Below are 72,089 nucleotides of genomic sequence, written 5' to 3'. Positions count from 1 at the left end.
AATTTGTATTTGTTGTGAATAAAGATGATTTCCATGCCTCGATAAATAATGATGTGATAAAGTGCAGATCCTTTGCCTTCATAATTTGTGTTCATGCCCAAATGAATGTATGTTCAGCCCTCTGTGTGTGTTGTGTGTGTTACAGCTGTTTGGCACTGCCTTCCCCATTCCCTTGCTGAACATCAAGCATTAATGTAGCATGTTACAGTGACTCTATCAGACGCAGCTCCAAAATGCTTTGCTGTTCATCTCCTACCCTTCAGAGATTAGTATTATTATTCACACTGGAATAAATAGTAAGAGGAGGTACCATCTAACAGAAACTCTAAAACACTGAACATTTTGGATTCTATGCTTTTGGTTTTTATTCTGAAGATTATTTTGACGTGACATATTCCCAATACAATACAGTTGAGTTTGTTGAAGATAAGGCACTAAGAATGAGTTTAATGACTTTCTAAAACTATCAAAGCAGTCAGTGGTGTCAGAATTGTGAGGCAATAGACAGGGTTGCATGGCCTGTTACCGGTACATTTAGGACTAGGATTACAGTTATCTTAAAACATCTTTAGATATTCTTGCATGAATTAAAAAAACAACCTGAAAGAAGATTTAACACTGAAAATATAAAAAGCCATCACCCAAAGTGCATTGAACACCAGCTGAGTGAGTCAGCAGAGGGCAGATTTACTCTGACAGGATTGGTCCACACTGAGGGACCTGGAGAAGTGAAGAGCCAGACTCCTGTTTGTGTCGCAGATATGTTGCTCCAGTAGATATTGGCTTGCTGGCTGCTATACTTGTTTATCTCTGTCACTCGCTGTATATCCAGATTTTTGTGTGCAATATTTTTGTAGAAAATGAAGCTAATGATTCCAACGTGTGTGACTTCCTTCTCCTTTCTTTGATTTCTGTGTCTATCTGTCTGGTGTAGCTCCCTGAGGGTTTTTGTGGACCAGTGAAAATGTGAGAAGCACTGCTTTGCTGCTGCTGCTGTTACTATGTGCTCCTTCACAGATCTCATGATCACATGCTTCTGCGCCCACCCCATGCCTAACCTTTGAAACTACTCTTGAAATATGGCTGCCCATCATGGCTTTCAGTAGATGGAGATGGTGTTTGTTTCTCTCTGTGTGTGTGAGGGATGTTGTAAACTGTTTTTGCAAAGGCTCATGTGATGAAGCTTTATTGTACATAACCTAAATAAACAAGCTAAAATGATTTCCCATCATCCAGCTTTGTGTTTGAATCGGCTCACAGAAGGATACTAAAGGCACGGTCTGCCATCCACCCACAGCAACCCTTCAGACTTCTGTTACATCTGTGTTAATGACAGGTTTACACCTTTTTATATATACAGTCTATGGTTTACACACAGGAACTCTCAGACCAGAGTCTAACTTAAAGGTTACACAAAAAATCAACACTATTGTTTTCTATTGAAATTAGCTGATCTGCTCAGTACAGCATGACCTTTATGTGCACTTACTTTATGCTATGTGTATTAACATATCTTGCTTATTATTGGGACCTGTCATATCTATTTTTAAATCCTCCAGAGCAGAGAGAGGAGCTGTGGATTATTGTTATTGATTAATGCATCAGTGTTTCTTAGGGTCAAAAACACTAAACTCACAACTTAAAATGAAAGCGTTTAGTTTATTTAATAAAAGAACACATGTTCAATGTGAAAAGTGACAGTAGATTAGTTGCAATTTGGTGCTATATATATACAGGACTGTCTCAGAAAATTAGAATATTGTGATAAAGTTCTTTATTTTCTGTAATGCAATTAAAAAAACAAAAATGTCATACATTCTGGATTCATTACAAATCAACTGAAATATTGCAAGCCTTTTATTATTTTAATATTGCTGATTATGGCATACAGCTTAAGAAAACTCAAATAAAAATTAGAATAGTTCCTCAGACCAAGTAAAAAAAAAAGATTTATAACAGCAAAACACAATCAAACATTTGAAAATGTCCATTAATGCACTCAGTACTTGGTTGGGAATCCTTTTGCATGGATTACTGCATCAATGCGGCGTGGCATGGAGGCAATCAGCCTGTGGCATTGCTGAGGTGTTATGGATGCCCAGGATGCTTCAATAGCGGCCTTTAGCTCATTAGCATTGTTGGGTCTGGTGTCTTTCAGCTTCTTCTTCACAATACCCCACATATTCTCTATGGGGTTCAGGTCAGGGGAATTTGCAGGCCAATCGAGGACAGTAATGCCATGGTCAGTACACCAGTTACTGGTGGTTTTGGCACTGTGGGCAGGTGCCAGATCATGCTGGAAAATGAATTCCTCATCTCCATAGAGCTTTTCAGCAGACGGAAGCATGTAGTGCTCTAAAATCTCTTGGTACACAGCTGCATTTACTCTGGGCTTGATGAAACACAGTGGACCAACACCAGCAGCTGACATGGCTCCCCAAACCATCGCTGACTGTGGGAACTTCACACTGGATTTCAAGCAACTTGGATTTTGCTCCTCTCCAGCCTTTCTCCAGACTCTGGCGCCTTGACTTCCAAATGAAATACAAAACTTGCTTTCGTCTGAAAAGAGGACTTTGGACCACTGTGCAACTGTCCAGTGCTTCTTTTCCTTAGCCCAAGTCAGACGCCTCTTCCGTTGTCTTGAGTTCAGAAGTGGCTTGACCATGGGAATACGGCTATTGTAGCCCATTTCCCGGACACGTCTGTGAACAGTGACTTTTGATACCTGGACTCCAGCTTCAGTCCACTGTCTTTGAAGCTCCCCCAAATTCTGGAAGCGACTCTTCTTCACAATGCTGTTAAGGCTGCGGTCATCTCTCTTGGTTGTGCAGCGTTTCCTGCCACATTTCCCCCTTCCAACAGACTTTTTGTGGATGTGCTTTGAAACTGCACTCTGTGAACAGCTTGCTCTTTGAGAAATTTCTTTTTGTGTCTTACCCTCCTGATGGAGGGTGTCAATGACGGTCCTCTGGACAGCAGTCAGATCAGCAGTCTTCCCCATACTTGTGATTTAGTTTACTGAACCAAGCTGAGTGTTTTTCAAGGCTCAGGAAACCCTTGCAGGTGTTTCGAGTTAATTAGACGATTCAAGTGATTCGTTGAACACCCTACTAGTATACTTTTTCATGATATTCTAATATTTAGAGATAGGATATTTGAGTTTTCTTAAGCTGTATGCCATAATCAGCAATATTAAAATAATAAAAGGCTTGCAATATTTCAGTTGATTTGTAATGAATCCAGAATGTATGACATTTTTGTTTTTTTAATTGCATTACAGAAAATAAAGAACTTTATCACAATATTCTAATTTTCTGAGACAGTCCTGTATATACACTGAACAAAAATATAAACGCAACACTTTTGTTTTTGCTCCCATTTTTCATGAGATGAACTCAAAGATCTAAAACATTTTCTATATACACAAAATAACTATTTCTCTCAAATATTGTTCACAAATCTGAAAAAATCTGTGATAGTGAGCACTTCTCCTTTGCCGAGATAATCCATCCCACTTCACAGGTGTGGCATATCAAGATGCTGATTAGACAGCATGATTATTGCACAGGTGTGCCTTAGGCTGGCCACAATAAAAGGCCACTCTGAAACGTGCAGTTTTGCTTTATTGAGGGGGTCTGGAGGGGTCCGAAAACCAGTCAGTATCTGGTGTGAGGGTTAGGGTTAGGGTAATGTTGTGAATCGAGTGGCCTGTGTTCGTCGTCTATAACATACGCCTGCCCATACCATAACCCCACCACCACCATGGGCCACTCGATTCACAACATTACCCTAACCCTAACCCTAACCCTAATCCTAACCCTCACACCAGATACTGACCCCCCAGACCCCCCCAATAAAGCAAAACTGCACGTTTCAGAGTGGCCTTTTATTGTGGCCATTCTAAGGCACACCTGTGCAATAATCATGCTGTTTAATCAGCATCTTGATATGCCACACCTGTGAGGTGGGATGGATTATCTCGGCAAAGGAGAAGTGCTCACTATCACAGATTTTTTCAGATTTGTGAACAATATTTGAGAGAAATGGTTATTTTGTGTATATAGAAAATCTTTTAGATCTTTGAGTTCATCTCATGAAAAATGGGAGCAAAAATAAAAGTGTTGGGTTTATATTTTTGTTCAGTGTATATTATTATTATTATTTTTTATTTTTTTTTTAAACACCTTGCATTTCAGGGGGCGTGGGGCTCCGTTGGCGGGGCGCAGCTCCCCTCCAAGAAAATGGTAGGGGAAACACTGGGTTTATGATATCACTGCCCCGTTTAAGACACGAGTGGATCTGACTTTAATTACATTTGACTCAAGTGTTTCGACAACTTAATGTGTTGCTTAAAATAATACTTCTGCATACAGTATGTGACCAGTGGCGACTGTTCATTAGGGGCAGCTTAATGATACAAATAATTATTACAAAAATATATATATCAAGTATATTTTAAGATCATGTTTAATCATCTGATTCGTCTGTACATTGCGGTTTTAGTCTGTGTTCTTCTAATTAGTGTCTACAGTGTGTGTCCATTGAGCTGTTTAGAGCCATGTGGGACAAAACCCGATCATGCCCCTCCCTCTCACTGCCTAAATGAATGGTGACTGTAAAAACTACACTGTGCATGCTCCGAGTATTGTCCTATTTAATGTGTGTGGCAAAAAAGATAACGACCATACATCATCTCACATAATTCAGAGCTGATTGGCTGTAAGTAGCCTACGTGTGCCGCAAAAAGTGTGGTGTGTGAAGAGGAGACAAGAGAGAGTTGCAGTTATGCGTCCTAAAACCCGGAAGTAACCTGCGCATGGGTTCCCTCCAAGCCCCCAGGAAGTGCGCCGGAGTCTGATGAGAATATTCGTTGTGGCCAAACGGTGGTACTACACTTCCGTTTGGTTGCTGGTCGGAAACACTTTTTCCCATTAACTTACATTGGGAAAGAGTGGTCTGTAACTCGTTGGATAATTTTTTTTAAACTAAATAAACTACCCAGTATGAACGCTTCTATAGCCTTCTATTCGTTCCTCAAGTTGTAAAAATGTGCTAATTATTCTGAGAGTTATATCCCTCTGCATTATGAACGCGCATCTAACCCACGGGACCGCGCCGCCCGGTACGTTCATGTTACGTGTTCAGCTGGTTCAGCACTACATGCGTTTATCTTTACCCATGGATGCACAATAACAAAGGACCCATATCGTCTCACTGCCATCACACGGAGCTGTAATAATGGATATATTGCACATTTTTGCTGTAATTCATCATTTGTAAAATATTATACTACATGGGCTGTATGATTAAATCTTGTACCGTAAATGTTGTATAAAATAAAGTTAATATAACCGACGTTAGATTAACGTCCCTGTAGCTTCTTATTGCACTAAGAAGCTTATTGCACTGTATATATATATATATATATATATATATATATATATATATATATATATATATATATATATATATATGCAGTGCAATAATTCTTTCATGCTAAATGAAGCTCTGTTGCTTGGATATCACTTGATCCTGTTACAGCGTAATATAACGATTGATGTGCACATGAGCATAATTACTAGCTAGCCGCTAGCTGCTAACTGCTGCCTCGTTAATATCAAATCCATCATAAAAACAAGCCATTACCATGCTGTCATGAATGTGCGGTGCTGTTACGTGTACGCAAATTGACGTGCTTGATGTGAACGAGCATTTTGGTTAAAGTTGCGCATGCGCTATGAGCGCACATACGGGTACTTCTCAGGCATGCCGGGTAATCTGTGACGTTTCGCTCTCTCAAAAGTTGGGCCATTTTATCATCATGCGCCAATGAGCAACTCTCATAGGAATGAGTGAGGCCCCGCCTCCCACGCTGTATCCAGTTCTTATTATACATCCATGGTTCCCGCCACAAAAAAGCAATGAGATTTCTCCATAGGATTTGAGATAGTGATGGGATTTATGGCTCTTTGAAGGGAGCCGGATCTGATGGCTCCGTTCCTTTCAAAGAGCCGTTCAAAAGAGCCGTTCAAAAGAGCCGTTTTTTTTGGCGGGGTTACTTGGTTTGTCTGTGAAATAATCACCAGGATAATGATTGACTGTATTGCCAGACCTAATGTCAATAATCTGCTTTGTGAACACGACACAAGGTGGCGCCATATCCATGTCATTCATGTCCGTGAATGTACTACTTTGAATTTACCCTCCGTATGTGTTAAGTAAATAAAGTTGCCTTGCCTTGAATGAAATTCACGCAACTCTTAATATAGATAGGCCTACTGTGTTTTTAAGTGGCGATGGAGATCATTTGTTGGCCCTGCTTTAAAGGATATTTTGCCTTTACAAATGGTGCGCTTTTTTGGTTGAAGTGCATCAAAATGCTGCTGCGTTTTCGCGTTTGGCTCATTTTCCATCCGAAAAACATGTCGTCTACCTGTCCTGTAGCCATAGACGTCGGAACTAGGGGTGCGGGGGGTGCGGCAGCACCCCCTCCCGTCAGCCTCAGGAATCACAGGATTAGCCTACGTTAAAAAAATAAAAATAAAGATTCTGAATTTAAACTCAATTTGTCTGACTTACATGTATTTCTTAATACAGATCTTTTGATGTGATATGCACCCTGCCTGGCTCAATACAGTAGCCTGGCTGGCATGGCATAGCTGTTGCTATGCAGACTGCATCTGACAGCTCACTGTGACGTTGGCCTATGTGTTAAAAAAAAAAAAAAAAAAGTAGCGGGAATTTTTTTTATGTTTGCTGTGTTCGCGGCTCTCATTTGTTTTTAGCATATGCATAGGCTACATGATTTGAGTTCAACTACGCCAGCTAGAACTAGCCTATGTCTCAAAAACGAATTTCAGATTTTTTTACAAATCCGCCCGACCCAGCTAAACGTCCGAGAGAGACACCTAGAGGCTGTGTGCCAGCAACCGGACAGCAGCAGCAGGCAGCCGAAGGGCCCGGCGGCCCTCGGCCTCGTCCTCCCTCCCCAGCGCCACCACCAGCACCCGGTGCTAGCCAAGAAGAGGCAATATCATGCAAACCACCACAGGATTACAATTTTCCTGCCAAGAAGTTGGGTGAGAACTTCACTCGTTCCTGCAAGGCCGCCTGGTTCAGAGAGTGGCCGTGGCTGGAATACATCGCGGTCAGTGATGGCATTGTGTGTGGTGTGTGCAGGTCAGCTGTCAAGCGCAAGTTGGTCGGGTCAGAACAAGCTGACAGTCCGTTTTTGAAAGATACGGGCTTTTCAAACTGGAGAAAAGCAAAGGAGAAAATCAGAGACCACGAGAAAACACGCATTCATTTAGATGCGACTCAAAGATTGGCTGCATTGAAAACTACGCCAATTAATGCGCTTTTGTCTGAGGCTGCTGCTAAAGAACAAATAACAGCCCGGAAAATGCTGGAGCTCGTTTTCAGCAGCGTGAGATTCCTGGGGCGCCAGGGACTCCCTCTGAGAGGAGCTGCAAATCGGGATGGGGTGTTGTGGCAGCTAGTGGTCGAGAGGGTACGCGCTGATCCTGACCTGCAAAACTGGATGAAGAGGAGGGACAATTGGATGTCGGGCAGCATCCAGAATGAAGTTCTGGAGCTGTTTGCCCATGACATCCAGAGGAAAATCGGAGCCAAAGCATCCGAAAGTCCTTTTTTCGGCTTAACTGCTGATGGGACCACCGACGTCAGTGGAAAAGAACAGTTCTCATGCAGTATACAATTTGCAGATGACAATCTTGAAGTCCAGAATTTCTTTCTGGGCTTTTACAACGCTCCAGACACAACCGCCGAGATGCTTTTTCTGTGCATTAAAGATGTCCTTGTTCGGCTAAATCTGCCGCTGGAGAAGCTGAAAGGCTACTGTTTTGATGGAGCCAGCAACATGTCAGGGAGGTTCAAGGGAGTGCAGGCAAGATTAAAGGAAACATGTCCTGACTCCTTGTTTGTCCACTGCGCAAACCACTCTCTGGATTTAGTGTTGCAAGAAGTGGCAAAAGAAGTGCGCCTTGTTGCCGATACACTGAACTTTGTTCGGGAAGTCACAGTTGTGATTAATGATTCAGCAAAGAGAAAAACGTTATACCAGTCTCTTTTTGGATGTGGAGAAGTGATCAACCTGCTTGCCCTGTGCCCAACTCGGTGGTGCGTCAGAGTTGTGGCACTGTCACGGTTGCTGGCATGCTATGGAGAGATGCTACAGACATTTAGGACCTTGGAGAGTGACAGGATTGTCAAGGGGGAGACGCGTGCCAAAGTGGCAGGATTGCTCAAAAAGGGCACCACTACGCGCACAGTCTTTGGTTTGTTTGCCTGCGTTACCATGTTTACGCCATGTGAATCCGTGGCTCGGTCACTGCAAGGCACCAAAGTCACAGCCCTTGGATCAATGGAAGCTGCCAAACTTCTTTGCCAGCGACTGAACACACTCAGACAAGATGACACCTTCGCTGACCTTGTGGCCAAGACCAAACAATACACAGAGCGCTACAACTTGAAGCCTCCTCATCCAGTGCGCACCAGCAAGACCCCAGCGCGTTTTCGCCATACAGCGGAGGAGGAGGAACGGGAGTTGGAGAACGAGGGTAAATAAATAGGCCTAAATAAATAAATAAATAATGCCAACAGTATTTTAAAATTAATCATAAAGCTCATCGGTCTGTAATGTTGAAAGAATGCAACAAATACGCACACAGAGCGTGCTCTCCAGCATTTGTGGACAGATTTGATCTATCCATAGAAAACGATATCATAGTTCATAATAATGTACTACATCCATGTACGCTTATTTGCGAAATTAGCCTGCAATTAATAATTCATTACAACGGTATCAACTGACTAAATAACGTATAGGCCTACTTTCATAACAAACCATATTCATAATTTGAATTTAAATTGAAAATTTAAGGTTGACCCACCCAGCTTAAATAGGCAGCCCATATGGAAACTATTTGTTGGTTGTTGTTTAACTGTTATATTTAACTATTAAAGAATATCCAAGCCTGTGGAAGAGGGAATTGTTTGAGGCCCTGGACTTGGTGCGCACAGAGGTGGAGCGGCGCTTTGACCAGGAAGGACTCCGCGTAGCTGCAGGGCGAGAGCAGGCAGTTCTACAGGCGGCCCAAGGGAAACGAGTGGATGTGGGTTCCCTGGAACTGACTTCCTTTTCAAGAGAGCAGCTAAGCCTTGAGCTGGACATCCTGAGCGACGTGTGTAGGGGGCGAGACGTGAAAACCATTCAGGATGTATTGGCCATTCTGCACACCTTGCAGCCCCAATCCCGCTCCATGCTGTCGGAAGCGGAGAGGCTCATAAAGCTCTGTCTGGCTCTGCCCATTTCTGTCGCGGCATCCGAGCGCTCGTTCTCGGCGTTGCGCAGGTTGAAAACGTGGCTGCGCAATACTATTAAGCAGGAGAGACTCACTCATTTGGCCATTATGAATGCGCATAGCGACCTTCTCGATGAATGCGATGTCTCGACCCTGCTTAAAGAATTTATCAGCAGAACAACGGAGAGAAGGTCTACTTTTGGAACAGTTTAAAAGCCCTTACGAGCGCAAAGTAAACCGTTATTTTTCTGAATGTTCCATTAGGCCTATGTTCGTAAAGGCTGTATTATTCTGTTGATTTTCTGAATGCTGTAGGCCTATGTTATCGCCTATTAGGCTACAGTATGTTCCTTAATAAAGGCTTGATTAATTCATTAATTCATTTTGTTTCATACATTTTCGTAACAATTAAGATGCTGCGTGTGTTTATGTAGCCTATATCTGTTATGTATAGGCCTAGGCTATTAGGCCTACGTGTCGAGTTCGTTAATCATTGATAGTGTGAGTTTCCCCCCCGACCCTCCCAGCAAAAATCCCGCACCCCCCCCCAGAAAATAGTTCCGACGTCCCTGCCTGTAGCCTACCACTTGTTATGACTTCTCTCTCTCGCGTATTCCGTTAAGACCCACCCCATCTCACTCCTCCTGCTGAAACCTACTAATCAGAGTAGGGGCGGGTCTTCACAGAATACGTTTGGGGAACAAAATCAAGCTTTTTAACAGGCGAGTGGATTTTGGCAGGCAGTGAGTGCGGACTAACAATTGAACGATCACCAAGTACGACTCGGTTCCCCTCGTTCATACCAAAGAGCCGTTCAAAAGAATCGGCTCGTTCGCGACCGACACATCACTAATTTGAGAAAATAGCTCGAAATAGGATCTGTGGGAAACGTGCCTGTTAGATAAATGCACGTTTTGTTCAGCCGGATAATATCCACATGTCTACCCTACTTTTATAATTTTCGAATCATAAATCTATCGATTAGATTTATGATAGACTGTTGAAACTACAAGAAGATAAGGAGGACTTTTACAAAAAAGTAATAGAGATTTTTGCCCAGAAGGATAGGCAAATGGACTTCATCTTCAAGTCAAGGTAAGACCGCAATTTTATTGAAAATGGGATCTTACTAAGAGAGAACAATTCAATATTTAAATGAGAACATTTCATTTTTTGGGTATCCTTTTGTTGAACTGTCTGTTTAAAATTAATCGAAGCATCAGACAAAAAAAGCTTTTGAAAATATGAACACATTTGAAGGGGAAAAAAATATTATTAAAATGTGCCCACTTTGAAATAAATAAAACATATAGCTGCACCCTAAAAAGAGTTAAAGGTGGGGCAGGTAAGAATGGACGAACCAGCTCGAGTGCGCTAGAATTTGAAAATACACAACCGGAAAAAATAGGCCTCTTCCTTCAGACTTCCCTCCTCCTCCAACACACACGAACGGGCACATGACCAATGAGGGCACGAGATAAGTTTGTGCACAGATGGAAGGCTGACAGGCAGGTAGGCCATCCAGTTACTTTAGCCGGGCCGGCTAAAATGATTGGTCGTGCTTTTTACAGCGCTACGGCTTCCAGAGATTAATTTTTGTATGTATTTATTGTCAAAGCATTTAATATATCCATTGCTATCGGGACGTTAAGAGCATTCCATGGAATATAACAAAAAGTGTTTTCTGAAATAAATTACATACCCCATTGAATTATGACTGAAGATTGTCAGCTGTCTTCCTCTCCCGTGTTGTTCCTCGATACGTAAAGGCTGCAGCACCTTTGACAACTTCTCTCTACATATCAAACATACCGGTAAACCAGCATAGTTTGCTGTGAAAGCATATAACTCTGTCCACACAGAATTAAATCCTGTGTTCCTCCGGTACTTTTCTTTGATTTATCCATAGTTCGCTCATCGAGCCGGGGGTCCCCGCGCGAGCGCCTCCAAGAAAAGGTGCTCGCGCGGGACTGTAGCAGGATGTGACGCATATTTTTAGTTGACCTAATTAAAACCGTTTTGTTTTTTATTTATGTGTCACAGTATCACCTCAAAATACGAAACATTTTCAACTGTGCAACAAAATATAAATAGTCCTACAAATACTTTTATTTTATTTCCTTCTTATTTTTGTCTAAGCTCAAGGGAGCCAGAGCAGAGGGCTTAAAGGGCCGCATGCGGCCCGTGGGCCGCGGGTTGCCGACCCCTGGGCTAAGCTAACGCAGTAGGCCTATATGCTCCGACCGTCCACACTCACAACAACGGCCTACAGACATAAATAAACCAGCGACTGTATTCGCCATGACACAGACAGTCTGTGGTTTGTACTTGTTTAACTTTTGTCTAGTTTCTGAACAGATATGAGGAGCTGTGAGCTCCTAGGGCTAACAGCTAATGGCTGATGTTGGTTTTGTGTTTCGCATTGAAGATGACGTCACGGCTCCGCCTACACTGCGTTACTATAGTTACTGCCCCAGTTCCTAAACTTTAATGGAAACGCAGCATAAAGTGAGCCTGGCCTACCAAGGCCTAACTATGCCGTACTACGCTGGCTGTGCGAGGCCCTGCAGTGGAAATGTGCCATAAGTATTGCACGGTCAGGTACGGCTCAAGAAGCTGACACAGATAAGGAAATAATATGATACATTATGATGTGATATGAATGATAATGGGACATATCGAAGTCTGCACTCACAGCGGACTGTACGTAATGTTACTTTGATCCGGTTACTTATGTTGTGGCAGATATTTAAGTAAGCTTTCTTAACGCTAATGTTATAATATACCTCATTCACACCAACGCAACTCCGGTTCAAGCTCCGTGCTAGAGCTTTTCAGGTTCAGAACCGGTTCTTCGGTTTAGCTCCGGCTCTTTTCACACCGCCCAGAGTCCGACTGGTGCTGCGTCATTGCGTCATCGTTTGCGTCATGACGTAACCGTTTGCGTGCCTGCTTCATAAAGCCAAATCGAGCGGAAACCCCTCACAGCTGACACCGACAACAACAACAATGGCCGATTGTGCTCCAGCTTCATCTGTACCTCTTCGGAAGACCAGATTCCCAGTAGGTAGCTGGTCTCTTCAGTGGACCACTGCTGCTTGTTAAGTTTCTACATCGTTGTGTACAAACTGAATAAAACGTGGGCTTTTTGTTGTTGTTCAGGAGTTGATCCCGCCCCTGCCCCTGCCCCCGCCTCGAGGTAAGCGTGACGTATGCGGTGCTTTTGCTCTGGCCGGACAATTTTTTGGGGCCCGAAATGAACCGGATTCCGGAGCTAAGAGGCTACTCCGCTGCGGTGTGAACAGGAAAACCCGGTGCCTTTCAAGCTCCAGCTCCGAACCGGCCCTGAAACACCGTTGGTTTGAATGAGGTAATAGTCAGATTGCTCTGAAGATTGGAGGTGATATTCTATTAATTTTTACGTTCACACAGTCAGTTGATTTTTGCCGGCCGTCTTTCCTGCAACGGCAGTTTTTCTGTATTTCCTTTATCCTGTAATATGACTTGATAGCTTTAAACTCCGCACACTGAGCTCTGATTGGCCAGCAGGCGGTGCTTTCACTGAGTTGATCTCTTATAGAGAGGCGAAGTCCCTCTCTTTCCGGTGGACCTCCATGGGACCTGATTTCGGAAAAAAATTTGAATCATAAATCTAATCGATAGATTTATGATTGAAAATTATAAAAGTAGGGTAGACATGTGGATATTATCCGGCTGGAAAAAAACGTGATCTGTCTCTTCAATTTGTGTCAACCACAGACCTTATTTCGAGCTATTTTCCAAAATTACACATGTCACCAAGATGGCCGTCACTAGTAGGCCTACTGTCTTGCCAAACAAGGGATTGACTACCCCCACTATCACCACAATGAAACACGTCCAGAAGAATGTCATGCAAAGCTGCCTGCCTGCCTTCGATTCTTCCTGAACTGCCTGATCTTTGTAATGTTCAATGTTAACCATTTTTGCAGATAGCATGAAGTATAAAAGATCACCGATGCTAATGTAACGTTAGCATGTCTCCCTCGGGGGCATCCGGGCTTAAACGGTGTATTATAGAATGATCACACTGGTGTGACAGTACTCTTCAAAGGGTTCACGAAATATAACTACTCTACTACTCTTACTGTTTAACATTTTGGGTTACTTAATGTTACTTCATTTTAAGGCTAATACAAATGACAATGCGAAGGCTGTAATGCTAACTAACTTGCTTGCTACTAGCTAGGTAGCTAACTTGATCCAGCCACTCCTGGTCCTTTCATCAGACGGGAAGTGAAAGAACGAGCAAGACCCATTGCTGGTATGATTACAACCTGGTACTAAGCACACAGGCATCTTGTTCAAGTTATCTTATCTTAGCTATCTCTTATATTTAGTGTAGGAAAACAATTGTGACATCAGTTATGACATCACTTACGCGACTCTGGGATTTGTAGTCTTTCTAGTTGCGTATTTTTCATAGTCTTATATTTCAACAGTTTTACGACAAACTGTGACTTTCTTTACATGTAAATGATTGTTTAAGATTGACAAACATCATATGTGTAATTCATGGCACAATTAAAACGGGATCGAAAGATAAGTTTTCTCTTGCCATTGACTTCAATACATAATTTTTCCGAAATAAGGTCCCATGAGGTCCACCGGAAAGGGAGGGACTTCGCCGCTCTATCCTGGAACCCATGGGCGCGGGAAGGGGGGTGCTGAGGGCGCTGCAGCACCCCTGTCTGAATTATTATTTGACGGTTATTGCTGCTCCCGCTGTGCATAATCTGTGTAATATGTAGCCAATAAATTCCACATTGTTGGTAAAATAATATTTTGGCCTGCCCCGAATGTTTTTTCTGTAGCCCCGGACAATTCTACCTCAATAATATAATACATTAACCGTGCTTTACGTGAACCTCATCAAGACACTAGAAAGGACGGCAGGACTGTAATTTCCCGTGTTCAGTGAATGCAACAGAGGCAAGACACCAGACCAATCAGAGAGTTGCATGGAAATAAAAGTGTGCTTGTGTCATTCAAGCTCGCGGCTCTGTGTGTGCGGAAATAGGCATTTAGTGTGTGTGAGAGAGGGGGGAGAGAGAGAGGGACCGGTGCCAGCAGCAGGGACCGTGTTGTTAGCATCTGGTTAGCTAGCTGCACTAACGGACATACGGAGCTGTTTGTTCCACAACAAGCTGGAGGAGAGCTCTCCTCTCAGACTGAGAGGCTCAGGTGAGCTAAAGGACTCTGAGTGTTTAGATAGTTAACTTTAGTCGAAGTTATCTCAGTCGGTCTCAAACGGTTTGGTCAAAAATTATTCAAAAGATTATTTCCGCGGCACACCTTCATATGATCATTATAGTTATAAAAAAAATAAGAGAATAAAGGAAAAACAGTTATGAAATACTATATGGCAGTAAAACAAGAATACAGTTTGTAAAATATCCATAAAGAAAAAGAACATCTGCTTACAGTTGTGTTTCATCTTGGTGTTGAGAGATGTATCCATAGATCTCTTAATGTTGCTCTCAAAGTGCACCAGATTGATGCTTTTAACTTCAATATTTAAAAAAAATCTTCCCGGGGGAGCATCCCCCCGGACCCCCCTAGAGGAGGTGAGGTCCGCTCCCCACTCGTAAAAAGTAGCACTTTACCCCTGCCTATATGCCGTGAGCTGATTATCGAGCCTTCATTGTAACAGTCGCGGGTTTGCTGTGTGTTTGCGTGTGGGGAGTTTTTGTGTGCGTGCTGTGCCCGTAATAGTGTTCACTGGAGTCCAGCACCTCAGCACCCCCACTCAAAATACCTTCCCGCGCCTCTGCTGGAACCTAATCTGCTCTGGAGCAGGTTAGCCGTTCAGCATAAGTTACCATGGAGATCTAGCCCGGTAAGAAGTGAACCAGCGTCGTAGGACCGGAAACCCAGAGTTTTCCCTGAAGTTAGCTCGCTAAGCGAAAATCCGGCTTCGTAGTACAGGCCTCAGCTCTTTTACAGAGCTGTGCTCCCTCAAAGTGCCGTCTGCTAAGGAACACGTGCTGTGGGTGAAAGCTGCAGGAAAATCTTATCTTAGAGTTTAACCTGAGTTATTTTTCTCAAAACATGTAATTGTTTCTTTAGATTAACATGGTACAAATGTAATGAACAGAGATGTAGTTCTTGTGACGGCCCCAGAGCCTGGGGCCTGTGAGTGTTGCAGGTCCTGCGATGGGGGTGGAGCTGAAGAGGCCAATCAGCATGACCGGGGATACCTGGCCGGAGCCGAGGTGCTACTTAAGCCCAGCTGCCCGGAGTCACATGGCCTTCGTGACTCTCTCCAAGCCTGCTGCAGGAAGACTCTCACCGGGATCCTTTCCCCTCGCCCATCCTCTCATATTCCCAGTGTTGTTTTTGGAATTGCCACAATAAAAGTGCTGTGGTTTTTGGAACCCTCAAACGTCTCTCTCTTTTCCTGTCGTGGCCTACGGGCCGGTCATAACATTCTTCATAAACAAAATTCCATGAAACACCCAAAACCAACAATAGGATAGCCGGTGTTCTGACTGAAACCAGCACTGTGTAAGAAACATGAAGCAGACATACTGTATCACCACACCAGCTGTATCCTAATGCGCGGTGAGAATAAGTCAAGTGTGACATTTGGCTGACAGCGGCAAACCAGCTACAACGGCCCCAAACACTTTCATCAGGAGAACAAGCTGCACTCAAAAACTATGCAGACATGATAACGCAAATCTGCCAAAACACATGAAACATTCACAGCATTTAGAAAACATTTAACACCTTGAGGAAACGTGCAGTGTTCACTAGATCGCTGTACTCTGTGTAGTGACAATAAAGGAATCTAATCTGAATCTAATCTAGAAGCGCCTCATAAACCAAACGCTGCTAATACAAAAGGCTGCAAGAAGCTCAAAACACAACGTAAACCAGGGTACACTAAAGAGTGATGCACACACAGCTGGGACCGGAGCGCTCGGTGACGTGTGGGGATTGTAAAGTTGGCCTAAATCCGTGTTTTTGAAAATATACATTTCATCGGCTTATTTTAACAATCATCAAGTCATCTAATGATTACTTTTGATATTGCTGTAGATCTGCTTTAAGGTAACTAGCTAACGTTGCTCACCTAGTCATTTCAAATATACTGAAAAGACGCTTGTCACACAATTATAAAGCAGATTATCTTTGGAGCTATATCATGGTCATACATTTTTATCATTAAAAAATATACAATTTATTTTATCCTGAACTTTGAAAAATTCAATGATGTATTCAAACTAAAAATAAGTATTTGAAATAATTGTTCAGGTTAAATATTATTTGGATTCAGTTCAGCAATTATTTTTGAATAAAATATTTATTTTCATATTTCACTTTTAGACATATTTTGATATTTGAATATTTAGAAATTGCAGATTTTACGTTTTCACATTCAAAATAATAATTGTTTCAGTTTCAAATCTTGTTTTTTCAGGTTTCACTTTTTTTTCCGCCTTCAGCTCGTTTTTGCTTGGGTGGTGGGGCTTACCAAAGAGTAGTTTGGCATCCTGAGTGACAGGCCTCCCTCTGGCAAAACGTATGACCCTGATATAGCTCCATAATTATCTGTGCCAACAGTGACAGTTGGCCGACTGTATAACCCGAGCGCTCTGGTCCAGCTGAGTCGTCACTTTTTAGTGTTCCCTGGTCTCCGTTGTGTCTTGAGCTTCTTGCACTGCTTTGAGTTTTCAGTGTTTTGTTTATGCAGTGCTTTTAGTAAACGCTGCGCATGTTTCATCAAGTTTATGAAGATGTTTCTTCATATGTTTTGCTACATTTGTGTTTTTGTATTTGCATTGTATTTGATAGTGCAGCGTGTAAGTGTTTTGCACCTCTAGCCACCGTACATTCGGACAGAGAAATATACTGTAGCCTATGTGAAATACAGATTTGCTTACCAAGATATTGGTATTTTTGAGTATTTCAATGACATTTCATTTTACAGTAACAGTGGTTCTGAACTGGATGTAACTTTGTCTAAAATATCCAAACTTTTTTTAAACATGTATTTGCGAGAAAGACTGGTGAAGAACTTAAATGATCCATTGATTTTATACACAACCTAACCAAAAGTGTGGTAAAATAATAAATAGCTCCACCTTTACATTTATGCATGTTCTGACATACAAGGGATTGAGCGGGATTCGAAACCGGCTCGCAGGGTGTATTTCGGCTACTAAAGGGTTATCAAACATAGACTAACACGCTATGTCCTTGGCTCAGTGGATAGTGTGCTAGCCTTCGTATCAGGGGATAGCAAGTTCGAGTCCCACTGCAGTCAGCATGTCGTTGTGTCCCTGGGCAAGACACTTCACCCCAAATTGCTCCTGTGGGGATTGTCCACAGTACTGAATGTATGTAAGTTGCTTTGGATAAAAGCGTAACATAACAAGTGACATGTAATGTAATGCAATGCATCAGAAGAACATAGTATTTCTCTTCAGGTGTCCCTTTCCAGAGAAAACCGTGTGATTATTTGGTCAGCACCCTGTCGGAGCCACAGTTGTTTTGCTTCTTACTGCAGAGGGAAAGGAGGTATTGCTTGAGCATCTGCAAAGTAATTGAAGCCCAGGCTGGAGATGGACAGGCTGATTACAGCGTGTCTGCTCCCACATCTCCCATCAACTCATCCTGCTGTCTCCCACCAGCGATCAACATCTCTATTTCTGTTAAACTGAAAAGCTTGCACGTTCTTAGCTCTTTGATATTTTTTCCTTTTCTATACATATTATTCCTCTGTTCTACTGACATGTCAATAATGGGTATTCAATTAGATTAACACCACCAGCAGGAGACATTAACCAAAAAATTAACCAAAGCGAAACCGTGTAGTCCTCAAAGCACCACAGAGCATGGAATACAGTTACAGTTCAATTTTTCTTGTCTTTTTTCTATATTTTTTATTTACCTACTGTATCATTTGAGCTAAGACACTATCTATACTTTGCGATCAGGTCAATTCCACTCTTCTGCAAAACTGTCAGAGGCAGTACTTTATTGCCTCTTTGTTTTAAGTGCAGCAATATTTGATTTGTTTTCAGGAGCAAAAGAGCTTCTTCAGAGTAGACCACAGTTAATATGAATACAGGGCATACATACAGACATACACGTAGCATCACATGCTGACATGCATGTCTGTTAATGTTTGCAAAAGATGTTAGATGCACAAAACTACAACACAAATCTGAATGTCTCGTAAAATGTTGTACAAAATAAATAAAGACTATTTTAAGAAGAGCATTTGGTGTGTAGATGTATTCACATGTTCAGTGATTCAGGATGGGCACGGCTCAAATTTCACGGAGCACTGACTTAAAGTTCATTTTATTAGAACTTTGACCTCCGTTGCCGTTAACCTTTAGTGCAACCGCCAAGATAACAGCTGTATGTGACATTGCCGGAAGCGGAACAGGCAAGTAGGGGATGTAACCATAGAAACCAAATCGCCTCGCAACATTCACGTGACAGGAAGTGTTCTCTTTGTTCATGTAACGCGCAGGGTTTTGCAGCAGGAAATGAAAGCAGAAATATTACATGTTTTTTTGCAAGATGACCAGCATGCTACATGTCCCTCCGTCCCTCCATGTCCACTGAAGACCTGCAGTCCGCTCACTTTCAAATTTATGACAAACTGCTCCAGTTTTAACGCTTTACTAGAATCCAATACAGTCCACTACAGTTTTCACAGCCAATCAGCAAGTTTCTGAAGAAATCCCAAAACACGACATATGACACAACATTGTGAACATTACAGTACATTAGAAACACATTACAGGAGTTTTCTTCAACATATGAGAATCATTCAGTTTTTTTATATATTTTTAAAATATTCTGAGTAGCAGATCTGCACCAGAGGCAGAAATAGCATTCCATCCAACAGAAGTCATTAGGGCAAATAATCTCATTGGTTGAGTCCAATGTCCGGGGGCGGAGCCAAATGAAAACATGGAATACAAATGTGGCCAAAATATATTAACTATATTAAGCACCGTTGCAGTTAGCATATAATACATCTGTGCTATTTGGACACCCTCTTAGCTGATAGGCAAATATATAAAATCAACTTTAAAAATATATAAAAAGGAAGAAGAAATGTATGTCACCATTAACTGTATTATTGGTATTGACAAGTAATTGTGCAAAAATGTAGTTAAACTGCAAATAAAGCACAGAGTGTGTCTGGCTGCTGTTACCCACTGGGATATCTCATTTCTTTCATCTGTATTTCAGAGAAATGTAAACGTGTTATTCTGGCTTTCTCTGAAAAATGTGGTACACACAAAAAGATCTATCGTTTTCAGAACGTTTTACAGATGCAGCAGCGCGCCTACGTCATTGAAACCACTGGTCAGTAGTAGGTTTAATTCTGATGTACTAGTTTGGGCTAGTGGGAAAGCGTTAACTAAAGTATTAAGTAAACCTATTTATTTTGTAAATGTACCTTCCATATCTATAGGGAGTAAAACAGTGTTAACAAGGTTATATACCAAAGCTGGATTTTCTGTTATTTGCCCTGAAGGTCCAGTTTCAAGAAAGTTTACTCAGGTTTTGTAGCTATATTATATCAACTATATTTAATTATTTAACAAATTGCCTTACTGCTTATGTTGTTCAGTCTAATATGGTAGGGTTGTTGGCTCTTTCCATTGAGGATAAACCATTGAGATTATTCAAAGACAAGACACAGTTTTCATAATAAACATTAAAATACATCGTAGCAAGTGTCACTGTAATAGAGACTTCAAATCAGGAAAACCTAAAAGTTCCCACTCATTGACCAGCTGAAAGCAGATGAAGCCTTTCATTGTCCAATTATTCGGGAGAGTTTCATACAATAACTTCAACAACATTTTAAGGCATGATGAACACATATTATTTAAAATACTTCAGTGATGTTTTACATACTGTCTTGTTATATCCTTTCCTGTGTCTAATAAACAGTCGTCTTAACAGAGAAAATGATCCAAAGAATCAGTGTTGTTATTGTGGTATTCCCAAATCCATGTAGAAAAGAAAAAATATATATTGTATAAAATAATGATCTGACTGAAGGACATGATCAACACCTTTGGCCTTGAAAAGTTTAATATTTGAGTCCGAGAGGCAACCAGTGGCATCAGCTTTGAGCTTTATCAGACCTATCTATAAGGCGGATATTGGTGTTTTAGTAAACAACAGGTCTCAGGTCAGTGTCATCTGATATGACAGACAAAGCATATGAAACATGATAAAATCATTGTTATACAAATGGTCATGATTGTTTACAAAAGCCTAATATGAATGATTCCAGTGCGATATTTTGAAATTAAGGTAGATAATTTGAGGGTTTAGTGTTTTAGAATACAACCCTGATGAGAAACTACTGTAAAAAGCTGGTTCCAGAACATCAAATTTTCCTCCTCACCAACCAGCCTGCCCCCAGCAGATCCTCAGAGGAGGTCACTACCACTGCATCAACCCAAGCCTCACACATCTGAAGATACCACCCCATGCGGCACCATGCTGGTCATTTCTTCCTAGCATTAACCATAAAAATCTCCATCATGAGACTGATTGGAGAACTGAGGAACCTGAGCATGACTGGATATTGGACTTCCTCACAAACAGACACTTCAGAATGGTGGTCTCCTCCTATCTACTGTAGTGTTAAACAAAAGAGCTCCCCAGGGCTGTGTGCTCAGCCCCCTTTATTAAAATAAGGTGGAGACACACTGCTGTTTACCTCATTCACGCTGAGGGGGAGCCAGTAACAGGGTAAAGTTCCTGGGAATTAGCATCACAGAGATGAGAAATATATATCATATTTTTGAATGAGGCTGCATGTGCCATAGGAAGGAGAGTCCTATCTGAATAGCTTGTTGGATAATGTGTTCTGAACGAGGCAGCCCAGAGGAACTGCCTGTCTCCGCTCACAGTTTGTTATTATGTAGCCACTCTGGATCTACAAAGATATACAGAGTTGGAGGCGGGGCACCCTACATAACTATGAAAGTTGCTCAATTGCGCATGAAGCCAAAATGGTCTTCCTCTGGAGAACAACGACATCAGATCAGCCGGGGATCTGGGCTCATAGAGCAAGTGCACTCGCATTTTCCTTAAGCCCCGCCTCCAATCCACTTCGTCACGTCCGGTCACGGCTAAGTTACATGAACAGACAATAACTCTAGATCTGGATTTTAATGCATTTACAACTTTAAGGACCTGATGACTTTAATATGGGCTAGATGACTTAGTCCTGGGAAGTAGATTTATTTTTACACTGATTTACAGACGTCTCTTTCCAAATTTAAGTCAAGGGGATTCTTTTTGGGCCAAATGATGTCACAGTCTGACACGGCAGTTGTAGTACCAACCTCCACCAAAAATGTGCTTGCCGCATTTCCTGGGGGCTCTGGTGAGGGGCCCCAAAAGAGCTCCACACATATTAGAAGCCTAACGCAGCCGGAGCCTGTTCATGTTGCTTCCTTTCGGCAGCGATACAACTGTGAGACCCAGTTTACGACCGGACATCTTTTGGTCAAAGATAGTTATGCTATGGGGACATATGGAATGCTTCCTTCTCGGGGCTTGATGACTCCAAGGTGTGAAATCTTCGAGGCCATAAGCGTCATCCGCAAGTAATTCAGTGTCCCCAGCTGTTGAGTCAATCTAGTGAAGAATGTTGATTACCCTCATCCAAACTATTTAAAACCTCTACGAGAGGACGGTTTCTTCAGAATTAATTGTGGCAACTCATCCGTGTGGTAAGACGATTGGCCCTATGACTTGTCTTGTGAATTCTCCGGCCGAAGCTCCAAATAAACCATCAGTGTTTGACATCAAAGATCCAGCTCTCCTCGTGTCTCTTTGAGTCCTGACTCCATTGCTAAAGAAGTTTCCCCCACAATTATAATACTATTTTAATGTTGTGATTAATCATCATTAATCGCAGATTATTGATGTGATTACCACAATTCAATTTTGTATTTGTTCATTGCACTAATAATCGTATAAGCTCATCATCGCTCTGCAGAGAGGATGATTTGCCATCTCTCAACGACCTACAGGACTGTCTCAGAAAATTAGAATATTGTGATAAAGTTCTTTATTTTCTGTAATGCAATTAAAAAAACAAAAATGTCATACATTCTGGATTCATTACAAATCAACTGAAATATTGCAAGCCTTTTATTATTTTAATATTGCTGATTATGGCATACAGCTTAAGAAAACTCAAATATCATATCTCTAAATATTAGAATATCATGAAAAAGTATACTAGTAGGGTGTTCAACGAATCACTTGAATCGTCTAATTAACTCGAAACACCTGCAAGGGTTTCCTGAGCCTTGAAAAACACTCAGCTTGGTTCAGTAAACTAAATCACAAGTATGGGGAAGACTGCTGATCTGACTGCTGTCCAGAGGACCGTCATTGACACCCTCCATCAGGAGGGTAAGACACAAAAAGAAATTTCTCAAAGAGCAAGCTGTTCACAGAGTGCAGTTTCAAAGCACATCCACAAAAAGTCTGTTGGAAGGGGGAAATGTGGCAGGAAACGCTGCACAACCAAGAGAGATGACCGCAGCCTTAACAGCATTGTGAAGAAGAGTCGCTTCCAGAATTTGGGGGAGCTTCAAAGACAGTGGACTGAAGCTGGAGTCCAGGTATCAAAAGTCACTGTTCACAGACGTGTCCGGGAAATGGGCTACAATAGCCGTATTCCCATGGTCAAGCCACTTCTGAACTCAAGACAACGGAAGAGGCGTCTGACTTGGGCTAAGGAAAAGAAGCACTGGACAGTTGCACAGTGGTCCAAAGTCCTCTTTTCAGACGAAAGCAAGTTTTGTATTTCATTTGGAAGTCAAGGCGCCAGAGTCTGGAGAAAGGCTGGAGAGGAGCAAAATCCAAGTTGCTTGAAATCCAGTGTGAAGTTCCCACAGTCAGCGATGGTTTGGGGAGCCATGTCAGCTGCTGGTGTTGGTCCACTGTGTTTCATCGAGCCCAGAGTAAATGCAGCTGTGTACCAAGAGATTTTAGAGCACTACATGCTTCCGTCTGCTGAAAAGCTCTATGGAGATGAGGAATTCATTTTCCAGCATGATCTGGCACCTGCCCACAGTGCCAAAACCACCAGTAACTGGTGTACTGACCATGGCATTACTGTCCTCGATTGGCCTGCAAATTCCCCTGACCTGAACCCCATAGAGAATATGTGGGGTATTGTGAAGAAGAAGCTGAAAGACACCAGACCCAACAATGCTAATGAGCTAAAGGCCGCTATTGAAGCATCCTGGGCATCCATAACACCTCAGCAATGCCACAGGCTGATTGCCTCCATGCCACGCCGCATTGATGCAGTAATCCGTGCAAAAGGATTCCCAACCAAGTACTGAGTGCATTAATGGACATTTTCAAATGTTTGATTGTGTTTTGCTGTTATAAATCTTTTTTTTTTACTTGGTCTGAGGAACTATTCTAATTTTTTGAGATAGGATTTTTGAGTTTTCTTAAGCTGTATGCCAAAATCAGCAATATTAAAATAATAAAAGGCTTGCAATATTTCAGTTGATTTGTAATGAATCCAGAATGTATGACATTTTTGTTTTTTTAATTGCATTACAGAAAATAAAGAACTTTATCACAATATTCTAATTTTCTGAGACAGTCCTGTACAGGCCTCCAGGACCTTGAGGCGGTCAGGGGGGTTTGTGGCGAGCCCCACTCTGGACACAAACTGTTTACCCTGCTCCCCCATTTATGTAGGAAGTGGATTATCACATCTGAACTATAACATTCTCTGTGGAGAAATGTTGACTGGCTCTTGGTGCTTGACCAGACAACTTTATTGCAAGTGTTATGTAGGTATTGATGGCAGTAGTAGTTTGGGGACTTAAAACAACCCTAATCCTGAGAGTAGTATTAGGATACCTACTTGCTGGGGCTTTCAGTTTGATAGGGTGTGGGATGGGGCCTTGCCTTTCACAAGGAAATACATGTATAGCAATTGAAGGCCTCAAGCAACAATGGAGTTATTGTGAAATATTGTGTCTTTCAGTTTATTTCAATTAGCCAAATTGTTGTTCTGTAGGTGTAATACCAGATGAAAAGCATACATATGATGTGCACGTTGTTTCATATTTTCATACTTTTTCTTTGTCTCTTTATTTATTTCTCATTAGATCCTCCTCTCAGATGGACACACATGTTGAGTCTCTCAGTAGGTTGATGAACAAGGGCCTTAATTAAAACCCACATGATGAATCTAGTATAATTAAACCCTCCAGAAAAACATGATTCTGCGATCGCAGAATTTACCGCATAATCAGCAAAATGGCGCAGATTTTTAAAAGGCCCCATATTTATCAAAAGGCCGCATAATCCCCGCATTTTTCCACACAAAGTTGAGAGAAAAAAAAGAAAAAGTTAACTCGTCTTGACGTGACGTTCACAGAAGGTAAACCACACTGTATAGAGTGGACGTGTGGAGCTCACACGATAGAGAAAACACCAAGATGAAAAAATCTAATCCATCTCATTTACCGACGAACATTTCTACTAAAGACCGGGAAAAAGTGGGGGGAAACTATTCTGCACCCCGTGCAACTGTGTGTTGGAGCATAAGAGAAAATCGACGGTGACGACCCACTTTGATTCATTCAAACATTCGAAAATGTTTTCTGCTGCTGCGGACAAGAAAGCCATTCAACTCACGTTCACCGAGGCATCAACCTCCAAAACCCTTTCGAGGGCTACAAGAAACGAAGTGAGTAGCCTACAAGATTGAAGCTGGTCAGATAACGAACGAGTAAATGAAAACAGAATGAGGCGGAGAAGTGTGTGTGTAGCCCAATTGCTTTTACAATAAATAAACATTGAATGTGTTTAATTGAATAGTAAAGGGGCTTAACGTTAGTGGCAGGTTGTGTGTGAGAGAGAATAAATAAAACAGCCCAATATTTTAATTTTTTTTTATTCTTTCCCCCCGCATATTTAGCATATTTCGCAACTTTCCGCATATTTCGCAACTTCCCGCAATTTCACCGCATAAAATCACATAAAAACCCAGCATGTTTAATTGCATAATCAAGGATTTTAGCCCGCATAATCAAGGAATTTAGCCCGCATAATCAAGGATTTTTGCCCGCGTTTTTCTGGAGGGTCTATATAATGTCAACTGTGATCCTCTAGATTGGTCTTTTCTAACAGATGTACTGTTTTCATTCAAAAAATGAATTCCACCGTTCCAGTTTTTCCCCATTAATGTTAAGCTATTGTACATTTTTCTTCAGCTGAACTATATAAGGAAGGCGGGAAATGTGAAAACTCTGCAGGTCGAGTTTCAAGTGCTGAGTTTCATTCTCACTCCAGTAAAAACTGTTTTTCTGTTAAAAAATAATAGATCAGGGCATGACTCTAAATTGCTAAAGTTAGGCTATAAACAAAATCCATCACTGCCGCAGGGCCCCGTTCCCCACCGCTAAGCTAAAGGCGGCCATCTTTAGTGTGGTGAAGTTTCGTCACATTTTAGCAACTGCTGTTTTTATGACACATGGAAGCTTCAGACATTCATCAGTGGAACCAAATGAAGAATCTCTTTACAGTACCTTGACCTTATTTCAATTTAACCAATACAACGTTAAGAAAAAACGTTGACTACAGAGACCAGGGTACTGGAAGTGGTCAATTGCAAACTTATTTACAAGTTTAAGGACTTATACCTGCACCATCTTATTAATGACAGAACTTTTTCCTAATTTCCTGTGGGACCTATTCTCCCTGCCACTGAGGTAAATAAAGTCAACTTTTGGGGTATTTACAGTATTAATGATTCATTAAATAATAAAGCAGGGTGAACAGCAGCATACTTTCTCTGACGTTGCCATAACGTACGGTTCTGTAGGTTCGGTTCTAAGGAGGATATCATGAATCTATATTGACTTCTCTACACAGTTGGTAGTAACTGCATCAATGCAAACATGGACCATAGACCAACAATTATTCCTGACTTTAGACAAACAACAGTTTCTTGACATACCACACAATTACCCAATATAATACCAACTTGCAAAAGGTCTGGTTATAATACTCTAGACAGCATCATGGACGTACAGCAGATACAAACACGACTTTTAATGGCTTACACATAAATTAACACAGATTTGTATCCAAAATAAACCAGCAAAGCGTACTTGTTGCTCAGCACCCTTCTACTACCTAAAACGTGCTTTTTGACACATCTCTCTACTGAATAAGGCTTTTGGCTAAAAAAATATCTCTCACACTATGCGCTTGCAACCACAGATCAAGAACAACTTTGGTTTGCTCCAGTACAACTGCTAAGAGGACACAGACCAGACTGAACGCAGGACATTCACACAGAAATATTTTTGGTTGTTTGTTTCATTGCTGTTTTTTTTTCTTCTGTTACTTTTTTTTTACAACAAAATAAATCCTCTGAAGGGTTAACCTGCATGGCTGGTGTCCTGTTAATCATAATCCTCATATTCTGGATCCATGTTGTCGCCCTGGTAGTACGTCCCCTGTGTGGAGTAGGACCGTGTCTTCATTGAGCAGTTGGTGTCCATCAAAATAGCCTGGAAAGACAATATAGAATATATAGAATCGGAGGGATGAAACCCACTTTATTTGGTCACACATACATGAACACAGCACACACAGTGAAATGTGAACACTTCATTTAACCCATGCTAGTACTAGGAGCAGTGGGCAGCTCCTAGTACAGGCAGGGCCCAGGATTTGAAATGGGATCTCTCCCAGTAGTAGTCCACACTCCATATTTAGGTCTGATCGGGGACTTGAACCGGCAACCCTACTGCTCACAGGCCAAGCCCCTACTGACTAGGAATGTGTTATTTCTGCCTCAACAATAAGTCCCCTATTGTCCTTTTTTATTTATTGTTTAAGCAATGCAAGGGTTACTGTTAAATTATTATGTGATTTATTGTTTTTATTTTTATATATCAATTAAAAGCTTTTTTTATGACTTGATACGGAATTCCAATTTCTATGAACACATTTCATTTATGCATAGTTGCTTTATGCAAAGCATGTTTTCATTGACACTAAAATAATGATAAACATCTTAAAAATCCATTTAACTTTAACACCTCACATGGAAACTTTCTAAAAACACAACCCAGTTTCAGAGGAAGGCCTACCTCATCATTTACATTCATTATTGAGGAGCAGGAGGAGTTATCAGAACAAATGCAATAAAGCAGAACAGAACATTTTCATGAATAAATAAAATAAAATAAATGTGAATTGATGCCCAATTAGCTTAAAGGTCCCATGTCATGCTTTTCCGGTTATTACCCGTCCCCTTTTGTGTTATGTAGCCTTTTCTGCATATAAACGGTCTGCAGAGTCACAAACCCTCAAAGTACACCGTGGAGCGAGTAAAACTCTAACACAGAAAATACCTGTTTATGCTGCCCCAGAACGCCTCATTGGAGATTTGTCTTTTTCCAGTTTTTTCTTCTGGGTCCTATTGACGTAATGAAGTCCACACACACACACACACACACACACACACACATACACACACACACACACACACACACACACACACACACACACACATACACACAAACACTCACTCACTCACTCACTCACTCACTCAGCCTTATATTTTCTCAGCCGCGGTGCTGCATGGAGCTCCGTTATGGAAAGCCATTTATGCCATGATTCGCGCGTATGTTCGCACGTATTTTTTTAAACGAGGAGGTCCGTTGAATAAACGGGGGGGGGGTCCGTTTAAGTTCAAACTTTCTGTAACCAATAAGTGAAGAGTAAAGCCAGACCGAAGCAATCTGTAGATGAAAAGTTCCTGACATTGTGAGGCTGTGAATTGTACGTTATTCCAGATTCATGGGACTATGTATTCATTTGCCTTTCAATATAATAAATATATCAATCAATATATCCTGCCTTCATTGTCTTTTAAAATAAAATCGCCTAACCCTTTTCCTTAACCCTCTGGAGTGTGAAGTGAAGGGTATTTTCTCAATTTTTAGATGTCTCCTTAAATCACCTTTTAAATGTACTTCTTATAACATGGCATGGTGTTACATACCAAAATGTTCAGTCTCTGGTCTTGCTAGAAATGCAAAGTCACTCACCTTAGAGCACTGTCTTATGAGATACTTAGTGTCACGATTCTTCAATTGTGGATTCAAAAATCGGATTTCTAAGCTAAGTATCTCATAAGACAGTGCTGTAAGGCGAGTGACTTTGCATTTCTAGCAAGACCAGAGACTGGACATTTTGATATGTAACCTTTTAAAAGTACATTTAAAAGGTGATTTAAGGAGACATCTAAAAATTGAGAAAATACCCTTCACTTCACACTCCAGAGGGTTAAGGAAAAGGGTTTATTTTAAAAGACAATGAAGGCAGGTTATATTGATTGATATATTTATTATATTGAAAGCCAAATTAATACATAGTCCCATTAATCTGGAATAATGTACTATTCACAGCCTCACAATGTCAAGAACTTTTCATCTACAGATTGTTTTGGTCTGGCTTTACTCTTCACTGAGTAAGTGAGCCCCGCAACGTCCCGCCAACACGGCACCCAGACCCCACGCAGCATTCTCGTCTGTTTGTCATTACTGGTGTCATTTTCTGGTTGCCAACAAACGCCCTTGTAACACATAATCACTGATGACCAGCTGTAACGGTGGTGGACTCATCAGAACAGAGTGGGCGAGCTGACCAATCAGAGCACAGTGGGCTCATAGAGAGGGGGTGGGGCAGGAGCTCCAACAAGCCGTGTAGGACAGAGAGTGAATACACATACTATACAGAGATGCTGTATGAGAAACCAATGTGATTTTGGAACATTGAACAATGTAAATCTATTCTAGTATACCTCAACAATGGAATTATGATCAGTATAAATGGCCATGACATGGGACCTTTAAAACGGTCATAAGAGGGCTGAAACCGATCCAATATGTCAGCGTTGTTGGGATACAAACAGAATGTGTGGGAGAGGAGAGCTCATGAATGACACATGCTGCATGGAGAGACAGATTGAGACAGAGGGGTGGAGCTCCAGGTGGAGGAGGTTCATCACAAGCATGCAGGATGGAGATTATGCAGCTGATTGATGTCCAATGACGGCACAGTAATTATAGCTTTTCTCCACTTACTAAAGTCTGTAAAACATGAATGAGTGTGTTACTGTTGAGTGCCAAACAGAAATGATAAAATGCATGTAGCTACATCGAACAAACCGGCAACACACAAACCTCCCTGAGGCAGTTTTTTCTTGCATTTCCTTTAGGATTTTAATAATCATTGCTCAGGAGTTCCTGTCAGACTGAAGTTATTAAATAAAAAGTAGAATTTTTTTAATGACTTTCCCTTGTTCTCACTTAGAGACATGCTAAAACACATCGGCTAAGTGAAATAGTGAACCTTGCAGATATGACTTCTGTGGAATGGTGGCAGCAAGATAGGGGATGATTTTGCCAACATTACTCAAACTATAGTTGCAGTTGTAGAAGAGAATTGCTTCCAAAATGTTTTCATTGGACCGTCTATACTAGACTGGTTTAATCAACATTCTTGTCTAGTAAATGTATTATAATAAACTTGAGGAAAATGATTAAAATTACATTTCACGTGAATTACGATGCTATGATTCAACTGAGATTCAAGCAGGATAATTTTTCTTGCTAATTTGGATTTATACTAATACAGCTTATATAAAAGAGCAGACATCGAATACAATGCTGGTAGCTTAGTGGTTGAATATATATATGGGATACTGCAGCATCCTTCAGAATGAAAGGCAATGCAAGAAACATTAGTGTTGGTAGTTGTGCGACTTGTTATCCATCCAAAAACAACATTCTGGTGGTTTGTTCACCTTGCCTTCAATATTTCTCTGTGTTCCTTTAGGATTTGTTTGACTCTATTTAAGTGTGATTTGAAACTTACAATTTTCTCTTCTTGTCCCGGTGGATTCCTGAGGAAGATGCAAAGAGGAGCATAGAGAATATCCACTATTCCAATGATGGTCATCATCCAGGGGAAGCCGATGCTCTCAGATATGGCTCCGCCGATAGACGGACCTACAACCGTCCAGGACAGATCACATAGTTTAGTTGTTTGTCAGGAGCACTTTGCTTTTCAAATCTGTTTTGACATATTTGTAAGATGTAGTAACCATGAAAGATGGCTCAACAGTAAAACAGTTTTATTTAATCTTGACAAGATAAACCAGATGATTTAATTGCTTTAGAAATTAATTTAAAGGCGTCATAACCTGTAGTTAATAGTTGATATTATGGCTACGGTTTTGTCATTCCTTACCTAAAGCAAATCCCATGCAGAAAGCCACATCAGCAATAGCATACACACTTCCGTAGACAGACACATGCCGCAGGTCCACCAGGTAACCCATAATAGGCATCATAGACGAGTCCACCATGCCTGTAACACATCACAATAAAGGTCTAACAATAAAGGAGAATATTACTTTGTAACTTTGTAATTCTAAATTGAGCAGACTTACCGATAGCAAACCCAATTCCAAAGTTAGGAATAATCAGACCATAGATGTTTTTGGCAAATGAAACCTAGAACAGACAGACCCATTTCAGAGTAAACAACAACACTGATATTTTGGAGACTTTTTGTTTGAGCGTTGTTATCATTGTGAAGTCTCCTATTGGCAGCATGAGTTATGAACAGTAATCACATACAACTAAAATAGATGCATCTGAATAATCTGGAGAACCTGGACCTTTGTTTCTATCTTCAAACATCAATAGCAAAGTACTGGGTCCAACCGAGCAGCAACCTCCTGTCCTGGGAAATGCTAAATGCTAAGCCCTCCACTTTAAAATAATATATACTACAGTTTGCTCATATATTGGCATATGGGTCATTCCAGAATTGGAGGAAAATTTAGACACCAACATTTTTGAAAAATGAACCTTTTATTTTATAATTTTTTTTAATGTATTTAGGAAAAACAGATAATAAACCATCAAAAAAAGTGATTTGCCCAGCTTGGCATCAAATGTATATTTTCCATTGAAGAATTACCCCTGTTACTCTAATTATAGTAACAGGGTTGAAAGTAACAGGGTTGAAAATCAATGATAATTTGAGCCTTTAACCTCAGGAATTATTGCTAGATGTAGCATGTAATGCTACTTTCCAAGGCAATGACAAACTTGGATATCTAATGCAAGAAAGATAACTTTGAAATTAGTATAATTTATTCTGGTAATATCAGTAACAGGGTTGAGTGGGTCAGAGTGCCACACTCTTTTACGACTGAAAAGATTGTAAAAATATGAAAAATAAAAGAGAGGACTTAGTTTTGGTCTACCCATGGCACTAGCACATGGCTTGCTGATGTCACTTCCACTGTGTCATCTGACTTACAGTTTTTTCACTTCCTGTGCCAATCTAAAAAGGTTTGGGTAACAGGGTTGAACGCATGTTGAGGGACACACCTTCTGTGCAAAATTACTGTTATTTAAAATATGTTTATGATTTAACAAATAGATTTTACCATTACAAGAGACATAGCCTATATCAATAGAATAATACCAAAAAAATAAAATAAAATCCCTATTTTAAATGTTATATTTGACATGCAAGTTGGTCACCAAGAAGCGGGGACAAGAGAAAAATGCCATTTTAGGGGATGTTCGAGAACTATTTGATAATTTAAATAATATTTTGAAACCACTTTTTCTACAATTTTATACACATTTTGTCTCAAGACAAGTATGTTTAACACAACAAGTGCATGTTTTAGCATTTTGGGCATGGATTATTAGTTTTTCTATATGGGGGACATGAAATGTCCTCCAATTCTGGAATGACCCATATATTCATTGTAGTACGTTTTTTTTGTATCTTTTGTATATTCATATTTGGTGTGAATACTCATCTTTATTTTTTTAATGATACATTTCTTTTTCTATTGAGCTTGAATGAATGACTTGAGAAGCCAGAATTAACTAATTAACTAATATTAACTAATATTAAAGTAAACTCAAAATACGAACGCAACATGCTAACCAAGCTAGCAAGCTAGAGCAAGTGTTAGCTGGAAACTTAGCATTTGTTATGCCAACCGACTGTCCTGACCGGGAAATAATACTACATTTAATTGATATAGTGCTTTTGTAAGTACTCTTAGACCCTTAATAATAATGAATAAATGATAAATACATACTTTAAGAAGCATACAAGAAAAAATTCATACAAAATTAGACTAGAACACACTAAAAGAAAACAATGGACGCAATGAAAGTAAGAAAACCAAACTATAGAACAGATCGGTTGTTTAGGGCGCTGTCGATGATGATTCATAGTCAGTGAAAAGTCTTTCCTGTATGACTTACTGTGGTTACTGGCTGAGGAATGGGATGAGTCAAATCACTGATTTCACTGCACACCCGCACATCTTAAAATTCAGTTCATGTTTTAAATTCCTCATGGGTCAGTGCTCAATTGTCCCATAGTTGATTTCTGAATCCACAGTAATGGTGTAGTTGTCTTGCCCATACTTACACATATTACGCTGATTCCAACCACTGTTATTCCAATGAGAGCACAAAGCCATCTGTAAGGAGAGAAGAGACAGTCAGTATTCTCTAAAACACTTCAATAATATGTTCCAATACTTAAACAGAATTTTGCCAGCTTTACCTAACCAATAACAGCAATACTTCAAATATATATGTCAAATACATTGCAATGCTTGATAGCTGGGAATGAACGAGGTTCATCCAAAAGCAATGTGTTTCTGTAATTTTGGAAGGTTGTTATTTTTGGCAGTCCCTGAAGAGAAAACATGTTTCTAATGGGTGCAATGTGAGGTGGTGTAATATTTTCCTGAAAAGAAGGAAATACCAATAAGGTGATAATGAAACAGGAAATCCTTATCATGAGTTATCGGGAAACCTTGATAAAACAGTCTCCCTTTTGTTTCAGGCAATAGGCCACAATTCAAGCAAATTCAACTGATATAATATCTTATATGTAAACACATATGGAACATATTGTGTACGAACCACCCTTTGCACATAAGGGCGGAAGTTTTTATTTTTTTATTTCATAGTCTTTAAATGTTCTTAATGTAGATATTCATATATTCTCACAAGACTATGTTATTTATACATAAGTCCCTCAATGCTGTATGTTCCTGTATCATAAAAGCCTCAATAAAGCCAACCTCTCAAACACCAAAAAAACGAAAAGTAAATATATACCGAGAGAACAGATAAGGATCATGTATCTCCCTACCTCCCCATCTTGAGCGCCAAGGTGCCGAAGATGTAGGTTCCAATAAGGTAGGAGATGGATGCTGGTAAGAAAGCGACGCCTGGGCCAAACAAACACACACACAGACACACACACAGACACACACACACACACACACACACACACACACACACACACACACACACACACACACACACACACACACACACACACACACACACACACACACACACACACACACACACACACACACACACACACACACACACACACACACACACACACACACACACACACACACACACACACACACACACACACAGAGACTGAAAGTGTGATAAGCAGATCTCTATCAGCACAGCTTCCATTGTCTGTAATGAAGACTTGTGCCTTCCACCTGCCAGCACATGACACCCTAATATCCTGTTCCCCACCCATCCTCTTTATCTGACCTAGACTTCATATACAGTGCACTGGAACAAACTAATAACACCAAAGACTGCAGGAAGCCTCGCTATAGAAAATATCTAGCGTGGTAGAGGAGTGCTACGTCAAGTCACTAAGTAAGGTCGAATTAATGCTTTGTGGTTATATGTCTCCGCTAAACACAACAACCTTTAGTACATTAAACAACAGACAGGATTGTTTTATTTTCCATGCACCTCCCTAGTATTAAGCCACAGGTCAGATATATTGGAGCGCTCAGCAAATAAATATTGTTGGATGTTAACGTAAACACTTTTTAAAATGTGTTACTTGTAGAGGTCGAATACTGGATGTTTTCTGGTGCAGTTCTGGAGAAAAGCCACATTGTTGTTTTCCCATTGGTTATTGTTAACATGTGACTAAAGTCATGGATCATTTGGACCTTTCTTCTTGAATCGAGTGTTGACTTTGCAAGGAAAAGGTTACAGTTAGTTTCTACAAATACATTTGATATTACAGTACAAAGCATGTGATCGGGTTTTCTTACATAATGTTCACTATGGCGCTTTACTTAAATGCTTTCTGTTCTAGTTGTAAAATAAATGGAATTTAGGGGTTGTCTACAAAAAATAAGATAAAAACTATGACAAATATGGTTGTCAGTATTGTTAAGTAAATATAATGTTGTAATAGAGGCGAATTAATGTAAAACACTTTATTGTTGGTTATTTAATATTCAGTTTCCCTGGGCACTGTCAAAGAGCTTCTGATAATTATCAGGATTTAACATTAAGGTCATACTGGTGGCTGGCGCTGCCCTGCTTTATAATCAGAGGTGTTTCTAAGAATCTTACCCCCTCTTCTATGTAGATGGAAAGAAACATGTGAAACACAGTGTACAGTACTCTTGTAAAACATCGCCTGTAACAAAGACTACAACAATAACTGAAGAAAGTGTGTGTGGGTCCTCCTACTCGTTTTTGTGGGTAGAGTGTATTTTACTACTGAACTGAGCTTTTAAATACCTAGCTGCCATTTCTTGGAACACATGGTCTCCATCATCCAGATCGGCAGGGTCGGCTCCAACATGGCAATGGCCATATTTCCAAAGCAAATGGCACCTGGGGAGGAAGATTAAGGATAAGTGGAAGCAGTGTCAATTATGGCCTGTTTTTGTTCCTTGGTCCTTATTTGTTACCTCTTTAGCCGCCTGGATGACAGTATACACACATACAAACACAGCCTCTTTGTTTCTGTGCTGTCACTCCTTAACCTGAAAGGAAAGTACTGCTGATCTGAGATTTCAGATAGCATTGTTGAATGTCTTGGATGTGAGACTTTGCAGGAAGGGTTTGTAATTTTGATCTGCTGTTTGTTTTTTGTGTGATATAATATGATGTCATACTCATGGACTCCCTTTGACAAAAAGAGGACAACGTTTTCTCCATTACCTGGATATCAGAACACTTGTCAAATATTGATTATCAACTTTAGTTATTTCATCAGATCTGCGATCATATGTCTTGCACAGCATTCAAGGCTGTCCAGGCTGCTGGACAGATGTTCAACACACATCGAGCCAAGGTGAATCGGGATAAGCTGGAAAAGGCCCCTTGATGTAAGGTGTCGCCTGATATTCTTTGGGAAAGGCAGGGAACACAAGGTGTCCGTCACTATCCCCAGAGAAGGCTGAGAACACGCACTGAAAAAACTCAACCTTTGACTTTAATTGTATTATGACAACAGATTTTCCATTTGTTTTACTTCAACTTTATATCATTGCTTTCAACTAACCTAATACAGTTGACATTTGTTGACATAATACTTTTGAATAAAGCCAACGTTTCAGTTTTTTCAACATCGGATACTGATTGTGAAATGTCACACTGAGATGCTCTCCATGTTGTAACGACCACAACTAGTGGTGTGATGGACAGAATGTTAAACAACATTTCTAGGGAAGCAATGGGTTTGGTGACCCCAGGATGTTTTTTGAGCAAGTTCTGTATTTTGGTCCGATCAGGACTTGATGTGGTAAACAAATTAACCGACTTTAGTACAAGAAGCCTTGGGCAGCTTTTACAATATATACAGCTCTCGGGAAGCATTGTAGGTCCAGTGCCTTGCTCGAGGACACTTGGCATTACTTCGACGTTCCGGGACTTAAACCAGCGGCTCGCAAGGTCCCTATAGATTTAGTCATTAGCCGCGTTCACACCGCAGTACTTTTCCCACTTTAGTTCCGATATAGTTCCGAAATGTCGCGTTCACACCAAAAAGAGCCGGAACAAAAATTAGTTAATCAGAACCTTTTTTACCCCCTTTTCCGTCCCTGCTAGAGAGCAGGTACTTTCGTGGGAGAAAAAAGTTCCTATGTCTGATTGGCTGGGCGGAATGCAAACCACGCCCCGTAAAACTCCCAAAAAGTTTTGTGAAGCCGCCATTTTATTATCCTCGCATTAGATTTATTGGCATTTGCATTAGCCCAGCGCACAAACGCAGAGAGACTAACTTATGGCAACACAAAAGAAAACATGGGAGCGGTGGAGATGAGGAGGTGTCGGCGTTCTGGCAGTTTACTCGGAAGGCTTCAGTAGAAGCTGCTGGGAGTCCTACTGAAGCCAGTTCCCAACTCCGGGGACATCCGGCCGGGGACTACGGGTGGCAGTATACGCCGGGAAGTTGTTTGCGGCCTGCCAGTAAACCCAAAGCAGAAGAAGAAGTGACGTCAGCGGCTTAATTTGCCTAATCCTTTCCCAGGAACTTATTCCGGTGTGAACGCGATCTGTACTTAGTTCATGAGAACTAAAGAGTTTTCATGAACTAAGTTCTCATGAACCTTTGTGGGAAAAGTACTGCGGTGTGAATGCGCCTATTCCCACCTAAGTCTGACTGAAGTCGAACCAATGTGGACCCTTAGGAACAGGAACAATGTTTTGGTCAGGTTGGCTAACTGTGGAAGTATTCTAGACATGTCAAAATGGGACCGGGCCCCATGGCAGGTACAGAGCACGCTGGAGGGAATACATATCCTGTCCAGTCAGAGAACTTAGTGGTCCGCCAGGAACATGTGTTTGATGAAGGTGAGGGAAAATGGTGTTTGAGCTTAGTTTGCTCTAACAGCAACTGGTAGCAGTGTAAGTGTGAGGCAGAAGCTGATCTGATTTCTGATCTTTTATATGCAAAACAAAATTCCTGCTCTGGATTCAGCAAATCAATTGTTGGCTTTGTGCTTGGCTGACCAACAAACACAAAAAAGTTCTGGTTAAATTTCTCTTCCTGTTTTATCCCCAGCACCGTAATAAAAGGCAATATCTTACTGATGATTCAGTGGGGTGAATTAGTGTTCTTCAGATATTCTATTATTTCCTTACCAGCTGCGATTAGAATGTATGGATCCTTCATCAGTGTTAACAGCGAGGTCCCCTTCTGACTCTGTGACAAAGGCAGATAACAACATGCTCTATCAAACACAGAATTTAGGATATAATTCAGTCGCAAGCATTCCCACTGTTTATAATTATATACATTTAAAGAACCTTAATAAAATGTGTGAGCCTAATGCAGCTTGTTGACATCCAAACAGAACTAACATGTCTTGATGCATGTCTCTGGGGAACCTTGTTAAAATGTCTAGGCAGGAATCGTTTGTTAAAAATTGCACGAGATGTAGAATATTGGAATGGTGAAATAATCTGCAAATAACACCGATCCTTCTGCTGGCTTTGCCTCCATCAGCAGATCTCAGATAATATAAGATCATGTGTCATTTTGAACAGAATAAGCAATCTTTATCTCTTTTCTGAAGGAATTATTCATTAGTGTTTAAAAAATATCAATAATGTGTTCACTGAAGGCTCGAATGAAAGATTCTTTCATTCTCCTTAAGCCTAATAGCCCCGAACATAGACCTGCTGTCCATCTTGCTGACCAAAGTCTCAACTCACGCTGAGGAACAGGAATGCAGAAAACTGACATGCAGCTTAAAGCGTTACAAATGGTTGCAAATCAGGATCTCTGTTTTCTAAAATGTTCTACTTATTAATACTGAATTCCTTTATTTTGTTCGATATAACCTTCTAATTGGCTGATGCCTGCCTTTTGGAAGCTAACGTCAATGATACCCCAATCCACAGATCAGAGGAAAGAACAGGGGCCTCATTTATAAAGGGATATACGCTCCAAAAATGGCTTACGCCAATTTCTAGGCAATGTTTGCGATTTATAAAATACTTGACGGGAAAACGTGCGGTCCTCCACATAAACTCTAACCCATGCGTACTAAGTACAAAAATAGGAGAGACGAGAAACTGCGACACAATTGGCACAAGGAAGAATGGAGAGAAATATGTGGAAATAATACCATAAATTAAATGTTACCTCTCATTTATCATATAGGAATAATTCATTTTCACAAATTGATTAAAGCCAATCTTAAAATGATTTAACAAACGCCTGTTTGCGACTCCTCAGTGCACACAAAAACCTAACTTGGAGAAATAAATAAATACGGATATGTTATTTAAAACCACCTCGAATATGTTGTGTTACTGTTATGAAATGTTTTCTCATAAATGATGCGGTAAGCAGGAGGACAGAATTACGTCTAAACTGAGGCCGTTTTGCATTTCTATAGGTTTTATATACGAGCATGGTTTTATATACTATCACGTTTAATCGTGTTTTATGCCGTTTGCCAAGACTTGATAAGTCACTCGTAAAACACAGGAGGTATGGAAACTAAGAACACCATATGTGGTAAATTGTACAGCTAATATAACACAGCACATTAGTTGTATTTCCTTTAACTGGTGGATATAGAGTTGCTGCGGGGGGGTGGGGTTGAGATGCACAGGCTGCAGTGGAGATGCTGCGCACAGCTGATCGACAGCTGGGACACAAACCACCAAATCAGGTCCTCTCCCCCTCTCCCCCTCTCCCCCTCTCCGTGTCAATTCTATATGCCAACTTTTCTTGTTTCTGCCGCTCCGTAGCATGTTGTAACGACGTGGAATTAGCAGAATAGGCTATTGTATTGTTTAACTCACACCTGTTGCTTTCGATGTAATTTAGCTGATAAAAGGAGACTAATAACAGCTAATAAAAGCCTCACGCGTGGCGTTTCACTGTCAAGGGGTGCAATATAGTGTGTATGTACCGGTAATTACATTACAAATACTGACTTGAGCCCCACCACTGTATGGGTTAGCCCTACCATAGATTACCCAACAAAAATACTCTGGCGCCCCACTGTTTATCTCGACCTCCCCGAAATAACCTAAATCTGACACGGTGTGAGATGTCTTTTTTAGCTGTTCTGTCGTCATTTCCTGCTATCTTCTTCATGCAGTCAGTCAAAATGAATGAATGAAAGGCCGTTTCTTTGACTATTTATAGGCAAATATGGGCGTTACGTGAAGCCCGCAAAAGCTGCACCGCATTTCGAGTCGATTGTGATTTATAAAGGGAAACAGGCGTAGGAAGTGCCGTACGCACTTTCCTTGCCGGTACGCAATGTTTGGTGAATCGGAAAATGTCGGAAAATATCTATACCTATTTTTGGGATTTCTACTACGTAAGCAACCTTCCCACGTGAATCCTATGCACGGCGTTATAAATGAGGTCCCTGGTCACATTTCAATTTGTCGGAGAGCTGAAGGTTGGATCCTGACTGTTAAATTGTCCCTGTTTTCTTGAGAGATGTCAGACACTGTGTCTGGATTCATGTTTTAAATAGAGTGAGTGACTCCATTTCCATTTACTCCATGTTCCGTGTTGATGCACATCATCCACCTTCTTAACATTTCTTAACCCACTTCCTGTATTGACCATACAATGTCATCAACAATCTTTAAAATGATGTGCAGCTGTAAAGGTCACCTTAATGAATGATGTTAACGTTCAGGAAATTAATGAACAGGGAACACAGACTCACCTCTGGGGCCACCTTGCAGGGCTGTAGAACAAAGAGCTGCAGAGCTGTGAAGACACAGTGTATCAACTTAATGTAACATTAAACATGTGAAGATATGTTCAACAATGTAAAGCTCACACATTATTATTTCTATTAATTTTGGCATGACTCTTGTTGATTTAAATGTAAGTAACAATGTAAGTGTACCTCCATCAAACAAAGCCAGGCTGGCCAGAATGAGGAAAGGAGCGGTCTTCCCCACAAACTCGTACATCACACTGCCGAAGGGGGGGCCAACTGTGGGGAAACATCAGCTTTATTATCACGTTAGTTACTGCAGCTTTGTTAAGTGTGTCAGGTTAGTTTTGAAAAAGTGTTGAATACATGTTTTAACATTTGATTTGATAGATTAGATATGCATGCCATTTTTTCTTAATCCATTAAATCTTTTTGATTAATTGGATTCATAAAATGTGGGTCAGAAAATCCAGAATTTAATGCAATGAATTGTCCATATCAAGCCCAAACTTATTTGACTCTCTTACACTCAGTTGTTGTCGAATGGTGAATTTGATTTGATTGAGTTCATGATTTTATAAAACGGTATTATTTTTTTGTGTTCAGAACATTGAAATAGCAAAACTATAAAATGATATGCTATAAAGGGAGGTCCTGAGCAGTCTCTCTTTCTGTGATGTCTTTACACAATTGGTCCGGACGCCATTGCATGTTCGTACATGTAGCATTCGATTACTTTTGAATGGCTAGCTAATGGGCGCCGCATGGTTTAAAGAAAAGGCAAGCATGGTCTATGGGCCCAGTGGATGTGGAAAAAAGTTCTCTTCATACGCTCATGTTTGGCACCTAGCATGACAGAATGTTGTTCTGTGTTCTCACGCTCTCTCAGGGTTGAAAGGATAGAAAAGCAATTGACACATTTGACTGTCCACTGGCCCAACCAGACCTGATGTAACCTTTACAGTATCATCTGTGTACATACTTAGCACCCCCATTGCAAGACCCCCCAGGGCGATTCCGATGGCGTGACTTCTCTCCTCATCATCTGTGTACACACTCGCAAGCATTCCCATACCTGAGAACACACAGAGGTACAGATCCTGCAATAACAACCACTCGTTGAAAAACATGTTTGCTATATAAAAACGTAGCAGACACAAATAATGTGGTACATATATACTTATTATGTAATAGTGGTAAATGTCATAACGCTAATCACATTAGCTAATTAAAAAACACATGGCTCATTTTGGGATAAACTGGAACTCATGTTGACATGTGTTTGTTTGGTCATTTTAGCCTCTGCTTCTTTTACTCACGATTATGTTTGAGTTCTATATTTCCATCCTTTCGTTTGAGGATTCTAAAGAAATGGTAGTACAGTTTATTATTGGGATTTTCTCATCATCTCTGGATTCAGATGTCAGGTGGTTTCCATAGTTTTCAGGCTGAATACAGGCTGAAGTAATTGGCTATTAGCTAGCATGTCCAATTAGGCTGACTGAGCCTTACAAAGCCAGAGGTATGCCACTGCCTTTAATACCACAAACATGTGAAATAAAGGACCTGCAGGAGTTTAATAATGGAGGGCAGTGTTGAATTAGGTGTATCGTAATTAATACTTCTGTTGCACAATTTCTGTTGCAGAAGTGGTGATGTTGTTTCTGATTTTCGATGGTTGTGGCCTAAATGGATCCTTTAGCTTACCACTTTCACAGTAACGTTTTAAAAGGGAGTTACCATCTTTAAAAAAAAACATATTGTCTTTATACTTTATCTCAATACGGGTACATGTAGGAAAACATACAGTTATCTTTATGCAGCTTTGCTTACTTTGTCCAACATAAGCAACATTTTCAATTCTTCCGTTACACAACAAACAGTCCATATAGGCTTTTGGATGTGTGCTTCATTTTTAGATTACAAACTAAAGTAAGATAGTCCAAAACACCACCAAAGTAGGACTTTCTTTAAATAATTGTGTAGCATCATAGAAGGCAAACTGCTTTCTCTACAGGAGGAGGTCAGCACCTCCTGTCTAATCTGGCAACATTTAGGCTACAAACAACTTCTAATGCAGCACTCCTTTAAATGCACACGCTCAGGCTGTCACTCAATGTCCTTTGAGAATCTACATTCAGATAAATTGAATGGTGTAAAAGAAAAAAGATCTTACCGGCCACAGAGGAGCAGGAGGAGCCGACACCCTGCAGTGATCGGGCCAGAAACAGCAGAGCATAGCTCGACGAAAAGGCAAACACTACACATCAAAGAGCAGAAATATAGACAAAGAAACATCAGGCAAGAGGAAACATTAGGATTTTCAGATGAAGACGACAGGTGGGATAGGACTTACTGATTGTAGACATGAACATGATACAGAAGCCAGCGAATAAGGGAAGTTGGTATCCTACTCTGAAAGGACCAAGAGAAAAAGGACAGATTATAATTCAACAGAAAGCATGTCACAAAACAAACACACATTAACTAAATGGCTTTATTCAAAGATGGTATTCTTCTCAATATACTATCACTTTCTAAAGTAGTGTTACTTTGCGAGGAAGAGATATTTTTGTGTGCTTAACGAGTCAAATCTATTGTCAGTCCGAAGACATTTTCGCTATGTCAACCAGCACAGGTATTACGGATGAACATTCTATCCAAATGTTAATAAGAGGTTAAAGTTACAATTTGTGCAACATGAAGTGAAACCAAATCATAAAATGAAAGTCAAAATAATCAAAAATAAACTGCATTGCACATTGTGTCCTGTAACCCCAGGAACACTGCATAAATTCTGTAGTTGCATGACTCAGTTACGATTGTAGCGGAGCAGGATGACAACGCCTTCTTTCATTAAAATGTTTAAAGCTGCCATGCACATCAGAGCTGTTGTAATCCCCGCAGATACCTGACATGCTTGACTTGCCTTCTATTGTCCTCTGTCAGGATGGAAGGTGACTAAGAACCACTAATGTTCCTCAATTACAGCATATCTGAGCGCCCATCTGAGACACAGAATATTGCTTTGGAGGTTGGTGTCACTATTGTTGGAGCATCCATGCTTCTCCATTTCCTGTAAACATTTATCTCACATTCTGCTCAAATCGTCACACCGACTCTGGTTTAACTTAAGCCCAACGTGGAAATGTTAAATTCTCCTCAAAGAATGTTGTCGTTGCTCAACTTGCAGTAAAAAACATTTAAACAGGAACATCTAAGGCCAAAACACACACACACACACACACACACACACACACACACACACACACACACACACACACACACACACACACACACACACACACACACACACACACACACACACACACACACACACACACACACACACACACACACACACACACACACACACACACACACACACACACACACACAGTGTTTGTATGCAGTTGTTGTGGCCACCGTGTTTAGAAAGGTGTTGATTGACCAGTGTCACGGCCTATCACACTCTTATGTTGGTTTAAAATAGAGGAACTCAACCATCCATGAAACTGGAAAATCACACACACATCTTCAGGAACTGCTCTGTATTTCATTCAGTTGGATTAGCTGATATGACGTTACACCCTCAAAACCCATGTGACATCTAACTGACATGTTTCCCCTCTATAACTGGAACAGGGAGTCTGTTTGCTGCTTTCTCTCTCTCCGATTTGAGTCGGATGTTGAATTAAATAAGTCCACAAGTGTTATTCTGTGTTGACCTCTTGCAGGCTCTACAAACAAAAGAGGATATTTAAAAACAATTCTGCCCCCCGGCTAGCAGGAAGCCTCAGTGTCTGTCATACTGCCATCCCCTGTCCTTCGTCATTCTGCTTTAAATGAAATCATTGTCTTTCCAATGTTTTCTGTCTTTTCTCTTTAACATTTCTTGCACACGCTGAGTTGTGTCAAATGCCACATACGACCATGATTGTAGTTCTGTTCCTCACATGGCTTAAAATGAGCTGTAACTGCAGAGTGCAATTGACAATTTCAGTGACCAGCAGAAACAAGCCTGATGGGTCAGAGTGACAGCTACACATGGATGGTGCTGTTATAGGGAGAGTAAGAAATGCAACTGAATCTTTAGGTCATAATTCTGCATGCAGTAGGAAACTCGGGCAATATACTGTATATCATACCTTACATTTACAGAACAATCTATCGAAAAAGGAAAAAAAAACTTGTGGATTCACCTATAATACAGAAAAAGATTGAAAGCACTTATAATGTGTGTTATACATAACAATTCAGTGCTGTGTCAAACACTATTTAACCTAAAAACCACCCAGTGGTCTGTCCTGAAGTGTTTTTTAAAATGTAATGATTTAAATTTTAAACTGAATGAAATGCAAGGGATAAAAGTAGCTTTTATTTTAGAGTAGGAATAACAACAATGCTGCTAAGTCACAGTAATGTTCCTGTTTTACTGTGAAATGTGTTAACCAGTTAATTCCCAGTGGTGTAAAGTAACTAAGTAGATTTACTCAAGTAATGTACTTAAGTACAAATGTGAGGTACTTGAGTATTTCAATGTTTTGCTACTCTGTACTTCTACTTTTACTTTTGGTACTTTAAGTATAATAAGATGCTAATACTTTTGTGCTTTTACTTGAGTAACATTTTGATGCAGTACCTTTAGTTGTAACAGAGTATACATTTGACTGAAGTACAAGAACTGAGTACTTCTCCCACCTGTATGAATCCCCCCAGTTGAGTGTTCCCTCCCCCTCACAGACACAGAGGGGCCTACCTGTTGGTGAGGGGCCCGATGAAGGGGTTGACCAGCAGCTGCACGGTGGCCTTGGAGGCAAACAGCAGTCCCACTTTCACATTCTCATTGAGCAGCCTGCCGCTGGACTGGGGGCATTCGGAGGAGTTCTGTGGCAGCTCTGGAGCAGGGGGGGGGTCCGTAGAGCTGACTGTGGTGTTGGGGCCCGCGGTCCTCACCGTGTTGTCATATAAGGACACGATGCTGTGGAAGGCCCCCGCTGGAGCCTGCTGTGTCAGGGTGTGGTTCTTCAACGCCATCTCTGCCGACTCATCCAGGCCGTACAGGTAACTGGGGATTATGGGAACTGGTGGGCATAAAGAGTTGAGAAGAGAGGGATGTGAGGAAACACGACAGAACCGCTGACTGATGCTCCATAGCATGATAGAAGACCAGGGGCCATTTCAACATTTCAGCAGAGCAGGAAGGGTACTCCACACCTTGAATCCACAGTTTCTTTAACCACTGAGGGGTTTGTTCACCTAACATTACAAAGTCCAAATTTCTACATTTCAGCGAATCGAAAAAGATGTGCCTGTTGCAGAAAACTTGATTGTGTGGAAATGTATAGAATATAACATACATTACATATATCTTTCTTAAAAGTGCTAGAAAAGTGCTAGGAAAATGTTGAAGCCACTGGTAACAGACAATAGGATGAGGACACATGACATGATATTTGTATAGCAAGAGTGATTCGCTGAGAGGAAGAAGACCTGGGGCCGCATTTATAAACGGTGTGAACGCTCAAAATATAGCATACGCCAGTTTCTAAGCAATGTTTGCTATTTATAAAAAACAAACTTGACGGGAAAACGTGCGGTCGTCCACACAAACTCTGACCCATGCGTACGCACTAAACACAAAAACGGGAGAGACGAGAAACTGCGACACCGTAGGCAGGAGGAAGAGTGGAGAGAAAAATGTGAAAATAATACCATAAATCAAATATTACCTCTCATTTATCATATATGAAGAATTCATTTGCACAAATGGATTAAATCCAATCTTAAAATGATTAAACAAGCGCCTGTTTGAGACTCCTCAGTGCATACAAAAACATAACTTGGAGAAATAAATATATACGGATATGTTATTGAAAACCACCTCGAATATGTTGTCTTAATGTTATGACATGTATTCTCATAAATGATGCAGTAAGCAGGAGGACAGAATTACGTCTAAACTGAGGCCGTTTGTATTTCTATAGGTTGTAGATACGAGCATGGTTTTATATATTATCCTGTTTAATCGTGTTGTAGGCTATGCCGTTTGCTAAGGCTTGATAAGTCGCTCATAAAACACAGGAGGTATGGAAACTAAGAACACCATATATTTGGTAGATTTGGCAGCTGATATAACTCAACACATTACTTTTATTTTCTTTACCTGGTATATAGAGTGGCTGCAGTGCAGTGGAGACGCTGCGCACAGCTGATCGACAGCTGGGACACAAACCACCAAATAAAAGAATAAACATTAATTGACTCCACTCCGCAGGGATGCCCCTGCTAGTGGAGCCTCGCAGCGGCGAAACCGTGCCGCGCCACACTAATTGCGCCGCATAAGCGCATCGGTGCGCCACGATTTCGGCTCAGTTGAGGCCCCCTCCGCAAGGTGAGGCCCCACGCAGTCTGCATGATCGGCCTGTAGGGAGGGACGGCCCTGTGTGTATTTTGTCATTAACTTTTTTTGGACCACTTATTTATTTATTTTGGTGACGATCCGACCTCCATGCTGCTACTGTGGTTCAAACTGCATCCACCAAACAATGTCATTTGTCTCCACCTCCCCAAAAGAACCAAAATCTGACGCGGGCCGTTTCTCAATCTCGAGGATACTTGCTTGGTTGTCGCGTACTTCCAAGTCACTTCCTTCAGAAACAAAACAAGTATGCTTCCAAGCCACGGCTTCGGAAAACGAAGAAGAATGGAACAGGCTAACAAGTGTGCCACTCTCTCTAACGGTTTCAACATAAACTGTAACGAAAATAAATAGCCTACCTCACGATGTCTATCTAATTATGAACTTGCTTTAAATTCACGGAACACATTTTTGGTGATAACAAATGTAACAAAGTAACATATTTACCAACACATGTTCTACGCCACTACAGACTTACATTTAAATGTGTGCTGCGTCGGTTCAGCCATTCTCCGCATGGGTTTTTAAAATTGGTCCGTGCGCAAAGCATTGTGGGGATTTTAAGGACGCGAAGTCTACCCATGTGCAGCTTCGAAATTTCCCCCAAACCAAGGATGCGGTCTCGGTGGAATTCCAAGTATGCTGGACATTGGAACAGTACTTCGGCGGCACTCGATGACGTAGCATCCTTGAAATATTGGCTTGGAAGCCAGTATCCTCGAGATTGAGAAACGGCCACGGTGTGAAATGTATTTTTTAGCTGTTCTGTCGTCATTTCCTGCGATCTTCTTCATGCAGTCAGTCCAAATGAATATTAATATGGGGCATTTCTTTGACTATTTATAGGCAAATATGCGTTACGTGAAGCCTGCAAAAGCTGCGCCGCATTTCGAGTTGATTGTGATTTATAAAGGGAAACCGGTGTAGGATGTGCCGTACGCAAGTCCTCATTTCATTTCAAACCTTTATTTATCCAGGTGTATCCCATTGAGATCATTGATCTCTTTTTCAAGGGAGACCTGCTCAAGTAGGTTCCACATGAAACATAAAAACATAAACAGAACAACAAAAAGGACATCATACAGCATCATTACAGGGTTTAAAAAAACCTCATACACCGGTACGCAGTGTTTTATGAATCGGACAATGTCTGTGCGTATTTATTTGCTTTGTCCTACGCAAGCAACCTTCCCACGTGAATCCTCAGAAGGCTTTATAAATGAGGCCCCTGGTATGGAAAACAAATCTCTATAAAATATAGAATACAATTCACTTAATGGTCGGCACCATATTATCTTAAAGTGCACATACATAAAACCCCATAGGGCATTGCTCTCTGATGTTTCTAACATGTTTTTCCCGGTAACTGAGGGGTTTCTTTTGGAATTGGCCCTTGTACGCTGCCAGGGTCTAAAGACAAAGGGTGTGCTGTACACACTGTACAGCACCTGAGACAAATGTCTTATGATATTGGGCTGAGAAATGTAATTATGGATTGATCTTACTACTTTGATTATCGACCGAATGTAATGTGGTACTGCTTCACCTGGAATGGCTTTTACACGCCTGAAGATAGCTGAGGAGGATGTAGATGGTATCAACACTGCACCCTTTAAACAAATGTTTGATGTGGCAGTCTTTTTAACTGAATACACACATCAATATATTATTCAACACTTAGTGTTATATATATATATATATATATATATATATATATATATATATATATATATATATAAAACATATATATATATATATATATATATATATATATATATATATATATATACTGTATGTATATACAAATATGGTAAGGAACAATTAATGGTACTGTCATCTATACAATGTCAAAATAATTTACTATGCCACATTAGACGTGATAATTATCTATGATTTTGAATAGTGCAATGATTATACAGCAATTTGGGTTAGGTTTTAAACGCTGCCTTAACAAACACATGTCATTGTTTGCCTACAGGTTATGTTTTATCAACACATTCTATCATTTTAAAACAATTCGGATTTAAGTCCCATGGTCTTTGTGATACTAGCAGAGTGATCTGCTTTCTTCAGGATTGTTTCTTAAGAGTTGTTCCTGTAGACAGGGATGGTTCTTTCAGAAAGCTGTGTTCTAGTTGGAAATGGTTTGAGGTGTGTACGACAGAGATATGATGTATTATATTTTTATAAAGACTGTGACAAAGCAAAGACTTAGTAGAATACCGAGAATATGTAACAAAACTGACAACATTTTGTCTTTAGTGAAACATCTGTTGATGCTGTTCACAGACTTTAGAGCCCAGCCCATTCATACCTTTAAATAACCTTAACTCTGTAAAGCCCAAATATAAAAAAACTTTTGCACATTTTTTTTTATCTTTCAGATGTTGTTGTAGGGAGCCTCTGGTGCAGATATGAAAGACTTTTCACATTTTCTACGTTTTGGTAAGTTTTTAGAGAAATGTTGTAATATTGCAACGTTGGGCTTAGGTGGGAGCAGAATTTCTTACTTAGCCCTATATCAGTATATAGCATGAATAATAATCACACATCAGTCATATTTTTTATGAATAGTCATTTATTAAATAGTAATGCAATGGTAGTCCCAAAAACAGTTCATGTCGTCGGAAAAGCACAGACGGACGTCACACTTGCTGCATTGCGTGTTTGTTTACCCTTTGTTTACCCTGCGCGTGAGGCTCAGGTTTGGGAAGGCTAAACAACTTTTTCAACCAGACGCTGCCCGCCTCCGGCGTCTATCGTTTTTCCAACCCAGTTTAGATTTAACCACGCCTACTTCCGCATTACACAACCATCGAAGTAGCTCTACGCGACGTCATTGACGTCATCTTCGGCGGCCTATGTAGTAACTATGCTTTACAAAAAAAAAACTTGCCTCCCACACTGCCCGGCTTACTAGATATTACCTGACTACTGGTTGTTTTAAAGGTCCCATGTCATGGCCATTTCTACTGATCATAATTACATTGTTGAAGTCTACTAGAATAGATTTATATTGTGCAATTTTCCAAACTCACATTGGTTTCTCATACAGCATCTCTGTATAGTATGTGTATTCACTCTCTGTCCTACACGGCTTGTTGGAGCTCCTGCCGCCCCCCTCCCTATGAGCCCAGTGGCCGTCTGCGAGACTGCGAGGCACCGCGGAACTCAGCCTGGGCACACACACACCGCCTGGCTGGGAGTTTGTGTGTGTGCCCAGGTTGAGTTCCGCAGTGTCTCGCTGTCTCGCCGACCCCACACCAGTGAGCCAGCTTACAGTGTCCCGCTCCTCGCAGCAGCGACCCTCGCAACGTCCCGCCGAGTGTGTGTGTGTGTGAGCAAGTCCACGGATTGGGCCAAACGTAACGGCTCCGCGGACATAACGTAACGGCTCCCCAGATTGGTCCAAATCAGTTACGTTACGTCACTATACCCAAAAAGTAAACAATGGAAAAAGAGAAATCTCCAACGAGGCGTTCTGGGGCAGCATAGACAGGTCTTTTCTGTGTTAGAGTTTTACTCGCTACAGGGTTTACTTTGAGGGTTTGTGACTCTGCAGACCGTTTCCATGCAGAAAAAGCTCAATAACACACAAGGGGATGGGTAATAACCAGAAAAGCATGACATGGGACCTTTAATGTTTGCCTTGAAAAATGTCGTATATCTATTTTCGAGGCTTCGCTGTCGGATCGTGATGTGATTGGCCACAGAGGGGCTTGATCACATCACGATCACAAGCCGCTTGACACAAACATGCCTGCACAGGCGCTTCCACTCCGTGAGGTGGCTGCATAGCAGCGCTAATGTCAAAGACACAAAAATTATATTTAAATGTTTACCAGGATACAGTGACAAAAAAAAGATATTTGGGAAGGCTTAGCCTTCCCTAGCCTACAGTACCCGCCGCCCCTGCCTTTACTGCAGTGTCTGCAGCGTCTTCTCTTTGTCGTCACTGGAAAATGTGCCATTAGGTCCTTGCATTCCGTGGAGGTTGTATCTCTTGGATGGGGCCCCGCTTGGTGGACTCCCGTTCCCTGAAGGTGGTCGTCCTCTCTTGGGTGTTTTCAGAGGAGTTGTGTTCACCTGATTAGAACAGAATCAATTTAGATACATGTCAAAAATACATTAGGATACAAGTCAAAAACATTACAGTGAAATATTTTTAAATATTACAAATGGCAAATAGCAGAAATGCATTCTTACCAGGATGAGAGAGGATGCTACCTCCTGCTTTGCCATCTTTAGAGCTTTGCAGTCCCACTTGTAGAGGAGCCAGGCGTTGATCACAGCAAGGATGATGGTGTGCCAGAAGATGTACACGTACCAGCGTCGGGACTTCATGGAGAACTTATATTTGGCTGTAAACGAGTCCAACAAATCACCACCTCCCATGTGCTTGTTGTAAGTACCCACAATGGAAGGCCTCTCAACTTCTACATAGCTTTTTGTTGGCTTTGTCCCAGCGTTGAATGTTCTGCACAGGGTCTGGTCCAGCAAAGGATGACACAAGTGTGACCGCTCTGCTGTCATACCATTTGACAGCACAGATGTTGTGGTTGGCCTCCACTCTGATGTCAAAGCTTCTCCCTTTTTTCTTCAAGCTCTTCTCGCCTTCAAGGTTACAGTTGGATGAAATATTTTTTCAGCCAGCGATACCTGTCACGGGGCTTGGTGTGGTTATTTAGTTGGGTTTCGATGTCCACATAATCAGACTGGGCGGTCATTGGGTTGTTGGTTTTCTTTGTCCACTTATCCACAGGCATCTTCATCTGCCTCTTCTTCACTCATAGCAGTGTCACTGTCCTCTGATTCCATCTCAAAATCACTTTCTCCTTTTTGGATGGCAGCAATCACATCCTGCACACTGAATCGAGGACCTCTCTTTGCTGGTGGCATTCTGAAATGGAAAAAGTAATTAAAATATATGTATCAATAATACATATGCTTATTATATTGTAATAGATTACCTGAAGGAATAGATGGGGTGGTGGAACAAGTGTTCATTCTGTCTGGCTTAGACATCATACTAAAAGGAATGCATGCACCCCCCCTTCCAGGTGTCCCGATGCAATAAGCATCTGAATCCTATTTACATTGTACACTTGAGTCACACAATACTACCTGGCTTAGCCTATTATCATAACAAAAGGAATGCACCCACACATGCAGATAAACCAGTTCAACAAGTCACACAATGCTGTCTGGCTAATGATAATAGGCTAATTATCATACTAAAAGGGATACATCCAAGTGTCCGGAAACATTTCAGAAAGAACTGTTTCTGCCAGAACCAGAAAAGAGTTAAATGTATTTTTGTAACTAATTAACTGATAAGATATAAGTAGAGTTTAAAATATTGCTACAGATATAATTTCACATACTGCTATCAGAAATAATGTATAAATGTATTCAATTCTGGTCTTAATTCAAAATCTTATCAGAGGACACATTTAGAAGTTAGTTATAGTGAATTATCAAATAGATTATATTTCTATTTGTGTTTTATTTCCATGTGTGAACATATAAGAAGGGCAATTTCCATGAAAGGGAGACATGCCTTTTTTGACTACCACACTGACCCAGTGTTGTAATATTGCAACAAAGACATAAGCTGCTCAAAATCAAATGTGATGAATGTATTCCACAATAACTAAATATGTACATGTTCTAGACATTGTAATAAACATATATATTTGAGGCATTTTACTTACTTGAATCTGACACATCCAGTCCAATAAAACAAAGAGATGTTGCTCGTTTGAAGATTCGGAAGTTGTGTGAGTGTATGGCCAGAGGGCGGGACCTATAAACATATTTAATACCTAATAGCATTGTGACGCTGAACAAAAGGACCTTTTGACTCTGTCAATGTAATCTTTTAAAAAAAAAAACATTTAGCCTACTGACTTTTTTAGGATTACTTAAAGTAATGTTGTAAAAATAACAACCGAGGGCCTTACAGGGGACCAATTATTAAAAAATATAAAACTATGTGCTAAAGGAATAATCAATAAAAAATGTTTGACATACAAAGATAAATTAGGAATTCATTAAAGTTATTTCAAAGCTGCTACTTGCGTGTTTTCTTCCTTTTAAATACATATGCTCAAAGGAGGGTGAGGCTCAGGAGGCTAATGTTTGACTAACACACACCGGAGCTTCAGGGGACCGGATGTTTAGCAGATGCTAATGCATTTTGATGAAACAAACAGCAATAATAATAATAATAACATATAGCTTACAATTCTACAGAAAGATGAGATTCAACAATGCAGGGTTATTTTATTACTATTCCACATTTAAATTGCAGGTCACTGATCGTTGATAGTTTTACAACGCAGACTCATAAATTGAAGTGAATTTAAAATGAACAAATGAAATGCATAAACAAAGCCCATTAAAACAAGCAAGAACATAAACAACACAATCTAAATCCTGGTCACCACAGGGAGTGTCTGGGGATTTTACGTTTAACGGTGGTAATGCAGACCCTAGGGCCTAACCTTTCATTAGCAAGTTTACATATAAGTCCATGTTTATACAGTCTGCTCACACATCCTGCTAGCTGTCACGTGCTGTGTGCCTCACACCTGGATGAATTTTAGAAATGTTGGTTGATCTTGTGACTCTAACAGACATATTGGTGCAGCTCTTGAGCCAAAGACACATTTCTGATGCAGTTCTGTCTCCCTCTACTCATTCTGACAGAATTTAAAATGTACAGTAGTTAGTGGCCTGATAGTGCTATGTTCCAAGTTTGTACCTCATCATCATTAACTGAAATCTTTATTTTAAAATCATTTTAAAGCAGATTTTTGGAGGTGCTGAACATGATGCATTGTAGCAGCAGCAGCAGCAGCAGCCATGAGCTATGAGACTTTATGGAACAATGGTGTAAACATTACACAACGGACCAACCACCTCTGGATATTTACTTTTGGAATTAAGTGGACATTTTAAGTGGGCATGAAAAGGTGTTTGTTGATTGACAAGTGTCATGGCTTATGACACTACTGCTGTGTCTGTAGTAAATACTTCTGTACACACACCTGACACACACACACACACACACACACACACACACACACACACACACACACACACACACACACACACACACACACACACACACACACACACACACACACACACACACACACACTAAATGAGCACATTGTGACTCTAAACCCGGATTTTATTTAAATTAAAATGTTCAGCTGTCATTAATAATGCCGTTCATGTTTTGTAAAAATACTGTGTCATTACTAAAGCAAATTAGTTGTTTGCACTATTTAGCTGAAATGTGCATTGCAATAATCCTATTAATCAGAGATAACTCAGTGTGTTACGTTTCTCCTGGTCCGACCGAATTTTGAAAACAACTTTACGTGGAATGGTGAGTTTGAAAACATCTATATCTATCTGTAGATGTCTTTCTGTCAAAAATGTATTAGCTAAAAGACCTGCTCACAACAAGTTAGCTTAGCGCTAAAGCTGCACGTGGTTTAGCTAACGTTACTTAACGGCTGATCATATGGTAACAAAACCGATTTAAAATGGCTTTTAATAAGGTTGCATATGAGTGATTCGTCACATTTATAAAAGTAACTTAGCAAAATGTTCAAAGGAGCATGTCATTAAGGGGATATTAGCAGAGTTTAGCTAAAGTTCTGCAGAGGTTAGTTAACGTTGTACAGAGGTTAGTTAACGTTCTGCAGAGGTTAGTTAACGATGTACATAGTTTAGTTAACCTTGTGCAGTGGAGTGAATGTATTTTTTTCATTTTATTTTCTAGTTATCATTTGGTAATAAACCCAATTCAAAATGTGTCCTTAGGTTGCACGCCTGCCGGATTATCTTCCGCTCCGACGAGCTGCACCCCCTCATCCTGGCCCCGCGCGGGGCTGTACGGTGAGTGGTTGAGCCAGCGCTGTGAGGTGCGCCCCGAGGTGCTCTTCCTCACTCGCCACTTTCTCTTCCACGACAACAACCACACCTGGGAGGGCGAATACTACCACTACTCCGACCCCATCTGCCAACACCCCACCTTCAGCATCTACGCCCGGGGGCGCTACAGCCGGGGGCTCCACTCCACCCGCGTGATGGGCGGGACAGAGTTCGTCTTCAAAGGTAACGGGTTAAACTGTTGACCCTGGTAGAATGGTCTCTTTTACTCCCTTTATTGTACATGTGAGGGTCTATGTATGTATGCTTTCTGTGTTTGACAATGTCACAAATGCACCATATATACAAAAATAAACAATAAACTAATGACTAGGACAAAGATTCAGCTGAAAAAAAACCGGGTTATTTTCCTGTCCTACAGCTGTGGTAACGAGTCAAATATACCAAAAATTTATTGTCATTCTAGCTGTGTAACTTGTTGTCATTTTACTCCCCAACAGACTACAGAGCCAACTGATATCCGAACCCTGGTGCTCAGAGGGCTTCCAATTATCCTTGGCGACAACCCCACAGACCTCTACAAAGCATTGGGGGGGCGTTTGCTTTGTCTCAGTCAGCAAGTTAAATCACAATAATACGCAACGTTTTAAGATACGTGGCAAACTGAGCTAAACAGTTCATACAGACAGCTTTTGTCTTAGCTGGTATACCAAATGTGGCTTACGTTTAATATTGGGTTTCCATACTATCCCTAAATTAAATAATTTCTTATTAATTGTTTATTGCTATTTTGCTATTTTTTTTATCACGCATGTTCATATTGCGATGACAACGAAAATATGATTTCTCGGTCAGCACTAATAGCAACAGCTCTTTCCAACCTCTTTGAGTGATCTATTTGTGCTCTATTCCAGCAGAACCAACTCACACCTTCCCTCATGTGTCTGACTCTCTTATGACTATATTGCATTATTCATGGTTATTTAATGAAACATATCCTTATTGTGCTCTTATGCTGCTGTCGTTTCAGGACACTGATGATGAGGCCTCGTTCCGCGACATTGAAATTGGGATCCTGCTGGTTGAGCATGAAGGTGCTGGTCCCTCATCTTCCCTGCATCGTAGTCCAGCCTCGCTGAAGATCATCCTTGAGGGATAAGTTGTGATCGACAACATCCAAGACCTGCCAAAAGCGATGTTCATTCTGTTTGGTCTTACATACGCACTGCATCTCAACTACCCCAAGAGTATGATGCTCACATTCCAGTTCATCCAAAAGGTTCTTCTCACGTTGGGCCAAGATGAACTAAAGCCAAGGTTGCAAACCTTGAAGAACCAGCTTACAATGTAAAGAAATGCACTGACACTTGTCACTGCTGTTCAGCTGCTACCAGTGACATCATAATGTTCAGCACTGTTCGCTGACCTTTCACTGTCAGGTGTGTGATTTTTCACACACATATTGTTAAATGTTGTGGGTTCTAATTCCCGTCTTTGCTTGTCTTCTGGTTAACGAGGTTATTTTTGTCAATAAAAACATTGGAATATTTAAATGTATATTGTTTCATGTTTTCCCTTCCTTACAATTCTGGTAAAACAATGTATAAATACAATACCCAAATCAAAATGGTACAATTAATTTTATTAAAAGACATTTGTATTAACACATGATATTAAGCCTTGATAAATAATGTTATTTTTATATTTAACTTAAACAAGTTATTTCATACAACTGAGACATCATTTATGTGAACTAATGATTTTGAGATAAGACTGCAAATGTAAACTAAGATAAGTCTACTTAAAGTTCTACGTGTAAAAACTCAACCTGTTAAGTTTGTTGCTTGTGTAAAAACTTAAGTGGTTTAAGGCAACGGATTTCCACGCGAATTTCTAGTAAAGTCAACTAAGCCGGGCTAAGAGTGTCAGTATTTACCCTGAAGATGCATGATGGATGTTCAGTAATAGGACACACACACACACACACACACACACACACACACACACACACACACACACACACACACACACACACACACACACACACACACACACACACACACACACACACACACACACACACACACACACACACACACACACACACACACACACACACACACACACACACACACACACACACACACACCACAGACAATGCGCGCTCCGGTGCGCAGAACAGGGCTGTGGTGATCCTTCACGTGGGCTACCATACATGCACTTGCTCATCCAAACGCACTCACACACCCATGATGGCACAGATTGGGGTTGCCGTTGCCCAAAGGCACTTCGGCAGGGAGGCAGAGCCACAGCTGAGCAGGTTGTAACAGTCCTGGGTTTTATATGCTGTTAGCTTGGAGGGGACACAATTCCTTTTCTCATTTTGGAGACGCCGTGACCTCAGCTCACGGTGGTGAGTTTTGTAAAAAGATAAAGAATGAGCATCACATTTTGATCATTTTGATCAAATGATCATGATAACTATCTAAGGTTTACCTTATCAAAAGTATTTTTCAGCTGCTCTTGCACAGTTTACTTTAGTTACAGAAGGCTGTGGGTTCTGCATCTGAGCCTCAGATGGAGAGATTAGACTGAGCTCAAATCTGATCATTTTACAGTCTTTAAATGGAGGGCGAGCAAGCGCGTTTATTATAATTAAAAGATGTAAAACATATTCCAAATAAATCATCATCCTTATTATATTTTGCTGACCTGCAACTTGCTCTTTATTTCAGACATTTCAAACTGACCATTACATGGTTTCTACATGTGGCACGCTTAGAATCCGGTGCGCACTAGGCACAGTTTACGCGCTCCTCTCCAGACTGGGGCCAAACACTCCGAAAATAAATTAAGCATCTTTGAACAGACTTTGTAAACTGGGCTACCTGTTGCAAAAGAATCAAACTGCGCAGGGATTTCACAGGTGAGAAAACAGGAGCGCACCTACCGACTACTGTCAGCAGCATGTTGTCCAGCAGCAGAGCGACGAACACGATGAAGAGGCTCAGTTTCCTCGATCTTCTCTCCTCTCTGAGCCAGCTGAGCAAATTAAACTGCCGAACCGCATCTAATCTCCCCATTGTGCTAGTCCCGAAAAGAGCAAGGCAACAGAACGGATGTCAAGTCTTCCTGGAGAGACAGTGATGGGTGGGTAACTTCAAAAATCCTTCCCGATGTCAAAGTGAGAGCTGTGGATGTGAGAGAGCTGCAGAGTGGAGTCTCACCTGAGATGAACAGCCAGCTGCAGGAGGAGAGAGAGAGGCTGCTAAGTGCCCCCCCGCTGCTGACGTCACTCTTCCTTTGTATGCGGGTCCCCGTCAAACCTGCCTTCGAACACTCAAACCAGCAGCACAAGGACACAGGCTGATCAGCAGACCGGAAACACTGGGCTTCATGACCACCAGGGTCAGGAGGGTGGCTATGAAACTGCGATCCGTTACAATGACTATTTACATGTAAAAATATGTAATAGCGTGGTAACAGTCCCACATTGTATTAGACAACAATGTAATAATGAATAAAAGACTCTGGTCAAAACTCAGGGATCGTCCCCCAAAGTTTAAAATAATGAAAGTCAAATTATGATTTACGATTAAAATATTTTAAAAAACCCAAGGGGTGAGGATATGCATATTAATATACATTTGAAGAGTTCTCCCCAAGACTTGGCAATTGGCATTTGTGTCATGGATAGGTCCGAACAGGAAACTGAGTTTACGGGCTGAAAATGTCCTTAAAGGCATCATGTTGGCTGTAAATACATAAAGGATTATAATATGCTTACATGGAAAAAGAGTCACTGCAGAACAACCAAAGAAAAGCTCACACACGACACACCAGCCACACTAGCACAGGGTCTTGCATCAGTACATGGATTACTTAAAAACAAATATAATTTCATTATTACCACTATTTAGTTAAATATATGAATACTGTAGATGTGAGTTTGAGGTTGAGAGAGAGAAAGAGAGATGTTGGGAATGAGTTTCCTTCCAAAATGTGAAAGCTGCCTGTCCTCAGATCATCTTTACACAGCAGCTCCATCTGCTGCTCTGCTTACAACACTACCACACTCAATCCTATTATAAATGATCACATTAAGGACAAGGCGACAATAAAAAGGACAATCCAAATCAGAATCATAACTCCTTTATTAGTCCTACAGCGAAGACATTTACAGTGCTACAGCAGACTAGGCATAGGTAAAACGCTTGCAATAATAAAAGAGAAAAGCACAAATTAGTAATAAATAAAGATAAAGAGTACAACCATGGCAGCAATTTAAGAAAAACTAAGTGACATACATAAAATATTAAAGTATTGAGACCTTAAAAAGTATATATTTTCACATACAAATGTGCAAATGTATTTAATAAAAACTCATATAATCTATTGGGTTAACCCAAGCACCTTTTCAGCAATGACTATTAATGTGCACAGTCTGTCAAATAAACGGATAAATACAAACATAAATAAAAATTGGAGTGGCAGCATGTGAATGTTTCATATTATGCAGCTCTTTGACCATTATATAAAGCAGATCATCTCTCAATCCCCCTGTTTCCATACTACATCTTTACTCATATTTGGACAAAATATTTGCAGACTTGTCACCAAACGTTCTTAATGGAGAGAAAGTCTGTTGTTGTACAGTATATTTATAGGAAACAAAAAGACACAACATGACTTCATCAAGCCTCTTTTTTTTGCATGATCGGAATATTTTGACAATTGTGCAGTAAACAACATAACTTTCTGTCTAACTACATTCAATTGTTATTAAGTGAAATATTAAAAAACCACATACTATTATCATAAGTCTGTTAACCTGGTTCATGCTGGGAGAATTTTTCTACGGGGATGTGACAGTTTCCTAACTTCCCTGTCTTGTGACTGTGACCCTCATTTTATTGTTCTCATGGACTACGAGTCATTTTACATCAGGGGCCGTATCCATGAAGCTTCAATTTCAAAGAGATGCTCCTAAGGACAAAATTATAAGAAAAATCTTAAAATTAATAGTGGAGGAGTACATTTCAAAAGACCAATAATTAGGAGCATGATTAGATGCTGCAGGAGAAGATGATGTAATGTGTGTGGTCCATCTCAACAGAGAAGACCTCACATCTCCAGCCAAACCAATAATGGCAGAATGAACATATTTGGTGAGTGTTTAAAAGTGTTCAAATGGTTTATAGATTTACAAGCCAAATAATGCTTCTGCTTATATAGACTGACCAGCAATCGCAGACATAGATGATAGCTGAGTCATTTTCCCCCGGTATTACCAAATACGTTAATTTGAAAAATTACCTACATTTTAAAATAAAATCAACATGTTAAAAGGCTACTTCGTCCAACACCATGTCTAAAGCAACCTGGTATCACGTCAAGACGTGAACATGTGACGATTTACCATGCTGGGAGACATGAAGATATCACGATTTCGTTCCTTCAAACTTGACAGTTACACGGTATTGTTAACATGGCCCAACCAGTGGAGATATACCCGGAAATGCCAAGCAAATGCTACCCCGACGGTCGGTTGTTATTGTCAATATTAATATAATAATGATTTACTTTTTAATAGTCACACTCGATTACGCCGATTTTTTTGTTGCCCCAGCTGGTCGACACCTCTTTTAGCAGAAACAAAGGCTACAATAATGTATTTAACCGATGTTAATCCATGCGTGTGGATGTGGAATTAACGGACGATACGTTTTGCGATTGCGTTGCCAGGCAACAGCTTCGGTTCATGTTAATTTACAAACTCTTCAACTACAACCGTAGTTATATTTAAAAACATGTTAGAAGGCCTCACGAAATACTTTAATGTAAATTAAAATGTAAATGTGAAGGAATGTGTGTATAACAAAATACATCCGTCATAAACGAAACCGGAAACAGACGTATGCAAGATGGTTTAGCCGCAATGCATGCTGGGATTTGGTGTTTATGCGATATGAAATCCGAATCTTTTTTTGAAAAATAATACTTTATTCCGAGTGTGCTTGCTTTTCTCTTTGAAAGACATCACATAACGGCATTGTAATACACGGTTCGGCTGCATTAAATATTACATATCTGCCGTAATTCTCTATTTATAGAGCCCTGCTGGGAAGACTTCTAGACAAACAGGAAGAACTGCCGTCAAAACTGAAAACGTGACATAAACATAAATATATAAGCAATTAAACAACATCTTACATTTCTTTTCACACAATACGTCTCCTTGCAATATCAACACTAATTCGGCTGACTTTTATATTTGATCCAATTGGTAGATAGGCTGTATTTACACCATAACGGTGCACAGCTGATAGAAAGGGACAGGGTTACGTCACGTTTTCAGTTTTGGCGGCAGTTCTTCCTGTTTGTCTAGAACAGTGGTTCCCAACCTGTGGGCCGCGGCCCCCTGGTGGGCCGCGAAGGTATTGCAAGTGGGCCGCCAAATCTTTTCCAAAATAGTATGATTTTTGTGGGGGGGAAATCAGATAAAAATATACAGAATAATATTTAAAATGATATAAAAAATGTAATTATTCTTTTCATCATTGCATTTTTCCTTAAAATATTAGATATGTGACGAGCAGAGAGATAGGAACATTTGTTGTAATCGGCCGGACTACTTTGCTGCGGGACCGGCGGGACAGCTCTGCACTTGATTGATGCTGATTGTGTAAACTGTAATTAAGTTAGAGTAGAGCAGAGTATTAAAATGGATAGCTGGCTAGCAACAGGGAGTATTAAAAGGAAAGAGAGACCAGAGGCTGTCAGTGAATCGACCGGTGATCTCCTGGCCGTCAAACAAAAAAGAAGAGTTCGAAGAAAGTACAGTGCTGAGTACTTAGCGCTGGGATTTTTTTTGGACAGGCACAGAAGCTGAGCCGTTACCGCTGTGTGTCGTGTGCTTTGAGACTTTGTCAAACGAAGCCTTGAAGCCATGTAAACTGCGCCGTCACCTCGAGACAAAACATGGACAATATGCGACCAAGCCGCGGGATTTTTTTCAGAACAAGCTCAGGGAGTATCAGAGCAAAAAGAAGGTAATTGAGCATATGGGCTGTGAGAACACAAATGCTGTGGAAGAGTCTTTTCGGGTCTCCCAACTCATTGCCAAAGCTGGAAAACCACACACCATCGGCGAGGATTTAATTCTTCCCGCTGCAAAACAGATCGTTCAGGTGATGTTGGGAGAGAAGGCAGTGCAGCCTATCAACCTCGTTTCATTGTCGGATAATACGGTCAAACGAAGGATTGATGAAATGGCAGATAATGTGTTGGAGCAGCTGATCCAAAGCGTAAAAGAGAGCCGCTTTTACGTGCTCCAACTGGATGAGTCAACCAACGTCGCAAGTCTGGCAAACCTGCTTGCTTATGTGCGATACGAAAATGGTGGCGAGATAAAAGAGGAGTTTTTATTTTGTAAACCTCTGCCTACCCGTTCAACTGCTGAGGCCATTTTTCACACTGTGAACACTTTTATTGTTTCCAATGGGATTGACTGGTCCAAATGTGTTGGATTGAGCACTGACGGAGCCCGTGCAATGCTGGGACAGCACAGCGGGGTTGTCCGACGTGTGAAAGCGGTGGCTCCGCGGGCAACATCTGTCCACTGCAGCATACACCGTGAAGCACTTGCTACAAAGAAAATGCCCCCGGATCTGAAGACGGTTTTAGATGAGGCGGTCAAAGCTGTCAACTTCATCAAGAGCCGTCCACTGCAAACACGTTTATTTGCGGTGTTATGTGGAGAGATGGGCAGTGATCATCACCAGCTACTGTTACACACTGAAGTGCGGTGGCTCTCCCGAGGCAAAGTCCTGACGCGACTGTTTGAGTTGCGTGATGAAGTGCATGTGTTTTTTCTCGACACAACGTTTGAACTCGCACACCGCTTCAGGGATTTTGAGTGGTTGGCTAAGTTGGGTTACCTGGCTGATATTTTCAGCCACTTAAATGGACTCAACCTCGGTCTTCAAGGGATAACAGTGAACATATTCAATGTCCAGAATAAAGTTGAAGCAACCATAAGAAAGCTGGCGCTGTGGGCTAAGCGTGTCGAGCAGTCAAACTATGACTCGTTTGAAAATATGGCTGATTTTCTGACAACGGAACAGAGTCCACTTCCCATCACCGTGAGCAACGCTGTCAGAGAGCACCTGCAAGGTTTGAGGACCCAGCTGCGCGCATACTTCCCCATCCCAGATGTGCAGTACAACTGGATAGAAAACCCATTCGCCAGCCACAGTGATGAGGCTCTCGCTGCTTTGAGTGCAAAAGAGCAAGACAGTCTCCTGGATCTCTCTTGTGACACCGCGCTGAAGCTGATCTTCTCACAGAAGCACCTGACAAACTTCTGGCTTCATGTTGCTTCTGAGTACCCTGATCTGGCTAACAGAGCTGTGAGATTCCTGATGCCTTTCCAAACGACGTACCTCTGTGAGACTGGATTTTCTGCACTCGTGGGATTAAAAACTAAGTACAGAAACCAACTGAATGTTGAGCCAGATCTTCGACTGAAACTTTCATCCATTGTGCCAGACATCAAACATCTGGTTGCCGCCATGCAACACCAGCCGTCTCATTAGGTGAGTCAACATATTGTGGGCCTGTTGTTGGACTGATCCACTGCAGCTTTATAGAAGCTTTAATTTTATTTCGTTGCAAGTATTGCTTTTACTTGTATGTAAATATTTTTCTGCTGTCGAGGCTTAACATTACATGCATAGTTTTGAACTTTATCTGTGCACTGGTTTGTTTGTTTGTAGGCATATGATTTAATGTTAAAATACAAAGTGTAATTTTTTATTAATGAGCCCAAGCAGAATTTACATCATCTTTACAACGGATTTGTGTTTATTTGTAGGCCTATCGATTTAATGGGCTTACTTTTGATATTTGGATTTTGTTTTGATTTGATTTTGGATGTCAAATTGTTATATATGAGAATGCATTTCTCCATTGTTGATGGATATAGTTATTTATTAATCATTTGATAATTAGCCGGTTACAGACAGCCCATTGCTTGTCATTTCTGATATCTGTGTGGTGTTGATGGACAGCTCCTTTAATAATTGTGTGTGTGTGTGTGTGTGTGTGTGTGTGTGTGTGTGTGTGTGTGTGTGTGTGTGTGAGAGAGAGAGAAAAAGCGAAAGAGAGAGAAAGTGTGTGTGTGTGTGTGTGTGTGTGTGCGTGTGTGTGTGTGTGTGTGGGCTTCCAACATGTTTCTCCTGTATTCAGTGCTCCATTTAGGTTCAAATTTTAATAATTTGGATGTCAAATTGTTATATATGAGAATGCATTTCTCCATTGTTGATGGATATAGTAATTTATTAATCATTTGATAATTAGCCGGTTACAGACAGCCCATTGCTTGTCATTTCTGATATCTGTGTGGTGTTGATGGACAGCTGCTTTAATAAATGTGTGTGTGTGTGTGAGAGAGTGAGTGAGTGAGTGAGTGAGAGAGAGAGAAAGTGTGTGTGTGTGAGAGAGAGAAAGCGAAAGAGAGAGAAAGTTTGTGTGTGTGTGTGTGTGTGTGTGTGTGTGTGTGTGTGTGTGTGTGTGTGTGTGTGTGTGTGTGTGTGTGTGTGTGTACAGCTCCTCACTGCTGTGTTAGCGACTGTACAGTAGAGCTTCCAACATGTTTCTCTTGTATTCAGTGCTCCATTTATGTTCAAATTTTAATAAAAAAAAGTGCTTTGAGAACGCATTATATGGCCTCTGTATTTATGGGAAGGTGGGCCTCGAAAAAATTTAAGACTTAAAAGTGGGCCCTGAGTTGGAAAAGGTTGGGAACCACTGGTCTAGAAGTCTTCTCATCAGGGCTCTATAAATAGAGAGCTACGGCAGATATGTAATATTCAATGCAGCCAAACCGTGTATTACAATGCCATTTTGTGATGACTTTCAAAGACAAAAGCAAGCACACTCGGAATAAAGTATTATTTTATTTTAAAAATAATTCTGTTTTCAGATTTCATATCGCATAAACACCAAATCCCAGCGTGCATTGCGGCTAAACCATCCAATCATCGAGCTGACGATCTTGCCTACGTCTGTTTCCGGTTTCGTTTATGACGGATGTATTTTGTTATACACACATTCCTTCACATTTACATTTTAATTTACATTAAAGTATTTTGTGAGGCCTTCTAACATGTTTTTAAATATAACTACGGTTGTAGTTGAAGAGTTTGTAAATTAACATGAACCGAAGCTGTTGCCTGGCAACTTCATCGCACTACGTCACGTCCGTTCATTCCACATCCACACGCATGGATTAACATCGATTTAATATATTAATGTAGCCTTTGTTTCTGCTAAAAGAGATGTCGACCAGCTGGGGCAACAAGAAAATCGGCGTAATCGAGAGTGAATATTAAAAGATAAATCATTATAATATTAATATTGACAATAACAACCAACCGTCGGGTAGCATTTGCTTGGCATTTCCGGGTATTTCTCCACTGGTTAACATGGGTTAACAATACCGTGTAACAGTCACGTTTGAAGGGACGAAATCGTGACATCTTCACGTCTCCCAGCATGGTAAATCGTCACATGCTCACGTCTTGCCGTGATACCGGGTTGGTCTACATACACTGATTTAATAATAAGGCTGTTTTCCCTATCAATTTAATTTTCTTTTTCAATTTAATGTCCTTTGCTCGTAGAAGTTTCCTAAATCACTCCTAAGCTCTGACTCCTTGATACATTTTTAAAGGCCAAGCAGGGAGCACTGAGAGTATTCTGAGTATGTCAGTGGATACGACCCAAGCTGCTAACAATCACTAAATAAGACTAAACGAAATCACGCTGAGCATTAGCTACCTTTAGCTTAGTGGTGGTGATGTGCAGCCATGAGACCATGGTGTTAATATGTGGAGAGTATACTACTGAACATGACATGTAAGTATTTTAAATGAGTTTGCCACAGAGCTTATTTTCTGCACTATTCCGGAATCCAATTTTAAATTCCAATTGCTGTTAGTCGAGGGATTCCTTCGGACGCTTACTTCGGAGTCGACAAAAATAAATCATCATTCCACCACTCCATACTTTGAAATTGTGCTTGGACAGAGACTGGTCAAGGGTATTAGACTATTTTCCAACAATTTGTCAAACTCACATTGCTGGTATTGACTATTGTTTTTTATTTCAGAACTATTGTCGTGGATTGCATTTTTATCTACAGGCTTTTAGCATTTTGGGTAATGTGTACTCTACGTATAAGTTACACAACACACCATTGTAATAAACTCTGCTGTAATATGTGTCTATGTGAGCGCTTACATTTGAATTAAAAACAAGCCTGAATTGAAAGGAATTATATTAAATTTTCCTAAATTAAAAAACAAATCCTGAATTCTGACTTTTATCCATCCTCTGTAATACTTTAGGCACAGTGCAACTATTAGAGTACTCATTATCAGTGCTTGGCTAGATACTGCAGCCAGATATGCAGTTGTATGAACAGCAGAGGTGGGACTGAGGCCCAATATCAAACTGCCTGCCCCCTACACCATACACCTACACACTACCCCTCCGTTTGCGCGTTCGCGCAGAGGGTCCGCCACATTAAGTGCTGTTCCAAACCAACGAGTGTGGAGCGGTGTGGAGGAGGAGTGGGCTATCAAGCCCTCAAACAGCGAGTCTGCAGCGGTGCTGACTGGAGACCGGTCTCTGTATACCTGACCGGTCTCAACGCTGTGTGTGTCCGTCAGGAAACACGCTGTTTACAAGTGGTTCCAGCAAACATTCACTGATAAATTGCGATGTTAACAACATCATGATAACCTCATATTTTTTAAACTTGGGATCATACCTGTGTTTAGTCTAGAAAAAGGTAAATGTGTGCATTTTATTATAAAGTTGTGTATATTTACAGATTGTTGCAAAAACTAAGAGGCTTATAAACATCAGGTTTAAAACTACACAATTAAAGATGTTTGGAGTTTTATTTGAGTTATTAATTTACATTTTTTGTCAAAGAGATGCTGATTTGAAACCGTTGTTACATACAGTTACGGCATTTCCTGTTTCTGCCGGAGAGAGGGGAGTTTGTCCCAAAGCTTGCCGCTGTATTTACTCCATATATACATTCTAGGATTTACTCCCATCATCTGACAGGAGGGAGCCTCATGTGTCACTCCACGGAGTTCACTCAGTCACGGAGGGGGAGTGTGTAGGGGTAGGATGTAGGGTGTGGTTTGGGATTGGGCCCAAGTCCTGTTTTGCAAGTAACAAGTAAGTCTCAAGTCTTTGCGCTCAAGTCCCGAGTCAAGTCCCAAGTCAGGATGGGCAAGCCCAAGTATAAACTTTGAAAACCGAGTCTTTAACAAGTAATTATGTGCTGTTCACCAAATGTAATGACATGCAACAACAGAATAATACTATATTCAATTAACAGAAAATCATGAATGCTTTGATAAATTGTATTTATTTGTTTAACAAGTTGCTCCTTACTAAAGAGTAGCCTAACATTGCTAAATAATAATACAAAAATTAAATACAAAATCAGTAAATGCATAGTTGTTCCTTCTTGAACTTCAGATCAAACTGCTTTTTATTAGTCATATTAATAATTTAATACATTTTCTCTCATCTGATAAAGTAACATGTTTTTTTAGGGAACAGTAAAGTTAGGCTACTGTGACGGTTTAATTCAGAAGGAGTTTAATTAATAAGATCACTGATTAATTTGAACAGAATATTTATTTCCACTCTGAACAACACGTTATAAGGGACCCCACAATCAATTTCAATAATCAATCATTTGTATTTAATGTTGTTCCTAATCATTTCTAATGTCATTCACATATACATTCACACTGTGCTCGAAGCAGTATTAATGTTGTTGTTGTTGCAAGTTTTTGCCACAAGGTTGCGCCTATGAGTAGAAAAGAGAAGAAGAAGTAGAAGAAGTGGTGGCACATCACATAATCTGCTCCTGTATCTGTATCAAATGCATTCATTGATGCTACCAAATGAGACAATACAAATAAAAGTAGTAAACAAATAATGGTTCTAAAAGTAACATTAAACTTGAATTACTTTACATATTCATTTGTTAATATATATGTGAAAAATGTGTACATGCTTTGTATTGGTCTGCATACTAGAATAGAGTAAAATGTGTGGAAATCTCAGTTCATTTTTAGGGCTGCGCGATTATGGCCAAAAGTATGCTGTAAATCTCACGGTAAACAATTGGATCATAACCACATTCGGTGTTATTATGACTGATCATAACTCAGCTTTATGCACACATACATTTAGCATGGTTTAAGAAACGGGCTCCGTGTTACAGGACGGGTCAGGGGTTCTGCAGCTCCAAGGCAGAGACACGCGCTCACCAAGGACGAAAAACTATAGCCGGTCACAGAGATCTGCTATTTTAAAATAAAGTCAATACCATATCGACCCTAAATATAGTCTATATTAAGAACGAGAAAAGTTTTTACGTCGGAGGCGGGGTCTCGTTCTTTCCTATGAGAGCTGCTCATTGGCGCATGAGGACAAAATGGCCTGAGATTTTCTAGAGCAATACGTCACAGATGTCCCCGTCATGCCTGGCTGTCAGAGCAGAAGTACCCGTATGTACGCTCATAGAGCATGCGCGGTTGAAGCCCCGCCCCTCGGGCTCCCGCTCTCGGCTCACTAGAATGAATGGAGAGAGAAAATCAATCTAGATTCGGCTTTTAGTGCATTTTACAACTTTAAGGGATGATTCTAATAAGGGCTATGACATAGTTAATACTGGGTAGTTTATTTAGTAATCATCCACTGATTTACAGGCGTCTGTTTCCCCATGTTAGTCAATGGGAAAAAGTATTTCTGGGCCTTGTGACGTCACGGACTGATACGGAAATCGTAGGATTACATGTTATGTCAATGTAAATGCGGATATACGCAATTCGGTCAGGCGGCGCAAATTACATGAATGACGCGATTGACGGGAGCCACGCTAATCGTGTACGCCAATGAGCCTTGAGTTATTTCTGTCTGTATGACGTTGTTGTGGGTGTGGACGGAGCAGCTACAACGTTAGCTTAGCCTGATCGATCCGTTCAGCATTCAGAAAGCACGCATTTTAAAAGTCTTGTCTGCACTAATTCATGGTTCTTACAAACCGGTATCAGTATGTTGTTAGTTCGGCATGATATGGAAACGTGTATTACAATTAAATCACTGTAAAATATGTTCATTTTGTTCTAGTTGGTATCTACATAGTATCTACATTGAGATAAGCCACGTCCCCTCGCCAGCGCGTCTTGTTTGAAAAACGCAGTAAACACAGCTGACAGCCGCGATGAAACTGGAGCAATTAGAGCGATTAGAGCAATGCGATTAGAGCAATGCAATTAGAGTGATTAGAGCAATGCGAAAATGTGAACACACAATTAGGGGCCATTCAAATGCCGCAATTTGCCTTTTCTGTTAAAGACTCTGTATTTTGGTATTGGTATTTCCTGGTTTCTTTCATTTTGGGTGGCTCCTCGTTAAAAGCCGGAGCGGAGCTTTTAAGATAATGTTTGCATTTACTGAAAAAACTGTTAATACCTACTGCCAAGTCATGTGACTCTAGTCCACACCTCTGATCAACAGTATAGCTCTATAGATTCTTCATATGAATCATTTTTAAATATCACCCTTCTTCACTAGGCAAAAGCATTTGGCACATGCTCACTTTTATTATTTTGCTCATGCTTATAACCAAACAGCCAGCACAAAGAATGCTCTGAACAAGTTCCCACAGTCTCCTGTCTGGACCTGTGTCGAAACCAGGCCTTTGAGGTTGTACAGTTCTTGGATGAGGCTGAGATTCACTTTCTTACTTAGTGACCCTGTTCATTTTTGAATAACTCTACATTTCCCCTGCTGATGAACTTGATGCATTGGCGGTAGCAGCTTACAATTCGTGTTTGGCCTAGCTTGAAAGCCATGGACATGATGGCCATGCCGCCAATGAGGAAGAGTGAGGTAAGCATGAAGTATTTAGGGTGCTTAGGTATAATATCGCCAAAACCAATAGTAGTGAGTGTGATGAAGCAGAAGTAGTAGGGATCAAAGCCCTTCATCTCTGCTTCCCACAAGGGCAGAATCAAACCACCTAAGCAAATGTAGGCAAATACAATGAAAAGAATCAGGACAAAGGGTACATCCAGCTTTTCCATTCCATTCCCCAACCCTGTAAAGTCCCATATGGCATATCCTCTGGGTGGGGGGGGCAGCCGGTCTAGCTCTGGGCAGGAGAGGGTTCGGAGCAGTGGGCCCTTTCTCAGTAATTTCTCCCTAGCGAGAATTTTCTCAAAGATCTCTTTGTTGTTTTCTAGGTGTATGGACTTGTGCCGTACGTCCGCCTGGCTGTGCAGCACCTGGCGAATGTCAAGGGGTTCACGGACAACAATGTCCTGGCTAAAAAAAAAAGTACCTTCCTCCAGGGCCAGGTTGCTTGAGACCTCTTCCCTCTTTTTCCGAGCCTTCCAAGGTGACCATGAGTGGGAGAGGAGGATTTTGAAGAGGGCGTGAATGCGCACATAAGCTCTGGACATCAGAATGGCGAGGAAGTCGCCCACATCAAGGGTGACCAGAAGCATGAGGGGAACGCCCACCATGGCATACAGCACACACACAACTTTACCTTTCAAGGTGACTGGATAGATCTCCCCATACCCTGCAACAACAATGGACAAATGGACAGTTAGGAGTTGTGAAACAGGGAAACATTACTTCTTACCACAGCTATAACATTATGGATTCAGATTAATGGACCTAGCAATACAAAAAAAACGTCTTTAAAGGTCAAATATTATGAAAAATCCACTTTTTCATGTCTTTTATACATAAACATGTGTCCCCTCTGTGTAAAGAGATTCTGAAAGTTAAATTTTTTTTTATTTGCTCACTTTTTGTCCTGATTCATTTATATAAAAACCTGTCTGAAAATGAGCTGATCAGATTTTGGCCACTTTATGATGTCATAACGATTTTTTGGCTTGTGTATCCATTAGCCAATAACCAACCAAGGTACCCCCCCATCTTATCACCTTCAGTGTTTCCCCTACACTGCCAACGGAGCCCCGCGCCCCCCCTGATATTCAAGGTGTCTTTTTAATTTTCTTATATATACAGTATATATATATATATCACCAAATTGCAACTGAAGTAATCTATCTACAGTCACTTTTCACATTGAACATGTGCTCTTTTATTAAATAAACTAAACACTTTCATTTTAAGTTGTGAGTTTAGTGTGTTTGAACCTAAGAAACACTGATGCATTAATCAATAACATTACATTACATTGCATTTAGCTGACGCTTTTATCCAAAGCGACTTACAACAAGTGCATTCGACCAGTAACAATAATCATCAGCTTCTCTCTCTGCTCCAGAGGATTAAATATATATATATATATAAATAATATATATAAATCAGCATGTTTCTGGACACAACCACTATAAGGGGCAGGCTTTGGAATTTAAAATATCAAAAGGACATAATGTTACTGCACCCTGTATCATTTTGCTATCTCAGATTACTGTAGCATATTCGTTTCCTGTGCTCAAACTGAAAAAAATATTAATAAATAATAATACTAAAAATAAAACCTTTAACGATACAGTAAATGCAGTGGGGAAAGAAGTACTCAGATATTTATTTAAGTGAAAAATAATAATACCACAGTGTTGACTCTGTAAAAGCCTGGCATTCAAAATGTTATTTGAGTAAAAGTGGAAATACTCAAGTAAAGTACCTCAAAACTGTACTTAGGTACAATACTTGAGTAAGTGTACTTAGTTACTTTTCGACAGTGAGTAACTGTATTATCCTTTATACAAACAACCAAATGGAAAGTGTGTCATAAAATACATGCCTTCCAATCAATCAACAAATGCTACTTTTTCAAACAATGGACATTCATGCAATAATACAATGGCAGAATTTTTTTTAAATCTATATGCCTGGAAGCATTGCCTTGAACCCTCATACTCGTGGTGAAAAGATGAAGGAAGTTCCCAACTAAAAGGGCAAAACAGAAGACAATGTGCCTCTAACATCTAAAATCCTTTAATAAGCTTTTTGTGGTGTTGTAAAAAGCATTCTCTTCTGAGAGTGCCCTCTCTTCAGTGAGTTGTGGGCTTCCTGTTGCTGCGAAGCCATTAGCCATTAGCTGGTGCTCCTTAACCACTTATAATGTATCTGAAAGTAACAGACATAGGCTACGTATGTATCTTCACATAGTCCTTACACATCAAATAAAGTCAAGAAAAAGAGCAAGCTCGAGATAAATACAAGATGGAATAAGGAATAATATTAAATGACATAAAAATAGTATGAAAAGTGAAACATTAACAAATAAAATGTTCTGAAATAACTGACTTCTTCCTCTAGATATCTTCAGCTAGTTGGTTTGAGGTTTTGGGGAACATACATTTATCTACATAATCACAATGAATGCAATTGATAACAATACCTTATTTCAGTCTTAAATAAAGGGGTTGACCAACTGACCAAACAACCTGCAATCCCAAGAGCCGCGCTGCTAGCCTGACTATCTGAATATCTTTTAATACAAATGAATATGCAAATGTTAAAGTGACAAAAATACTGTTTGATAAGATATTGGTTCACTAATTGAAAAAAAAAAAGTGTTTGGATTCAATCCAATGTAGAAAACAACTGCATGAGGCTGGAAGATGGACTATGCTTCAGCTAGCATTTAGCTAACATTTTACCAGTGCAACCCCAGCTGTGTGGCTTT

General features: G+C 40.6%; 3 protein-coding genes and 1 long non-coding RNA gene across 7 annotated transcripts in view; 2 read left to right on the top strand and 2 right to left on the bottom strand.

The window, feature by feature from the left end:
- pdzd8 (PDZ domain containing 8) overlaps positions 1-1,221 on the top strand; it is a 68,094-nt gene extending 66,873 nt beyond the window's left edge. The window contains exon 5 of the mRNA XM_079690610.1: positions 1-1,221. This exon is cut by the window's left edge and continues 3,365 nt beyond it. The gene's annotated coding sequence lies outside the window, so the exon portion shown is untranslated.
- Positions 1,222-26,453: 25,232 nt separating this feature from the next.
- slc18a2 (solute carrier family 18 member 2) lies at positions 26,454-57,618 on the bottom strand. 4 transcript variants are annotated; one of them, XM_079688584.1, is made up of 15 exons: positions 57,261-57,618; positions 44,741-45,065; positions 42,338-42,396; positions 42,158-42,241; positions 40,964-41,056; positions 40,171-40,260; positions 39,985-40,028; positions 37,424-37,484; positions 35,075-35,170; positions 33,645-33,723; positions 32,910-32,961; positions 30,889-30,952; positions 30,687-30,806; positions 30,312-30,445; positions 26,454-26,932 (listed from the first exon to the last, which is right to left on the bottom strand). In XM_079688584.1, the coding sequence occupies exons 1-15, from the start codon at positions 57,391-57,393 to the stop codon at positions 26,825-26,827; spliced, it is 1,542 nt and encodes a 513-aa protein (XP_079544710.1). In that variant the 5' UTR covers positions 57,394-57,618; the 3' UTR covers positions 26,454-26,824. The 4 variants fall into 4 exon arrangements, with proteins under 4 accessions (XP_079544710.1, XP_079544713.1, XP_079544711.1 ...); XM_079688587.1 differs by having other exon boundaries at positions 57,257-57,380; XM_079688585.1 differs by lacking the exon at positions 57,261-57,618 and adding an exon at positions 46,148-46,278.
- Positions 53,583-55,857, top strand: LOC307043782. The gene is made up of 3 exons (XR_013809449.1): positions 53,583-53,801; positions 54,242-54,535; positions 54,811-55,857. It is a non-coding gene; the product is annotated as an uncharacterized lncRNA (long non-coding RNA).
- Positions 57,619-66,868: 9,250 nt separating the features above from the next.
- The window catches only part of kcnk18 (potassium channel, subfamily K, member 18), a 12,287-nt gene continuing 7,066 nt past the window's right edge, over positions 66,869-72,089 (bottom strand). The window contains exon 3 of the mRNA XM_079690413.1: positions 66,869-69,998. Coding sequence (XP_079546539.1) covers positions 69,160-69,998 — 839 coding nt within the window. The 3' untranslated portion in view covers positions 66,869-69,159. The remainder of the gene's footprint in view (positions 69,999-72,089) is intronic.

Source organism: Notothenia rossii, assembly GCF_949606895.1.
Source record: "Notothenia rossii genome assembly, chromosome: 6".
NCBI lineage: Eukaryota > Metazoa > Chordata > Actinopteri > Perciformes > Nototheniidae > Notothenia > Notothenia rossii.
The sequence above is the reverse complement of the archived record's forward strand: the minus strand, read 5'-3'. Positions and strand labels throughout refer to the sequence as shown.

Excerpts from the sequence above, each read along its gene's own strand:
- slc18a2 (XM_079688584.1), bottom strand. The coding sequence starts at position 57,393 with ATGGGGAGATTAGATGCGGTTCGGCAGTTTAATTTGCTCAGCTGGCTC. Across the intron at positions 42,397-44,740 it reads ATCGGGCCCCTCACCAACAG|AGTAGGATACCAACTTCCCT; the intron begins GTAGGCCCCTCT and ends TGGTCCTTTCAG. Across the intron at positions 30,446-30,686 it reads CTGCATGGGATTTGCTTTAG|GTCCGTCTATCGGCGGAGCC; the intron begins GTAAGGAATGAC and ends GGACGGTTGTAG.